Source organism: Plutella xylostella, chromosome 4 (assembly GCF_932276165.1).
Source record: "Plutella xylostella chromosome 4, ilPluXylo3.1, whole genome shotgun sequence".
Classification (NCBI taxonomy): domain Eukaryota; kingdom Metazoa; phylum Arthropoda; class Insecta; order Lepidoptera; family Plutellidae; genus Plutella; species Plutella xylostella.
The window spans coordinates 8110958-8168209 of record NC_063984.1 but is presented as its reverse complement, the minus strand read 5'-3'; the positions used below and the strand labels follow the sequence as shown (position 1 = coordinate 8168209).

At 37.6% G+C, this 57252-nt stretch overlaps 2 protein-coding genes across 2 annotated transcripts; one reads left to right on the top strand and one right to left on the bottom strand.

Annotated features, from left to right (window-relative positions):
• Positions 1 to 19715: 19715 nt before the first annotated feature.
• On the top strand, positions 19716 to 41681 carry LOC105388926 (protein ultraspiracle homolog; the record flags this gene model as incomplete). Its single annotated transcript, NM_001309115.1, is given in 8 exon segments — positions 19716 to 19923; positions 30751 to 30976; positions 35953 to 36103; positions 37444 to 37586; positions 37998 to 38073; positions 40401 to 40550; positions 40987 to 41036; positions 41460 to 41681. Coding segments are annotated over 8 exon segments (1226 nt in total), but the record flags the coding sequence as incomplete, so codon positions are not given.
• A 1861-nt stretch (positions 41682 to 43542) lies between these two features.
• LOC105388921 (uncharacterized protein C05D11.1) lies at positions 43543 to 56768 on the bottom strand. Its single transcript, XM_048631796.1, has 18 exons — positions 56516 to 56768; positions 56087 to 56432; positions 55129 to 55231; positions 54923 to 55045; positions 54642 to 54755; positions 53474 to 53626; positions 52823 to 53092; positions 52378 to 52520; positions 51887 to 51995; positions 51405 to 51575; positions 49829 to 50065; positions 49470 to 49589; positions 48864 to 49159; positions 48338 to 48512; positions 45770 to 45913; positions 45121 to 45278; positions 44346 to 44498; positions 43543 to 44104 (listed from the first exon to the last, which is right to left on the bottom strand). Exons 1-18 carry the CDS (start codon positions 56652 to 56654, stop codon positions 44047 to 44049), a joined length of 3012 nt encoding a protein of 1003 aa, XP_048487753.1. The 5' UTR covers positions 56655 to 56768; the 3' UTR covers positions 43543 to 44046.
• Positions 56769 to 57252: the final 484 nt, after the last annotated feature.

Sequence of the window (57252 nt, the reverse complement as noted above, 5' to 3'; positions counted from 1 at the left end):
TGTACCTTCTTTAATATGTTCAAAAACAGGCAAAGGTCCTCTCTCGGTTTGACGTCGAGATGATGTAACCGCAAAAATATTGTGAATCCTCACAAAACTTTACAATTATTTTCACTCCACGAAGCACGTCCAATTTTGCTAATAGTTTCAGATGAACTTAAACACATTTTATGAGGCAGGGAAGGTTTTATTTAATGGGGGTGTTAAGCATTAATCTCCGAAGCTTAGACAGCTTTTATGGGTTGAATGTAATTAAAGATCAATATAAGAGAGCTTTTAATTCTAGAGGATCATTTAAGTTTAGTGCTTAACTAATCAAATCTAAAAGACAAGAGGGTCAAATAGCTCTTTGAGCTAAATCATAAAATGTAAATGGAAATACATTAATGTTTATGAAGAAAGAAATTAAACTTATGGGATGATGCACACTCATGTTATGTGGAATGAAAATTTACTGTTTAAATCTATCTTGTTTCTTTAAATTGTAGTGTGGCAACACCTTCCCTCCATACATAGGTACCTAATACGTACTTCATATTAATAATAAAGACCATTCGCACATCAACCGTGTTCTTGATTGCTCGCCTCATTACATGGCGACCGTGCCAGCCGGCCTGCCTCCGTGGCAGTGCCGGCGGACCGAAAAATAAAATAAATTAAAAACAAAGGACTTTTACATTTAAAAAAAAGTAGTGTGAGTGATAATGATAGTAAAAATAAAATGAAAATGGACAATCAATATAATCTATAGGATTAAAATTCCAATAAATAATATAATCATGCTATTATAAGCAATGAAACTTGAAGAAAATAAACATGACAAACAAGTGGACAAAATAAAAATACAATTCTACAAAAAAAAAATATGGATGGCGCCGGGAGACAAATTGGCTGCTGAGGAGAAGGCGCTGGGAGTGTGCGAGTCGGGTAGCAGAGGATGTCCTCCGAGCTACAGCTGCGAGGCTGGAGGAGGATGCTGCTGCCTGATGCTGCCCAGAGGGACGCGAGGAGCTGGACGCGCCCACAGTTGGATCCCCGCAAGTTCGACCGCCGCGCCACCCAGATGAGGAATTTATAAAAAAAAAATCGGAACATTAATAACTTAGAAATTCAGGTTTGCAAATTATTTAAATTCTTTTTTTTGGAGTTGATTTAAATTTGTTCAGTTAAATTCGTTAAATTCGTAAAGTTATTGTTGTCAAAATATAAGTAAAGTATTTTTGTAATTTTATGTAGAAGATGAATACATACCTAAATATTTCAGTAAGAATAAATAGTATTCGAATGCTTAAATAGTAATTCAGTTCTAAAGTATTAATATTAGTAATTCAGTTATAAATTGTTGCATGTTTATTTTCTTTGGGAAAAGATATATGTAATTAGTTATTGACGCTTGTTGACGACTAGGTAATTTCATCAAGTAAATCTAGTAAAAATTATAAGAAAATCAAATACTTATCGTACGTGTCGATACTTATTGTCAATTTTTATATCACATAATATTATATTTCATTTCAGGATATTTTATTTTACAGGTTTAAAGTACCTACATGCAAAATTTCATTTTTTCAAAACAAAAAAAAAATACTTTGGTTTAAATCTCATAAAAAAATATTTTGATGTCTAAAAGATAAACATATTGATACCGATAAATAATGGAACTCATAAAATTACCAAATAATAAAATATATAATAATAGAAAATCTTACCTTATTTTTTATAAATTGATCGAAAATATTTTTTAATTTAAAATGTCTAAATTCCGTCAAAGTACTATTCAAATTTCAAAATTAAACTGCTAACCTAATCAAATTTCAATAAATTAAATTATATACTTAAATAGATACATTTTTGTTTAAAATATAAAATAATCCAAATTACAAATTCAATGCATTGCACAATTTCCTATTTATACTTACTTGAATTCAAAATAAACTTTGGTACTATAAAAACATTCCTAGACTAGCCATTTTTTTAGCTATATTAAATTGATTATTTGCATTTAAAAATTAAACCGCTATTCATTTATTAAATCACATAATATTATAGATACGAAGATAAGAAATAAAATATTTTATTACACTTAATTTACAATTATAAATACTTAATCAAATAAAAAGTGAAATAGAAAAATAAAAATCAATTAATTAAATAATCCACTATGAGACAGATATTGCTCAAATGAAATTAATAGTACGTAAATATGCAATTCAATAAATACTTTATATTTTAATTCTAGTAATAAAGTTAATCCCGCGTAAATACTTATTTCATACCTACGTATGTATGAGTACGTTTAACCATACTTAATCAAAAACTATATGTATTTTATCAGTAATTAGATTTTTTTTTTTTTAAACCCGTCATAACAATTTTTCTTGTAAGTAAAGAAAATAAAGTAAAGATAAAGAGTTTGTCATAGTCTTGCAATAGCAACCCGATAGTATTTTTCCCCATTTTCTTATTAGGTATAAAAATATCGTATCAAAGTTCAATTACATATTTGGAGCGATGCATAGCATTATTCTTTGAATCCATATAACAAAAACATACTTCTCACAAAAATGGTCACACGCTCAACAGATATCGTATTTCGATCCGCCGCGCATGCAGTGAGGAATCTGATGATCATGCATATTGGGAAACTATTTCATGTCTCGATGCAACAATAAATACTTACGTATAGTTAGATTCAGAGAAACCTGACCACCTGTACAAATTTCACAAAATAAAATAATTTAAAAAGTCGGCATTGGTAATTTTTTCTATTATATATCTCAATAGTATAACGAAGTTCCAGTATTAACATAACTTTCAATACAAATTATTCGAAATGTACAGTATCTCGGAATGACACGTACGTCACTACAGAATATGGATAAATAAATAATAAATAAATTGAGTAAACTAACAAAAACATTATAACTACGTACCAGAATTAAATTAGGAAATATGATTTTGAAATATATATACATAACTGGTATAGTATAGGTACCTACCCATACCTAAATAGAAATTATAAAGTTTGGAATGTAAAGAATAAAAATATATTAATAATATTAGAAATTGTTACGTAAACATAATGGTTTAAAAAGAAAACGAAATCGTAATAGAAGAAAGATAAGGAAAATATAGAGTATAAAGTTTATTTTGCGAGCAAAGACACGGCTAGAGGTAGTATTAAAGATCTTTTTGTCGTTCCAAGAAATGATGATTAGGTACGAATCGTCTTGTCGTCGTCGTATGTAAATAAGCGAAGGGTATAGGTATCGATGTACAAGTATAAATATTGTTTAGTACTCTTTTGAGTCTAGGGATTGAAAAGTATTGTTAATTGAATGGAGATGTATGAATTATGGTGAAAATGATCATGAGTAAGCAATGATAAAGAATATATGGTAATGTATGAAGGTTCAGTAGCTCATGTGCACGTGAGAAATGTATGGTTGAGGATACTTTGGTCTCTAAGACGTTGATAAACAATTGGACTGATCACCCAAGCGTTAACAATATTTTATTGGCCGAAGGATTCTAAAGGATATGAGTAATATAAAGAAGGTAATACGAGTAAGGGACATACAGAGCGCAATTACTTAGATAATTAGCGATTACGTATGGTCAGAGGACTTATATAAATAAAAAGTTAATAGCAAAGTCATCGAAGGTACATATGGTAGGGTACAACAAGGTGTCACGTCCTTATTTCTGATCATAGTGCGGTCGAGAACCCTCCGTGAAGAATTTTGGAATTGCCTAAGAGTAGAGCTAGTTTAAATGTGCCCTTGTAATATTTATGGAACATGTGTTTTTTATATTATAATTATTATAGAGTCGACTCTCGTTGTTTTGCGTACCCTACAGATAAATATATAAATAAATAATAATAAGACCAGGCCTGGCCCACCAAAGAGTGGAAATAATTATATGTACCTTTTCGTAAATGTGTATGTGTGAAATGAAATAAAGTATAAATAAATAATAAAAGATGACTTTAAAAATAAAAGAAACTGAATGAAGAAAAGTATACGCAAATAAATGAAATAAAGTATAAATAAATAAAGATGATTTTGAAAATAAAAGAATATGAATGATGAAATACATACGCAAAATAAATGAAATGAAGTATAGATAAATAAAGATGATTTTGAAAGTAAAAGAAATAAATGAAATAAAGTATAGTAAATTACGAAATAAATATATATTTTTTTAATATAGAAAGAGAAAGAAATAAGGTTATAATGAATTGAATTAATAACTTACGTCAGTAAATTTTTTTAAAAAATTAGAAAGTTTTAATCATAATGTAGTAAATCATCACGACCCATTACGTCCCCACTGCTGGGGCACGGGTCTCCTTCCAATGAAGGAAGGGTTTAGGCCTAGTCCACCACGCTGGCCAAGTGCGGGTTGGTGGACCCCAACACAAGCAAGCTTGTGCTGAGAGAGTTGTCGGGTAAGTGGGCAACCCGACTGTCAGTATGTAGTAAATAAATCATATAAATGAATAATTTTCTTTAACAATTTTAAAGTACAATCAAGGACAAATCCTTCTATAATCATTAGATAATTTTGAATTTTAGTTGGACACAATTTGTGTTAAATGAGTTTCTTGTAGGGCAAGTACCTATGTACTGAGTTGAATTATATTGAAACTAAATAACTATCATGAATATCGAAACATTTAATATTGTTTTTTTAAATAAATTACTATGATTTAGTTAGAGTAATACATTTTAAGGGTACCTATACATATACAGCTATACAGATGTAATAAAAATAAAAGATTTTTAAATAGAGATTTATTAAAGATTAATAAATACATTTATGTTTGGGTAAGCAATTATCAACAAGCGAGTCGTCAACAATGCGTCAACAGTACGTTATAAGTAGTTTTAAGTTAAACAAAAGTATAATCATTCGTGTATTTTTAAGAATATGATATTTCAACTGATTTCATATGATTATTACTTACTTCATTCAACATGATGAATATCAAATAATAATAACAGTAATAACATACATAATGTTAAATATTCTTCATTTATTGGTTTGTCATTCAACATTACTTTATGTTAAGATAAAATATGTTTAGTTTTGAGGAAACTTATAATTGTACTCTTTGTTTCATTTTATATTGTATTAATGTGTGCACTATCATAATAAATCTTTTCAGTATCAGAATTTGCAATTGGAAATTGATAATATATTATGTTAATACTTGGTATATATTTAGATATCCATAACTAAAATTGTATAAAAAAAGAAAAAATATTCATAGGCAGGAAATTATATTATTATTTGTTAGATATAAAGTGCACACTTAAATTCTTTTATGTTAACTTTACGTGTTTAAGCATGTGTATTCAATGAAAAAAAAAAAAAGCTTTGATGTCAGCGATGTGGGTAAATTTTTGTGTTCAATACAAAAACACTTGCAATAACTTATTTCTATAAAATCAAATTAAGTTTTAATGTTTATATATTTATATAGAGTTTGTACGTAACTAATAACATACCCGAGTTTTCATATTTTTTTAAATTAGGATTTTCCTGTATATAAAAAGATTCAAAATGTATTTTTTTTTGTTTAAAAGCAACCAATTTTAAGTAATTTTGTGAACTTAAGTAGTAACATATTAGTAACCTTGGAGAAGAACGAAATTTAAATGTCTGATTATTCTGTATCTGTAATTATTTGTAAAAATCTATTTTAACAATTACCGACTCATATTAAAAATTGAAAAAATGTAATTATGTAACATTTTTTATTCGAAAAGGGGGAAGGTGTAGTGTGGCAACACCTTCCCTCCATACATAGGTACCTAATACGTACTTCATATTAATAATAAAGACCATTCGCACATCAACCGTGTTCTTGATTGCTCGCCTCATTACAAAATACAACTACATATTTATTTTGTATTCCCTGATTCTCTCATATTCTGACCGGTATTCTGATTATTAAAAGTACCGAAGAACCTATTTTAGAGAAACTCGATTATTTTTCTCAATCAAAATCTTGTGTCTCTTGAAATCACTTTTAATTTTGATTCACACAGATTAGAAAAAAAATGTAGCTTGAAATCACTGTCTACTATTGCTGTTGACTGTATTTAAATCATACCAGTTTACGTGCTCTTTATAGATGATGTCAAAAGCACTAATTAAATTACTATAAAAATGTATATTATCAAGTAATAGAACGGCAGACGAGTGTACATTGTCAAGGACTTCTGCTATTTTGGAATTCATTACTAGACTCACATTACACTTTAGGCATACTAATTTCTTATTAACATTACCCTATTTCCTTATTTTTGTAATACCTCAAAAACTTTATATTGTTCCAACTATTATAATCAACAACCAGTTCTTATTCGCAGACTCGTTTGCTATTATTTAATGAACTTAATTGCCCGTTTTGTTAGAACTCATCCAAGTTGAAAAGTTTACTTACGATACACGACCAAGTGATTTCTCGATGGGAAATACTATGAGGGCATTATTGGGAGGGGACCACAAAATATGAGCCCTGTGCAAAGTTCGCTGGAATGGATTATCTATGGATTTTTATAAACTTACCCATGTATAGTGGGGTGATTCTCAAATGACGCGATTTAGGTATGTCCAAGCCATAAAATACATGAAATTGATAGTTTTATACCAGGATGTATTTTTTTTTAAATAATGTATCTTGTGACCGTTTTTATACATTAGTAATGTAATGCATAAATTTATAAAGAAAACGACAATGATTTTTTAAAACTCAATATCATAAGTTCTTTGGCGCGTCCTTCACTTGATTTTATTTTTAGGTCAAGAAAAACTCACTTTTTAAAGTAAAATAAGCTTATGATTTATATGTTATCATTATAACAGATACTTATGGTAATTGTAAATTAGGTTTCTATTCACTCTTAGGTTTAGTTTTCAAAAATATAACGCATTAAATTTTGTCCGAGAAAAAAAACTAACTTCTTTGGCGTAACGATACCGTCTTCCTACTCTGCGTTTAAACGATCACCGGACACAATCACCATGCGTCCCTCACCCTTCAGTCCCCCACTATCTTCGACCAGGAGCAGAGGAGCGTAAGTTTACGGAGTATGACGAAAAATTTTTTTTTTTGCGCCATAACGGGTTTTGGTCAGGTAAGTGCCTAATTTCTTCGATTGTTACTTTCATGCTATTATTTGTTTTTGTTGCATACATATTTTTGTCCACGTATGTCTATTCAAACAGTATGCACGTGTCAATAAGAGGTTCCAATTGTACATCAGCTTTCTGTAAAAATAAATTTTAAGTGATGATTTCTAATTTCGTTGGCAATAATTTCTTTGGATTTCTTTGGCATTCTGCGCCAACGAAATTAGTTTTGATACAAAGAAATTAGTATTGAGTATGAAACACCATTAATAACGCTAACTTTATGCATTCAATGTCTATTATGGTTAATTCTCTCATCATCATCATCAGCCAATAATCATCCACTGGACATAGTCCTCTCCCAATAAGCGCCACAACACTCGGTTCTCGGCCTTCCTCATCCAACTACTACCGGCTACCCGCCTAAGGTCGTCAGTCCAGCGGGCAGGAGGGCGTCCCACGCTGCTGTTGCCTGTTCGTGGTCTCCACTCGAGAACTCGTCTATCCCAGCGATTATCGGTTCTTCGGCAGATATGACCAGCCCACTGCCACTTCTGGTTGCATTTTGACAGCTAAGTTGGTACCTTAGTCCTCTGACGGATAACCTCATTTCTGATACGATCCATCAGAGAAACCCCAAGCATAACTAGAGAGTTATGCTTGGGGTTTCTATGGAGAGCCATAGCACGCTGAGCTACTTTAAATCGGTGGACCAGTCCTACCGTCAGTGTCCACGTCTCAGCACCATATGTCATCACTAGCAGGACGCACTGGTTGAAGACTTTTGTCTTCGGGCTCTGAGGAATGGATGAGGAGAATATGTGACGAAGTTTCCCGAATGCAGCCCAACCCAGTTGGATGCGCCTTGCAGCCTCCTTGTCCAAGTTGCTTCTGCCTAGCCGAATAGTCTGCCCGAGGTAGACGTATTCATGCACAACTTCGATTGTTGCCTCACCAACGACGACCGGCTCCGGTTTCATGTGAGCATTGTACATGACTTTCGTCTTGTCCAAGTTTATACCGAGGCCTACACGTCAGGAAGCAGCATTTATGCCACTTAGCATCCAGCTAAGTTCCTGCAGAGATTCTGCCATAATAACGATGTCGTCCGCGAAGCGGAGGTGTGACATGTACTCGCCATTTATACATATGCCATGTCGTTTCCAGTCTTAAAGACATCCAGTGAATTGGTGAACAGTTTCGGAGATATCACATCCCCCTGTCTCACTCCACGTTTCAGTTGGATAGGTCTTGTCTTGTGGTCCTGTACTTGGACAGTCATAGTAGCGGCATTGAACAGACACCTCAACACCTCGATATAGCGCCAGTCCAGAATCCAAAACTGCTTAGATCTCGATGTAGTCGAAGGCTTTTTCATAGTCCACAAAAGCTAGATACAGAGGCTGATTATACTCTTCGGTCTTCTGTATAATCTACCTTACTGTGTGGATGTGGTCTATTGTACTAAAGCCTTTTGAAACCCAGCCTGCTCCGGGTGCTGAAACTCGTCTAACTTTTGGGAAAGACCATTCGTGATAACCCTTGAGAACAGCTTGTATACATGGCTTAAAAGCGAGATCGGTCTATAGTTCTTCAGAAGGGTTTGGTCACCCTTCTGAAGAACTGTAGACCTCTCTAGAAGCTGGTGTTGACAGCTCCAATTTGGTGCAGTGTGGGACGAAGGGTCGACTTCACAAGACATCTCCTCTCCAGCTTGAAGTTGATATTCAGAGTGCCTCGGAGAAGTCGGTGATCACTCCCAGTTTTAAACCTATTGATCACTGGGACATATCTGAAAATGTGCAGCTTGTCAGTCATAATGAAGTCTTTTTCGTTTTTCGTCCTACCATTGGTGCTTGCCCATGTCCACTTCCTCTGGGGCCGATTCTCAAAGAAAGAATTCATCAGAAAGAAAGCCCCTCCCTTTCGAGGAAGTCTACAAGCATTTGCCCTCTCTGGTTTCTGCTACCAAAGCCATGATATCCTACCCTCGAATCGTCGCATTCTTGTACTCTCACTTTGGCGTTGAAGTCCCCCATCACAACGGTGTATTGGGTCCTAGCAGTACACGTGATGCCCTAGAGATATCCTCGTATACTGCTTCGACTTCTGTGTCAGAGTGTGCCGAGGTTGATGCATATAACTGTACGACCTTCAAGGAATACCTCTCGGTTAGTTTAAGTATTAGGTACGCTACCCGATTTGACACACTGCTGATCTCCACTACGTTGTTGACAAGGGTCTTGTTGACGAGGAATCCTACGCCACCTTGGGACAGTTGGTCGCCCTCCTGATGGTAGGACATGTGGCCGGACTCCAGGGACATCGTGTCCTCGTCCTCTTTACACTTTTTTATACCGGTGACGCTGCTGCCCATCGCCGGCCTATGGGATTTAGAGTAGCTGTTTTTGGATGGTTATACTCCCATCATCCGGTCGCCAGAGCCTCGTCTGTTATTTAGCAGAGTGCACCACGGGCAGGTGAGGTTGGCAATTGGTTCATTCGGATGTTTAGAATCCTTGCACCCTTACGTGATCAGGTAATTATGTTAAAAACAAATAAAGATATGCGTGATTTTTAGTTTTGTTGTGTATTATTTGCAATCTACGTATAAAACTAATTTCTTTAAAACAATTTCTAATTTCTTTGTTCTTAAAACTAACTTCTTTGGGACCTTTTATAATTTCTTTGGTGTGTTTTCTAATTTCATTGGTGCCAATCTAATTTCATTGGCCCAAAATTGTTTAAAATCGCTGTAACTTTGAATCGGCTCGATAGATTTCAGGGCCAATAAGAGATAACTAAAGAGGTCTAAAGCCTCTTCAATATGTGGGGTATAATATTCAAACAACATGAAAAAAAAAATGCGCCAAAGAAATTATGCTTTTGGAGCCATTTTTGGAGAATCACCCAGTGCCACAAACTTATCTGTTCCGGTGACAGCTCACATAAATGTCTAATATTTTTATAATTCTATAAGATTTTGTGTTTGCTCGCATTGTTAATTCGCTCTTGCGGTTTTAATAAACCCATCTAATCTTTTATAATATACAATTCATTAGTAAGTAATGAGATATGGATCAATTTAGTTCGCTCTCACCGGAACAGATAAGTTTGTGGCACTGTAGCACTAACTATCCAATTTGGCAGTAATAGCTGATGCACATTCGCCGTTTAGACAAGAATGTGAGAAGGATGCTTACTGCTAAGATATCAGTTTATTTTGTTGTGAAACAAAATATTTGGTGTTGGCCAAAATGGTTTGTGATTGTCGTGACGATGACGCGGCGCGCGTCACGCCCGCGGCCGCCGTGGTCACGGCCAAGGCCTCCGACACACTGCCATTCCATTATGTAACCTCACTTGTGTAAATTAGACTATTTAGACAATTCCATTCATCACAGAAAGTGAGACTTTGCCGTCGCGAAACAGTTTTAATTCCTCTATTGGCTAATGTAAAACTTGTCAATGTGATTGGTAACATCTTCCTTCACATAGATGCATCACCTTATAATCAAAACAATTCATCATTAGGCCAAAGTCTAAGTCAATATCTTAAAAAGTCTTGATTTTGGTTATGGGTCTGATGATCATCATCCTGATTTTAAATAGTAAACGCTTAAATTCGCAGTATAACTTAATGATGTAATCTGTAAGGTTTTTTTATAGTTCGGAGCTTAGGGACCCAGAAAGTTTCAGTGAATGATAGTCGTGGAAATAAGAAACATGATATGACAAAATGAATCCTAAAGGAGAGGTGGAAGGTGGAACGAATAGTAAGAAGATGAACTTTTCACAGCATCAATCAATAACTCCATAATATAGACTTTTAAGATTCGTTGTTTATGTGCAAGTACGTTGATGAAAATATCCTATAGAAATATTTTGTTTTACCCACAAATTAAATCCATAGCCATTTGTTTGCAAAAAGTTCCGGCTGTGCATTCGCGAGTCCGGCATTTCCAAGTCAGCATCGCTCAGCGATCTCGTATTAAAACAAAGTGCAAATAAAAAAAAACACCTGTAGTCGTCAGCGGATCGCCAAGGTCGCAGGCCCCCGCCGGCCCCGCGCTCCGTTTACCCATATCTCGCGGCGAGTGGCCGGTGCACGTCGCCCCCGCGCCTGACTCACCCAGCCACCCGCGCGCCGCCGCCGCTGCACGACACACCAACCTCAATCAGACATCCTCAAATGCAATACTATCTTCAACGGTCACTGATGACCGCTTCCTTGCAAACGTCAAGGTCTACAGGAGATATGTTTGTTACCAATTGATCGCCATGGTTATTATGATTATTATCGTCAAATGTGTGATCTTTGGATCGTAAACTTGATACAAAATTAAAGAGGCAGATAGACACGCCCACTTAAATCGTTTATACGGTGTTAATCGAAAGTGAAAAGGAAAGTCAGAAAGAGGGGGGTCAGGCGCGACGCTATTGTCAATGTTAATTATGGCTGGCGGGAGCACGTCAGTCAAGGTCGGTGCGGATCGATCGCACTGCTCCACCAGCTTGACGCATGTCTTGCTTTATCGTATCCCTGAAATGAAGTTGCGCCTCTTTTACTTTTCACTTACCTATGGGATTCCAAGTGGCCGGCCGCTGATCGTGAGCTGCTTGTGTAAAACAGATATCGCGAATTGCAAAACTGGCGTTTCAATCCAAGAAAAAGAACTCCATTGTTTATGCTTTCAAGAAATTTTTGGGTTCCTGAGTATTGACAAAATTTTCGTTGAAGCATATATGGAACCTTTGGGTTCCTTTATTACCGCTAATGATGGCATTTTTAAACGTCGCTTAGTCATTCTGGAAGCAATTTCCTTTGTGAATGTTTTGTTGGCCATCAATTCCAGCAATCAGTTAATGGCTGTCCTTTGTCTGGCACATTTCGTGCGTAGTTCGCTTGAAACAAGTGTTCGTGTATGGGTTTTGTCGCACCGGCGCGTTTTCTATAATGAGTATTATTGATTCGTCGGTGTACCGTCAATAACTTCACCGCCCACGTATGGCTAATGGTAAAAGGGTATAACAATATCACCAAGCCCTCACATAATAGAGAGGTATCCATTTCGCAGCTTCGTCGTCTAGGATACTGTCCGCGTGATTGACGGCTTTGGGTTATGTGATTTCTCGTATAAATATACACGCATACGCACATATATGGTATGTCTGTGACGGCTATTGAGATTAGAGGATTTTCGCTCGGATGATTCGGGTTGGGCGTGAGTGTTGATGAGACAGTCAATACCCTTATCAAATATTTTACTAATTACACATGCATTTGGGATACTGCTTTGATATCCAGTTTTGCGTGAGGTCACATTGTGTGGTGTGCCTTACAAAATATAAAATAAAGTTTTGCAATGATCGAAAACTACTCTCAATGAATCGAGAAAAGTTATGGACCGGTTGGATGGCTTGCCGTCTGCGGTGGGGATTAATGTGCCTCCACGATCACATTCAACAGTCATAAAATTCTACTTGCATCGCTATATTATTATGGTGGATTTTATTCTGATATCTGGACATTGTTATTTTTTCTCTGTATTGATGGTGTTGATGACATTGTGTTCGTTTTGTACAGTGGTGTATTTACCGCATCCTCTTTGCAGATGTAGCTATGAGTCTTGTCTTAAGATGCTGTACTGCCCCTGCATATAGTGTAGTGTTGACATTGTAAAATTGTCTAAACAACTTAATATCATTGTAAGCTCTAGTTGATTTTGCATAATTATCTCCGCTGTTTGAAACTTCATTTTGTTTTATTCTGTAACTATGTTTACATGATTATGTAAAGTATTGTCTAAATTCAGCCTCCTCTACGGGATAAGTCGTTCAACTATTGGGCAAGACAGTCCGTAAACACCCTCGAGATCGTATTGTATACTTAACCTACGTCTTGTACATAGTTTTAAAGCTAGATTACATTCATAGAAAACTGCTTAAGTATGATACTAACTCAAAAGTCGAATCTTAACTATGTACTTACAGAAAATGAAAGTCGTTGATACAGTTTTTTGTTGTTTCCGTTCTTTTTGTTTTTCATTCATAATTTTACATGTACAATATGAAAGTTGGTGGCAGTTATCCGTGGTAGCTATCAGCTGGTGTAATCTGACACCGGGCGGGTGAGCTCTGCCTTCCTGGACGACACTCAACCCTTTATCAACGAAACGTACACCCGGTTGATGGACTCCGCTTACTGGCTTTGCTACTGGCTGTACATTTTATAAATTACACATCTGGTATATGGTGGACAAAAAATATGAAGTGAATTTTTATTTGTATTAGAAATTCGGTTCGGGTTGTTTGTTGAAATATTTGCCAAGACGGCAGGGGCCTGATGCGACGACTTGGACATGATCTTGAATAAACAGTTTGATTCATGTGAACATAAAGGTTCGTGCCATTTTGGTAAAGGATTAAATTTGAATAAGTTGGTTGGTAATAAATGGTCAGTTAGGTACTCTTTTGATAAAAAAAACAGAAGTTAAATATTTAATAATGATACTGTAGCAGATGCAATAAGTACACAATAAGCAATGTTAGCCCCAGAGTCAGCATCGAGTTACACATAAAAAAACTTAATTACAGAAACACAGTACGCTGCCAACATGAAATCAAGCTACTGATCATAATGATACTGCGATAATACGTGCATAAATAAATGGTTATAGGTTTGCTAAAATTATATTCATTTCATAAGTTATATCCGTTTATCCTGTACGTATGCAGCTACAAATCCGTACACCTTTTTCCAACTTTTAAATCAAATTTATACACGTAAGGTACTCGTATGATTGTATGCGGACCTTGAGCGAGGTGAGACCTTCACGCGGTAACTGCGCGGAAGTTGACGGGTGAACGTTTTTTTGTCAATTTCGCGCTCGTTGAGTAGCGCGCACTAACTAGGCACTAGAATAATAGTTTGAATCAAACGAGTGGCGGTGCGAGGTGCGAGCGTCGAGTCTTTGTTGTCGCCTGCAGCTCGATAGCGCGGGTGTAATAACAGTCGCTATCACAATGTCACAGCGACGCCTGCTTGTCAGCGCTGACGCTCGCCTGCGTCACTGTGATATTGAACACTCATATTCATCTACAGTATAGTTTACACGGTACTCGACAGTAAAGGTATAATTCGGTGAGCACTGCGGCCTGAGCAAAGTGAATGAATTCATCCAGTGTAGTGCAAGTCAATATTATACTCTATGGTGCAAGTTACGTGAAGATGCAACACGATGGCCATGTCTAGTTTGGCGAAGAAAGACAAGCCGACGACGTCGGTGACGGCGCTGCTGATCAACTGGGGCCGCGGGGGCGGCGGCGGCGGCGGCGGCGCGGGCGCGGGGGGCATGCCGCCGCCCCCGCCCGCCGCGGCGCCCAGTCCCGCCCCGCTGCAGCCCATGCCCTTCCTCATGCCGTCCCCGCCGCCCAATGTCGACTGCTCGCTCGACATGCAATGTAAATATTTACTGTTGACTTAGCTGCTCTATTATTATTTTACTAATTACTCATTATTTGTTTTGTTCGGTAAACGCAACGTGAGATGTGTTGTGCCTTATTGTCAGTTTCGTTAATTCTGTGTACCAATGACTGGTCCTTACTTTCATACAATTAAGTATACATGTGAGTTTATAAAAGTATGTAGGTACCTAACTACAAGTAACGCGGTACATGGTAGTAGATAACTTTAGCATGCCTACGTTTCTGAATTCATACTGTTGGTTCTTTTTGGCGGTACCTATGTCTCTCACACGTTGGGTGCCAATGCCAATGCCAACCTATGTATTCCGTCCCTCGTTGGGCGACAACTGATTTATTGCCAGTCCACGTTGGGCGCCAATTTTGGATGTTTTCGATTTTATTCATAAAAATACAGTGCCATATTTATTTATCAAAGGCTTTTGTTGTTGTAAATTATTTACAAAATTATCCTGATTCACGTTACCAAAATGATAAAGTAAAAGTAGATAAGTAAAATAATATCTAAGAAGCGTCGCGACTCGCGTCGTAGTACCATGGTTTGTTCATGTTGTGCGTAGGTGTTGTGGAAACGTCTAATAAAGGCGATCACAACGTATGTAAAGACCTTTCAGGGAAACGCCGGAATCAATACAAAACACGTGTTTACAAGTACTCCGCTTCCAATAATAGTGAATTATTTAAGCCGAGTTCATTCAGGGACAAACAAATCTTTGTCAATGTACTCAATGTACAGATTATGGAAATATTTCCAGAATTAACGCCATTATATTATTGACTAATTTAGCTACAGGTTTTCCCCGAGACCTACCATTGAAAATGAAACTAATTCTGAAAAAGAATATATTTACTGTTGAAATTGAAACTTACATCGAATTAAAAGTTAGTAATAGATAGAATAAATAAGTTATGTTTAGGAATGATAATTAAATAATTATTAGGTATAAGATGCTGAGAATACGTGATACATTTTCATATGACGAATATTATCCGTGGTTTTCCTTCTTTGATTGATTACTCTCTCAATCTCAATATCTTTGTTAATCATTGACTCAACTGTGAATAATAATAATAACTCCAACACGCTTCGTGTTAAAATTAACGAATTATAAATGAGTTTGTAACAAACATCGTAAGGGTACAATTGCTTACTGGATTACTGAAATATAATTTATTATTTTGAGATCTTGGATATTGTTAACGCGCTTATCGTTTCGAAGATCCAATTTCTTTTCAATTCGCAATTAGTTTTAAATTATTTAGGTATAATATAGCTATAATATAATTGTATGTATATGTGAGATGTAGTTAAGTATATTCTTGTTTGAAATTGTTACACGAGTTGGAAAATAACAAATTGAGTGATGTTATTATGAACGAAAATCTCTTTGATGCAAACTCCATTATAAAGCTAATTTACAGCGGTAGGTACCTATACATTACGTTGAGAAAAGGTAAATTATATGAAATAAAGTATTTGGTAGCAATACAGAAAGTATTTTTTTATTTTATAGTTTCAAAACATAAAATTCTGTTTTGGACATTCGATTTGCTGATTAGAGCTCAGTTCTCTTCTCGTAATTACATCTTACTAGCAACATAGAATAACAAGTACAGTAGTACTAGTACTCGTTATTCTATGCTAGTACTTAATATGTACTGTAATGTTACGTACGTACATAATAGTAAGTCTATTACATATTAAATAAATATTATGTACGTTTGTACCTTACCAAGGATATTTTAGTTTAAAGTCAATATAAAAGTTTGCAAACAGCGATGTAGCTTATTTTCTTATAAATCAATTTCGTACAAACTTACGTTACGTAAGCCGCGAGTGCGAAGGCAATTTTTATTTATTTAAACCAAGCGTCCTATAGCTTCAGTGAAATTTGAAACAAACACAATTTATAATTTCATATTGCTTTTGTTATTGATTCTAGTATATTTTTGCTACTCTAAAACCTAACAGTGAGTTGAAACAGAAATAAAATAAACTTTTATTTGCTTTACCATTATATTGTTTACAGAGCAAATTCTAAACCTTTCAACTATGATAGCGTCTACGCTCGCTACGATGAATAACTGTCAACCTTAGTGCCAATTTCTCCATTGTCGGTTATGTAACCGACAGGGATTGATTTTTAAATTATATATATATATATATTATATATATGTGGGGACATCTCACACACGGCCATCCGACCCCAAGCTAGGCAGAGCCTGTATTATGGGTATCGGACAGCTGATATATTTACACAAATACATAGATAGATACATATTAAATATAAATATCAACACCCAAGACCCGAGTACAAATATCTGTCTTTAAACAAATATCTGCCCCAGCCGGGAATCGAACCCGGGACCTTCGGCTCAGCAGTCAGGGCCACTAACCACTACGCCATTCGACCGTCAATTAAACGTCATCTCCATATAAAATTCATGACAGATGTGTTTAGTTGTTGTTCAGTTAACCACTACTCCCTGGTTATGCTCTAACCGAGAATGGAGAAATTGGCACTTATACGTTTTACATGAGTGGATGGATTGGCCACTGGTTAGTAAATTGGACTGTTAGTTTTTCGGCCGAGGCAGATACTTAATTTGTTGATGCAGGGTGTGCCCGAAGTATGGCTTTAGTTTCACCTCATATATTACATTAAGGGCATGTTTCACAATGTCTGGTTAGTGGCTACCTGTGGGATAAAATACCTACATGCTGTCATTGACTAAAAATAAGAGAGTGACAGCTTGAATTTTATCTAACAGGCAACCACTAACCAGACATTGTGAATTGTGAAACAAGGGATTAAACTATCACTGACTTTTTATGATTATGAAAGAAGGTCTATTAAATAATCAATACTGACGAAATCTCCTTTTATTAGACAAAAAACAAATTCTTACAGTTATTCACATCAGAGTGTATCAGAGGCTCGTCGTTGAGACTGACTCCGGATCCAATTATACGGCTGTCTTACTAGTTTAGTTACATACCTGCTCGTTGTTTATAGGACTGGAGAGAATATTTGATTGGTGTATCAAATCGGCATTGGCACGTGTTGAATGGACAAGGTGAGATAACCGATATTGATATTGATGTCTCGGAACATGTTTATGTATGTATGGGGACGTCAAGGTTGTTATTCCTATTCCTCCATATTGTAATTTCTAATATCATCGAGGGATTACCATAAATTGCTACGCCGCGCGGCCGCTGTTGGGACTTCTCGATACTTCTACATTATGTCTACTGAATCGATCTTATTGATAACTTGTTGTAGTGTAGCGAGATGCGTGATCGATCTCGGTTCGATTCGATTTAATTAAAGATGATGTCACCTCTCAATATGAGCAGTGGGAGTCATTTAGTCAATTTTTATGCACGCCAACGACAGATGCAAAGCACCAACCTACATCGGTGTAACTGACTACTTATAATTATTTTGTTGATATTACTAAAATATTTCATGAACAGTAAACAAGTATGTTATGCGCTCATGATGTTTATGTATAGGTATGTGAGTATTCCATATTTGTGAAGATAATCGAAATGAATAAGATTATAAGTATGCCAAAGTAAATATTTTATCTTCGTATCGTCAAACACGACTTCTGATATTATTGGAAAAGAGTGTTTGTTTTCTTTTCAAACATACTTAGGTTCTATTATTCGATACAACTTATTCAACGAAAGCACGTAATAATATTAGCTTTTCTTAATATTGGTAAAAATACAAGCTTAGATCGAAGGTTGTTGACGTAACTTTCAGTGATGGAGGTTGATGAATATCAGTGATTCCAAGAAAACATTATAGTCAAATTTCAGGTGGCTTGCCTTAGTTCAGTTCTCTGAATGAAGGGAGGGAGGTTTTTCTCAATAGTTAGGTAATTTACAAAAGCTTTTGTATTGGGTAGCTTTGTATGTTCCAAATTGGTATGGCTTAGCTAAATCAACTAAAATGGAACGGAAGGAGGGTGCGATGTTTACTTGGTTTTTTGTCCGGAGTCTGCATTAGAAGCCCCCCTCCCCGCGCCGCCCACCCCCTCTATGGCCTAAGACCGGTTCTCTGTAGATTTATTTTGAAGACAACCGGTGGATTTGTTTTATTTGTCCCGTATTTAGTTTAATTTTTGGCCAGACCTTCAAGGTTAAAGGGATGGTTGGAATTTGAGACCCACGAGGAGTTATGCAGTCAGTCAGTCAGTCAAACGACAGCGATTTTTTTTTACACAACTAATATAATCATATTTATCGAAATAGCTACACAATGTGTGGTATTCTTTTATGTAAATAATAACTAAACTTAATTCTTCGGTTGACACCCTGAAAGTATGAGTCTGAAAGTCGGTCTTTTGTGCATGCTAAACCTGCGACTATCATCTCTAGAGATCTAATTTAAGTGAGAAAGATCTAATTGAAATGTTGAGTACAGTCTAATTTTGATAATTAAATTCATGTTTGAAAGTTACAAATCACACATTTTATATTCAATGTTCTGTCCCTTACTCCCTAAATAGCCCTTTGCTTTTGAGTTGTTAATGACTGGATATTAAACTTTGGGAGCCTGATGAATATACGGCCGCTCGTATATCGCATCTAATAACCATTATTAACTAATTGTGCAATATTTATGAGACAACCAATTGGCAAAATGGTAATCATTCTGTTGAAGTACCTATTTTTGGTCTTCTTGAGTCATCGTCTTTAAATTAGTGTAGTATGTGATCTTTAGACTTCGGATATTCTACGAGCCCTCTACATGCCTGTGGAAAGAAGCAACTCTTCAACAGCCATCTAAACCTTGTCTGAAAGATGTAGCTTTGCGTAAAAATGTCGTCAACTTATTTTGAATTGGTGTGCCTAGTGTCTACCTAGTATGAGTTAAAGAGACTTTAGGGCTTATTCAAACCGAAGCGTTATCCGCCACTGGATAACGCTGAATAGGCCCTAAAGTCTCTTTACTTTTCGGAACCACCACCACCAGATGACGCGACGGTAGCTGATAACTCCACGGTCTGAATACACCCTTACCGAACCAACTCTTCCGTATCTCCCTCCCTAACCATTCCTCTCTTTCCAGGGCTGAACCTGGAGGGCGGGTTCATGTCGCCGATGTCCCCGCCGGAGATGAAGCCCGACACGGCCATGCTGGACGGGCTGCGGGACGACGCCACCTCCCCGCCCGCGTACCGCAACTACCCCCCGAACCACCCGCTCAGCGGCTCCAAGCACCTGTGCTCGATATGCGGGGACAGGGCGTCGGGGAAACACTATGGGGTTTATAGGTGAGTGCAAAACGTGACAAAAAAACCGTCGCACTCGCTCTTGAAGCCGCAGCCGCACGATGTGAGTGAGCGCGACGCGAAGCTTTTGTCATGTCTTGGTGTGCCCGTCTTGGGCCTCATGCTAGGCCATCAGTTGGACTTAGGCCTCTGCCAAATAGTTGTGGAGGTAGTTCCAGTAGACGAGATAGATCGTCATCATTTCATTTGCATCCGATAGAACCAAAGAAATTTATTTCGACACATTTTCAAAAATGTGATGGAATAATATTATTTTTACATAAAGATGTTACTTTACATGGATATTCATATTGAGATTATATGGATATAGATTTGGTAGTCTAAAGATGTTTATAATTTATTTAATTATATAAACACAGTACCGTACTGTTTTATTTTGAATATAAATCAGTTGTACTTAATGGAAATATAATTTAAACTTTGCTTCTCCTCGGGTTGCATGAACTCAGAAATGGAATAGATTAATCTTTGAAAAGTATATTATTAGATACTAAATATTATAATGGACTTAGTCAAAAAGTTTAATTCTTTGAATTTGTTTAAAAGAAATAAATACTTACAAGAGAAGTAAATAAGTACCTATGTTTGACTTAATTCCTTTTAAACTTTTAACACAGATTTTGCAGTGTAGTTTTTTATTTATACGTAACACAAACCACCTTTAAAACTTCAGCTGAATCTAGATACCGATTCGGGAATTAAAAAAAAAACATTTTTGACACACTCACGTTTTTAATCCTGCTCAGTTAAAATTCGTGCCTACGTTCCTGTAGTTTGGGTCCAGATTTCCCAGGCAAAGTTGAATTTCGGTTGAACGAAGTTTTATCTATTCCCCATGGGTGTTCTGAGATACAAGTTTATGCCAGATGTGCTGATAAACAGCGGCAGCGGGCGCCCTTCAAGAGTTTTGAACACCTTGTGTTGTTCGCCGGTTTCGGCTAACAATACACAATTTACGTATTTCGTATTTGTACATTTTGATAGGCGGGTGTGGTTTTTATGTCGCTAGAATAATATAAACACCTTGTGCCCTAATATTCTCTTTTGAAGGCAGGCAGAAGGGCTTTGATGAACTCATTTATGAAGGCTCATTGCCAGTTTTCAGGCACATCCAGGAGGAATATCCAGTTTTAACTTTAACTATCCCTGCCGGGATTCCAACGGAACCTGAGAAACCTTAGTTTTATAGATACATTTTATTTTATTTTATTTTATTTGGAAAGCTAACAACTTTATGTACAAAGATATAAACATTATATTAGGTATCATATGAGTTAATAACAAGCTTTCACATATAATTACAAATATAGGTACTAAGTAGGAGAGCGTAGTTTATTACAAAGTTTGCACAAACACATACCTACGTTACAAATTAAAAGCTACGTAAGTACCTACTAACGTAGGTTAAAACAACGTCACGTTATGAGAAAAAGTAAGAAAAAAAAAATTTATTATAAAGTTAAGATGCTCATAGATAGAGTACTCTTTATTTATACACCAAGAAATGATTAACAATTTCACATAGACACTTAACTAGGGTACAAAAGGCTATACTCCTCGGCTGGTTTCATATTATCATTATGTTGCTGTATATTCGCCCGATCGTGTCGGAGCCAAAGCCCGTGAAAGTGGTATTCTCAAGGGACAACATCCAATATAAACAAGGACGTACTTGGGGAAATACGCTTCATATCCTACAGTCCTAAACGAAGCTGTTTTAATCCCACTGTCAGTGTGGTGAAATATTGAGCTTTCATAGACACACATTTTATTTAAAACATCACATCAGCTAGTGAAAATTCAATCAAGCCGCATATAAATATATCGTATAGGGTCATCCGGTTGGCAGTTACGTAACTACCGACACACAGACACACAAATCAAACATACATATAATATGTACCTCTCTTCTACAAAAAGTCTAAGTCGCCATTGCCATATGGCAGACACCGGAGCCTTATTTACAACAGGGAAGCCTCATGATATCCCCAATTATTTATTTACTCCGTATTTTTTTGTTTATCATCATCCCCAAATATTAAACACTTAACTAACTTCAGTATGAGTACACAAGCCTTGAGTGCAATGTAGAAGCCCCCTTATTATGGGTCTAACTTAAGGGCCCGTACAGGGTGACGTGCCGCGCCAATTTTGGGTTTTCAATGCTCTTCACACAGCACACGCAGTGACACGCACACATGTAAGTTTGCACAGTGGGTCGATAAACTTTTACTCGCCAACTTTATTGACAATTATGTTCAAGTACATTTTGGGTGATTTTAGGGTAAGTAAGTATAATTCTTACTTACACTGGTAGGCACCAGGAAAGAGTAGAAATTAATAGGGGTGCCACTTTACTCTATACTCGGAACCCGATTAGCTTTCTCAAACAAATGTGGTATTTACTTGTAGAAAGGTAACTACAAGTATTAAAGTGTAGATAATAAGTTTCGGGCATTCTCCAGCCAACTGAACCCCGACGACAAAGCAAAGTAATTACATAGTGTCGCAAAAGGGCTATACTAAGCCAAAAGGGGATGACTCAAGGGGTCATTCTGAACAACTTTTGTTCTACGAGATTTGCAAATTCGCGAAAAAAAATATTCGTTTTCCATGGTAAAAAGTCACATGTCCAACAAAGTTAATTTCCAAAACTCGTAGAGCAAAAGTTCAGAATCAAGTTCAATCAGACCCCCTGTCTTACTCCTTTTTACCGGACTGCCGAAAGAGGAGGGTAATGTTTTTTGATTGTATGTATGTATGTTTGTCTGTTTCTTTGTTCCCTCCTGTAGCCTAAACGGCTTGATAGATTTTGATGTACTTATGAGGTATTGTTAGAAGCGTATTGATGGCGCGATGGTTATAGGCTATGTGACGTTCCATTAAAATGAACATAGCGCCCTCTAGAGGACATAACGTGATGATCGAAAAAATAATAATTCAACTTTGCCGTGTAAGGTATCAAATGAAAGGGCTTGATTTTCACATTATAAAAATATGCATATTGAAGGTATTTAAATAACAACACCAAAATAATTGAAATAAAAAATGATCATGAACTACTGACGTAAAATTTCATAAAATAAAAACAACTAAAAAGTTACAAATAAAAAAATACAATTATAAACAAACGAAAAACCCGACTGTACGCTAAAAACATGAAAACAAGTCCCAATGTTAATAGAGCGGTGGTAGCTCAGTCGGGTAAGCGCCCGCTTCTCAATCAAGAGATGCGGGTTCGAATCCCGGCGCTGACATGTACCAATGAGTTCTTTTAAGTTAAGTACAATGTATACCATCGCTCTTACGGTGAAGGAAAACATCGTGAGGAAACCTGCATATCTAGATTTAGCACGTCTAGATATGTGAACCCACCAACCCGCAGTGGACCAGCGTGGTGGGAAATGGTCCAAGCTTAGGAAGGCAGTTTAGACCTTGGGGATATGCACAAAGGTTCCACTCGAGAGAGCCAGGTGCAGGTACTTACACCCCCACAGAGAATAGAATAGAATAGAATAGTCCCAGGCGGGGACCAACTTGACCGCCACTCAAGGCCGTTTTCTAAGTAACATTCAGCTAAATGGTGAACCCTCTGCTGGTCCCCGCCTACGATACTTTCCATTAACATTGGGACTTGTTTTCATATTTTTAGCGTGCAGTCGGGTTTTTTGTTTGTTTATAATTTGTTTAGTACCTACTATATACCGCTTTTTCAATACCTGTAAGTACATTTTTTGGTAGCAGCATAATATTTTTACTTAATTTTAGGGTTTCGAACGTCAAAAGAAAAAAAGCAACCGTTATAGGATCTCTTTGTTGTCCGTCTGTCACCGCCCTTTTCTCAGAAACGGGTAAAGATATCAAGCTGATATTTCGCATAGATGGGGAGTAACCCAAAAAAAATATTATGGTACTCCCTGTCCCACACAATTAAATTGGGGCTTATATTTTTTCCAGTTATTTTGATGTGTATCCTTTTTTTTCTTTGATGTTTTGTATAAGTATGTGTTTGTTTTCTTTAAATCTGTATTTTTTTTGTTGTTGCTGTCTATGTGTCGAATAAATGTATCTATATCTTCAAATCACGCCATCTATCGTTTGTTTTTTTTGTGGCTACTGTCTAATCTGTCTATAGAAGAAATTCCGTCTTTGACAATTTTACGTTACGAATTTATTTTTATTTTTACATTTTCGTGGAGAACCAACAGCATTTTGTTAATAAATAATTATTACTTATGAACACATAACAACTTGATGCCATTAACAGAATGAACTTAGTAAACCCAGTAAACCTAACACATCCAGAGGAAAAATAAAATCTCTTTCTCTCTCTCTGAAAAACATACTTAATAGCCCAAACTCGATGCTTTTAGCTATTAACATCTTTGAAATAAAATTGAGCCACCACCGTGTTACTGTCCTCATCAGATCCTCACGAGACCATACCTCAACCAGCACCAAGAGACTGTATTTTTGATCCCTAACCTAATGTTCGTGCGTATTGTCATCACTTAGATCCATTCGCTATATTCCTGCTCCTCATCAGACCTTTACGAGACTGTAATGTCACGAGAATATTGCACACTATCTAATTTAATTTAATGTATTGAATATACTGGAAGAATTATGCTTCCTCAATTTCAAATCAAATTATGTTGGTGTCATAAAAGTTGAAAAAGTGTAATGACAACCAATGTGCAGTGATTTTGTATCTGTACACGATAAGATCGCGAGCTGTGAGTGCTGCCTAAACCGACGTGACCCTTCTTTGGAGGCCAGCGGCCAACTGAGTCAAACGTCACTTGTGTTTATGATTTTATAACACAGAAAACCGCCATAGATATTTGTATGAAGATTTGAGGGAAAAAATTGCTCAAGTTTGGGATTAATTTACACAAAATAAGTGTGTGTTTATTAAAAAACAAGGTATTTAGCGCCTAGTTCAAGCCTTTAACTTTATAATATGATAAAAATCATATGAAAATTCTTGATGATTACGACACAGTTGTTACAATACGGGAGTGTCATATACTGGTTTTTCGTCATATTCTGAATTTAATTTACAGTTATCCATAAGCTTTTACTTAAATTCGAATGATTCAGCACCTAGCTAGACTCTTCGACTACCGGTGTGATTTTTTTCAAGGCTGTAGAGCATTGGTACTCAACCTTTTTTATATAAGGGCCACAAACACGTTCAAGTCATGGTGTCGCGGGCCGCAAGCAATTTTTTTTTATCTATTATAAAGCGATGTAAACTATCGAATAATAATAAAAAAACACATGCATATACTACTATGTGTAAAAAGTATCGGGATTAGATCAATAAAACAAAAACAAAAAATGTGGGTGTGTGGCAAATTTTGAAGATAATAAAATAAATTTGGATGAATATCCAAAATTTTGAAGGTAATAAAATAAATTTGGATGAACATCCAAATCTATTTTATCACCTTCAAAACTTGTTCCTTCAGAAACGATACACATACGCCAACGAATTATCCAATCAACACAACATTTTTTTAAACGCTGTTTTCAGAGTTGGATTTTAGTAGTCGCGGCGATTTTTCCTTATTGTCTTCTATCGATTGAAAACAGTGCCTCGAAGTAGTAATTCACGGCTCTAGCTTCTTTTTTAGAGCTAGAGCCGTGAGCTGCAGCCATATCTGGTTAATATGGTGGATGCTCGATGGTATTTTTTGAGTGTTTGCTCAAAAATTCATTGACAATGATGATCCTTGTGCGAAAGGCGTGATATCGTAGTGCAAAATCTTTTTTCGTTTTTTTTTCCACAAATCTCGCTTCTTCGTCGAATTTGCTGTATTAAATTCTACATAACCCGCAAATAATATTATTTTCCTACCGTTTGACTTTATGGCAAGAATTCCGAGTGCACAACACCACGATAGTCATAGAAAACAGTCAACATGACTCTGACTAACAATCGATAGACGAAAAAAGAAAATTCGCCACGAGTACTAAACACAACTCTGGAAACAGCGTTTAAAAAAAGTTGTGATGATTTCTGTGTGAGTTGGCGTGTGTATCGTTTCTGAAGGAGCAAATTTTGAAAGTGATAATATAAATTTGGATGAATACAAACATTTTTTGTTTTATGGATATAATCCCGATACTTTTTACACAGAATGTATATTCTCTATTATCTCTCATGGCACGCGGGCCACTGAGAAAGTCCCGGCGGGCCACATGCGGCCCGCGGGCCGCAGTTTGAGTATAGCTGCTGTAGAGCATCATTTACTACATAATTCTATGACAATGCCAACCCTCAATTGCCTATTGCCGACCCTTAACTGATAAATGGATTCCATATTTTATGTAAGTTCCATAAAATATTATGTAGGTATGGGGCTTCGCCAACTTTTGAAGATTGATTGAATTTGAGTCTTCTCCCAGAACTTATAGTTCAGAAGCATTTCTTTTTGTTTCTGGTATAGATTTATATGTGTGTTAAATATTGAGATTTTTATTATCTACTAAATAGGTGCGCAACTACCCTAGGTAAAACTAAAAGTACGCTATGTACAAAATAATGTTCGTGTTATTTTTACGTGACACGAACGAGACATTACAAAAAACCGCTATTTCGTAATATTTTTTCCTACCCAGATTTGTTTACCATGTTTTTGAAATCTGATATCGGAAGATAGATCCATTAGAATAAGGGCGCCTTCAAATTAGTCGCTAAGTGTCGCGCGACTGCAGCGCTGCAGTCGCGCTGCTGTCTAAATTCCATATAAATTATTAACGCGCGACTGCAGCGCTGCTGCGGCGCTGCAGTCGCGCATCTTTTAAATTACAAAATTTATATGGATTTTGACAGCAGCGCGGCTGCAGCGCTGCAGCAGCGCTGCAGTCGCGCGACACTTAGCGACTAATTTGAAGGCGCCCTAATTAAGAGTGTTTTGTTTTTTGTTGGGTTTAAATAAAAGTAACTAAGTCGTGCCGTGGAGTATTGTAAAATAAGTAAATTAGAATAAAGTGATCATATATAACTCTATAAGATTAATTAAACATTACATATCCGATACGTATTTTTTGTTTTCGTATCTTGGGTGAAAGGTGGAAATGCGCCACATCATATAAAAAAACTAAACGAAATCGGTTAAGCCTTTTGCACGACACGTTTAACTTATAACACCCTTATTTTTCCGTCGGATGTTAACAATCGGCAAAAGTGTGGAAATCAATACACTTTACCAACAAGGGAGTATGTATCGTATCTACATAAAAACGTGTCGACATGTTTGCTTTTACAAATGTTAATATGTTATGTATTGAATCGTTTCCACTTCCAGGCCAAATATAAGTTAAATATTATAGGTATATTCCTTATTAATAAATCAACGGAACCCTGTCGCGCCTGCCTGTCTGTATAAATACCTATTTAACATTTGTTCATGACTAATTAAATGGATATACGAGATTTATAAGAGTTCTTGATTACTGAGAAAAAAATACAAATAAACAGTACTTTACAAACCAACGTTGAATATTGAATTACAGGATGAGTTTTCAATTAATTAGAAGATTTTACAACATCCTGAAAAGAACCCTTCACTGTTAATCATCTAATTAGAAAATGCTCTTTAATTAAATGATTTTATTTTTTTGCACATCTATGTTTCTTCTTCATCCTATAGCAGTCCGCTTACCCCTTCTAAAGCACTTCACTGTATGCGATTGATTTTTATATATTTATACGTAATGGCTCGTATATGCATATGAGTAGTGATATGCATGCTGTTTTTTTTTTGGGTATAGTGGATGATTTTCATTACGCAGGATTGTTTTATCATAGCAGTAGCGTTTCTAAAAGCACATTAAATGTGTACATAACGTAGGCAAATAATCAAAACTTATAAATGTATACAATATACATGTAATTTACAATTCTATCGATCCAGGACCAGTAATGACATGCAAAAGACATTTTCTTTTCACCTTGAGAATACGTTATGTTAACACACACGGGCCCAGGTAGTTTGTGTTTGAGCTAATAACAGTTTTAGTTTTAAATATGTATCGGCCCTATGTTGTGGGAGATGACTGACCAGACACCCATTGACAAGGAGATCCTACTCAGGAAATGGCGCTGGATTGGGCATGTGCTGCGGAGACCAGACAATCACCTGTCCAAACAAGGGTTGAAATGGCAAGCGAAGGGGAAGAGAAGGCCGGGCCGCCCCCGTACCACCTGGAGGCGGTCAGTTGAAAAGGAGGCTGCATCAACTGGTCTCGGCTGGGACGACCTGGAAGCGGCCGCGCAGGATCGGGAGAAGTGGAAATCCTTTCTTCGAGCCCTATGTCCCTGATGAGGGATAAGAGGATTTCATCATCATCATCATCGGCCCTATCGTAGAATCGTAGTCCAATAATAGTTACGATTTGATTGATTGCGTATATTAGGAGTAGGAAATCAATATCTTTGTTTGTTGTTGTTTCTGGACGAAAGGGAATAGGATGTTGGAGTTCTTTGATTCACATGTCGCTGTGTTTTGTGTATTCATATAAAATACAAAATGATTTCACTCAATTTAAATAGGTTTTTAAACTTTAGGCGATAGAGAAACCTACCATTACTTAGGTACATGTTTTAATAAAGCAGTAAAGAGGATTCTGCAATATCATTAGGAGATACATTAGATGAGTTACTCTGCTAGTTAGTGTCTTCTTTGCCTGTTTATAAATTTTCGCTTCGCTAATGACTGCCATTTTGTCGTACCATCTGCTTTCTCGCAAACTTAAGACATGGCTACATAATTTTGTTATTCTACGCCCCATTTCTAAGTAGGTACATAATCATGAATTTAAATTTTATCCACCGACAATTTAGCCAATCACATCGCAGCATTCCGTACTCAAGTTCTGCTTTCAGGTGTAAAACGAAATGTGTGAACTGTGTGTCTTTGTGGACAGAAACGGAGCTTTTTTAAGATTTCCGAAAAAGTGTTATAACTTTTGGATGGTTTAATGAAATTGTAGTCATAAGCGAAGCAAAATTCAAAAAGATACTAAATAGCTGAGTAACTCATCTAATGTATCTCCTTATGATATTGCAGGTTCCTTACTGTTGGCGGTGTATGTGTCCTCTATCACCATTTTTCGTTTGGACCATAACTCAGTAGTATAGAATCACTCTGTAGGATGAATACAAATTATTAATAATTAAACGCAAATTAGCCCGTCCGACATTTTTCAACCAACTGAGTTATTATAAAATACCTCAGTAACTAAAATATCTAGGTAAACACCGGAACAACCGCTCGCTATTGAATGTGGGAACGAGTGACAAGTTATGTGCCAGATCACTTGCTAGATCACGCGTCATGCCACTCAGGTGGGCACAGCGCTTTAGGTAAGCAGACACGTCCAAAAGTCGGCTCGTGATATATTACTTTCTTCACTATTTATATTGCTAGCATCTCGTTTGATATATGATTTTGCCCGTACAGTAAATATATGCTACACGTTCCATGTTGTCAGTACGTAAATTTCTTATTGGCACAAAAATTGCTCGCGGGCTATTTCGGGAGAGAAACATTTCGCGAATCACGTAATAATCTATTCTAATGACCTAATGCCGTAGCTTTATCGTGAACGCGTAGGATGTATTATGGTGATGAGAAATAAAAATAAACAAACAAAAGTTATCCATCTATTACATATAACATTAGGTTAGATCCGGTTTAATGTTTAATCTTTTGTTTACTTTTAGGCAGGAGTGGCAAATATTGTTGACACCATACCCAACGGACATTAATTTAATAAATACCCACGTTTTCACAGACCGGCTGAACACCATTTGTGAGAGATACCTAGGTACTACAGGCTATAGATTAAAGCAATTTTCAAGATTTTTCATTAAAATTGAACATCATCGCTTTATGTAATAAATTGGCCCGCCATTGTCCTTTGAGCCGAGGAGTAGAGGACGACTCGCTTGTTGGAGAATTTCGATTGGAATAAAGTTTTTCCATCAGCGAGAGTCACGACTGAGTAAGTCACTATCAGTTTTGTGAAACTGCCTCATTAGAATGTAATCATGTTATTAACTAACGCGAAAGTAGTCGCACTTTTTATCGTTCGCATTATGAGATTTATAAGTCTCGTCGTAATTGAAATGAGAATGCTTGGAATAAGTTTAGACAGTCTATTTACATTATGTTCTAAGTTATGATGATATTTACATATTTCCAACTACCGTACCGTGCTACTACATGTTAAATTGTTTTTAACATATTATGTATATAGTATATGTATATAGGGCATAGAAAAGGTGAAGTGATGGGACGTGATTTATGATATTTTAACAAATAAATTTAAACGAGCCCTTATAAACATTATTAATGATAATTTGCGGCACGCGTGCCGTTTATTTGGAGGATAATATTCTAATGAAAGTCAGGTGTAAGTGACTATGCTATTACGGCGTATTTTGGGCGTAACCGTAGCTTTAAGTACTTGTACATTTTCACAGCCTACGCCTAGCCAATTTACGTAGATGGCCATCTGAAAGTTTCAGTCGGCTTTTGAGGCATATTTTCACAATGTTTTGACGCAGTGCGCCTTGGACAAGGACGGACCTTCTTACGTAATTTGGTCTAAGTTAGTTTTAGTTTAAAGTCTAAATTTATGTTCAAGACTAGAAAATCTTATGTACTTAACCATTTATCCGCCGTGTCAATGCTCATCTAGTCTACCCTATCCATAGTATCAAAGTATCAACAACTTATTATCCACCAAAAATTACCTCTATCTGTATCTGTATCTCTCATCCGTCCATTCCAGTTGCGAGGGCTGCAAGGGCTTCTTCAAGCGGACGGTGCGCAAGGACCTCACCTACGCTTGCCGCGAGGAGCGCAACTGCATCATCGACAAGCGGCAGAGGAACCGCTGCCAGTACTGCCGCTACCAGAAGTGCCTCGCGTGCGGCATGAAGCGCGAGGCGGTGCAGGAGGAGCGGCAGCGGGCCGCGCGCGGCGCCGAGGACGCGCACCCCAGCAGCTCTATACAGGTGAGTGGGTGCAGCTGCAGGACTGTACTGTTGTTAACAAAAGTGTCTCGCGTGAGTTGCACAAAGCTGCAGGAGTGTACTGTTGTTAAGTAAAGTGTCTCACGAGAGCTGCACACAGCTGCAAGACTGTGCTGTCGCTACCAAAAGTGCCTCGCGTGAGCTGCATACAGGGTTAGAGAAGAAGAGAGTAGATTTGGTACGGTAACAGACACAAACCATACACAATGAGTAATACTTACCTATTTAAGATACAAAAGTACGTTGTTCCTCGAATGCGGAAAAGGGTTTCAGCTTAGCATAATACTGTTTGTTAGCATCCGTTATTGCTGAATCATTCTAAGATGAATTGTAGTTCGTAATCGAAGAAAATTATGTAAGTTTATGATTGTAACGTTATCTGTAATTCTTGTTTGTGATTCGTGATCTGCATCGCGTGACTATTTTAGTTAGGAGTTTGTAGTTGGTCTGGAGTTGGACCAAACTTTCTTAGCTAGACGGCAATTTGTATCGGAATCCGGATTAAGTACACACTTTAAACTTGAACCATTTTAAGCGAGACAAGTTTAGCTAGCTTGTTTACAGTTTCACTGAATTTATTTACTCAGAAAGAAATGAAAAATTTTAGTCATTTATGCGTACATTAAGAGTGGTAGTAGCAAGGGAATATCACGTTATAAATCTTAGCCATTGTAATAAAGGCACGTAAGACATCACAAAGTAATATTAATCTAGTCATAATGCCCCCAACCATCAGCTGAACACAAGTAAGCCGTTTAATGTTCCAAGGCAAAACAAAAATGGAACCTCATTTTTAAATAAACTTTTTTCGCAACCAGCCAGTAGTTTATCGCGCCTTTTCGCCGAGCACGCGAGCGGGAGAAAAATGAAATGAGCGAACCAATCATAATGGCTCTATTCAATACGATGTTTCTCATCGAATACGCTCGCTTTAGTAATCGGCTACTTTATCGATTTGCCGCGAGCGAGATATCGTCTTACTCTATGTATAGTCATTTGTTTTTCAATACGATGACGCAGTTGAGTCGGTACGTTTTCTTACACCTGTAGACTACATAAAGTCGGTTATAAATGGCGTATTATGAGGATTGGATTGCATGTGCATTGAATTGAGCTTTTATTTTTATGCAAGCGCTTTTAAATTCCTAAAATATATCCCGTCTTATTTCTCAATATTCTTTTTCGTAAGCCATACTAATAATTTTATTATGGATTAAACACGCCATGGTGTTGGAGTATGTAGGGATAGTACAAGTAGGTACATAATAATATAGTACAGCCAGATTCATAAGCAGCTATTATACCTGATACACTTTTGTATATTGTCAGACTAACACATTAATTAAGGGTTTTGAGGAGTTTGCTAGTGGACGAGAGTTTGGTATTGGGATAGTTGAGATTTTATAAATACTTTTCTCAAATAATTATTACAACAAATACCTTAAATACATAGCTACTTAAGGTACGTATATACTGTTTGACTGTAACAGAGATCAAAGGCGTTCCTTGCAAATGCATACTTATAAATAAACCAGTTATTTAGCATAAAGTGACACTCAACTTCACGTTTCATTTAAATGATATACGATGACAGTATTTTTCTTTATAGCCTCGTACTGTTCCTTTTTTTCTCGTGAATGTGGAAAGCAACTTTTACTTGTCCCTTTTCTATGAAAAGAAAGACGGAGCAGAGTGTTTAGTAGGTGCTTTTGTAACTTTTGAATATGATAGATTACCCTCTAATGGTGTATTATTAAGTTCGTTATTGTATACAAAAATATTACAAACGCGGCGAAGTTAATGCTAATTGCATTATCCACCAGTAAACTTTGGTGATGTTTTGAAAGCGATTGGTGCAGGAGGTATTACGGGATGTGTAGGAAATGAAATGAAATGAAATAAATGAAATGAAATGAAATGAAATAGTTTTATTTGCACGAAAAGTGGTACAGTATAGGTGTTTAAAGATTTTACATTACAATAATATAGGTTCCTCACAATTCACCTGTTAAGGCATGCAAAAATTTGTCACAAAGCTATACACTATAATTCATGTTAATTTTAATGTTAGGTATCTTAAACTAACATTATTTACATAATTAAAACGTAAGTGGGTGTATTAGAATTTACAGTTATTTACGATATTATAATGTAAGTTAGTTTTATTAGTTATTCGATACAAATATGATTAAAGTTAAGGTACTCTTCGATGGAATAGAAACATTGATTCACAAGCCATTTATGCAATTTCTTTTTAAATATGATAAGGGGATGACTCTTCAATGGCGCTGGTAATTTATTATATATTTTAATTAACATTCTGTAACAGCTGCGCTGGCAAAATGTTGTTCTACATGGGGGGTACACTATTTTGTTTGGATGACGAGAATTCTTTTTTATGTCATCATACCATGTGAACAAGGTTCTATGTTTGTGAGCAAAACACGCCATTTCGTAAATGTAGAGACTCGGCAATGACAAAATATTCAAGTTTTGGAACAATGGTTTGCAAGTGTCTCTAGGGGCTGCACTGCAAATGGCCCTTATACATCGTTTTTGTACAATAAAAACTCTATTGATGTCTCTGGCGTTTCCCCACAGTATGAGTCCATACCGCAGAACTGATGCTACATAGCCGTGATATGCTGTAAGTGCTGTAGACATATCAGCGGTCTTTTTTAGCCTGTGTAGGGCGTAGACAAAGCGGTCTAATTTGTTACAGACTTTTACTATATGCGGAAGCCATGTACATAACTCATCCATAATTATGCCCAAAAATGTTGTAGAAGTTGTATTTTCAATAATTTTATCGTTACATTTTAGTGTCATATTTAGTTTTGTCATTTTGTTGTTTCTGAATTGTAGATATTTTGTTTTGTTTTCATTAACTTTTAGATTGTTTGCACTTAACCAGTTTGTCACCTTATTAATAGTAGTATTTATATGATTTTCAAAATTAACAATGTCATTATTTTTTATAACTATGGAAATGTCGTCTGCGAATAATATACACTTATCATTTGTGATTTCAGGTAAGTCATTGATATATATTAGGAATAGTAAAGGCGATAAAATCCCTCCCTGTGGAACACCATAGTTATTTGTTTCGGGTGTAGAGCTGTGAACTACCAGCTCTCTGTTTTGCGATAGTGTTGTTATTTGCACTATTTGTTTACGATCCGATAAGTAGCTGTTTAGCCAATCGCGTGCTATACCTCTAATCCCATATTTCTCGCATTTTTCTAGGAGCACTTTGTGGGATACAAAATCGAACGCCTTAGACATATCGAAAAAAACAACAGCTACTGGCTTTCCTTTATCGATATGCTCTACCACTTCAGTAATGAGTTGGAATCCAGCTAGGCTCGTAGATTTATTTTTTTGGAACCCATTTTGCTCTATTCTTATAGTGTTATGTTTTAACAAAAAATTTGTTACACGTCCTTCCATTGCTTTTTCGTATATTTTAGACAATATGCTTATAAGTGCAATGGGACGATAGTTGTTAATGTCAGCTTCGTCATCTTTTTTATGGAGTGGCTTAACAACAGTAAATTTCAAAGCAGTCGGGAATTTGCCCGTAGATAGAGAACAATTTATTAAATAAGAGAGTATGTCAACTAAGTAGAGTGCACATGACTTAATAATTTTTGTGTTAATTTGGTCAAGACCTACTGAGTTGGTCACGTTAAGAGATTTTATAATGGTCATAACTTCTTTGCTGTCGCAGGGTTTTAAGTATATAGAGTCATGAATAGATGTTTTCTGTTTTATTTTCAAATTGGTGTTTTTTGATTTAGTTTCGCTATCGATAAATGTTTTATTGAACTCTGTAGCTATGTCAAGTGGGTGGGTCAATGTTTTATTATTTAAATTAATTTTTTCTATATTGTTTTTTTGTTGATTTTGTCTGTTTTCTTTTATCAATGTCCAAACTGCCTTACATTTATTTTTTGAGTTGTTAATAAGTTTTTTACTGGCCATTACTTGTGCTTTGTTAATACATTTTTTTAATGTTTTTGAATATGTTAAGTATTTACATTTATTTTCTTTTGTTTTACTTTCATAATACTTATGACGTAGATATCGACTTTTTTTGCATGCTAGTTTTATGCCTGGTGTGACCCATTTCAAGCCGTTGTGGTGTGTATTTATTTTAACTTTCAAAATAGGAAAGCAGAGGTCGTAAAACAGTAGGAACATTTCTTTGAACTCCACAAATGCTTCGTCAGCGTCTTTAATTTTGTATACGTGTGACCAAGAAAGTGAACTTATACAATTTATGAATTTGTCAATGTTATCTTGGCTGTAGTCTCTTTTTTAATATAGTAATGATGGTTACTTGCTTGTAGGCATGTTTCGGTAGGAAATGTCATCAATTGGCATGTGTTGTGGTCAGACAAACCGCTTTGTACAGTTTGCGATGATTTTATGTTAGAGATGTTACTGGCAATGTTGTCGATACAAGTTTTTTGTCGAGTAGGTTCCTTTATGTGTAATTCAATATTATGGTTTATTAATAAAGCGATTAGTTCTTTCGTCTCTTTGGTATTTTTTAAGATGTCAATGTTTAAATCCCCGCATAAAACAATATTTTTTGTGCGTTTGGTGTTTAATTTATGTAAAAGACTTTCCAGTTGGGTGAAGAATGTGTTTAAATGTGTTTAGGAGGAGCCGACAATAAAAAAAAACATAACTTTACAACGGTTTTAAAAAAGTCTTCTGTTCTAAATTCGTGATAAAAACAGATTTAAACAGTAGTTACGTTTTTAGTAAAATTGGCGGCACTAGTTAGCTTTCACGTCACCGCCTAAAGCTGTTTTTTCACCAGAGAAGCGTGATCATACCTCCTTTTACCCTACCCTACCCTTTTACCTACCACTACCCTCCTGACCTTTTAAACCTTGATAGATAGATAGATAGAACTTTGACATTTAATGGACCTCAATCCCTTACAGATCGTGCTCCAAGAGCTGTCGATCGAGCGCCTCCTGGAGATGGAGTCGCTGGTGGCGGACCCGAGCGAGGAGTTCCAGTTCCTGCGCGTGGGGCCGGACAGCAACGTGCCGCCGCGGTACCGCGCGCCCGTCTCCAGCCTGTGCCAGATCGGTGAGTCACTATCCTACTATACCTGATATGTAGGTATCAGATCGTGCTCCAGGAGCTGTCGATCGAGCTATTCTATTCCATTCCGTCGCGGTACAGCGAGCGGACACGGGTCCAGCCTGTGCCAGATCGGTGAGTCACTGTCGATGCTACAATTTGTGAAATAAATATAGCTTGAGCCCTATGACAGCTGTCAAATACATTAATTTTATTTGATGTTTGTCTGTTTTCATAGGACAACTTACTTTATTCACCAGGCACCTGTTAATCAAACGTCATAGGGCTCATGCTATATTATGGTTTGCGGTTAGATATATTTATTTATTTTATTCTACTAGCTATACTACTATATTCTACTAGATTTATCCACGAGCTTCGCCTTAAAAGGTTTAACTAGGTAATTCCGGGATAAAAGTAGCCTATGTGTTGTGTGTGTTAATCCAGGGTGTCAGCTTTCTACGCCACATCGACAATGTTTCATTCCATATTGCAGCTATGTAAATTCCAAAGAACATGTCAGGGGCGGGAATTAAGCCAATAGCGGGAATTAATTTCCCTACGCTAAGTATGTACTTATGTTCATCAATACAATCGGTAGGACATAGTTTATTTGTTAACTATTATCGTGAGGTAAAATTTATAAATTTATCCGACCAAAACATAAATAATAAATATTGTTGAGCTCTTGCCCTCTTATGATAATCTGAGTGTAGGTTACGTACCTGTTTGTGTACGAAGCTTCGTTCCAAAACACTCATCATGTCATGGAAATTATTATATTAAATAAGAAATGAAATATGTGTCGCTGTTCAAATTTTAAGTTATTTTCGGTATGCTACATTAAAATGTGCATATTCAGAATAGTTCACAAATTATACATCGATGTGTATAATTCATTTCTTTATTACAACCACATTCTTGTATAATTATGTGAATTCATTAATATGGCCGGTGCCTCTTTATTTGATTTTTGATACAATGCTAAACAACATTTATTAATGGATGTAAAAATATTATGTTATAAACGTGAACCGTACGATTTTAAAAACATATTTGTCGGTGGTTCATAACAACTATACGTTATACTCATATCATAAAACTATACTCTGACTATCAACTACACGGTTATTAAGTTATATTTAGAGGTACATCAAAACTACAATCTGGCCAACTACATTATATTATGCCCTTCCAATGTCATGAGGGGTTTACTCTTACACAAAGTCCGACTACTATGAATATCTTGCTGAGGTATGCCTGCGGCACATGTTTACGTACACACAGTTGCTCAATTTTTACACAAAACCTATTATAGTCTGACCAACTACCCGCACTCTCCGCAGGCAACAAGCAGATCGCGGCGCTGGTGGTGTGGGCGCGCGACATCCCGCACTTCAGCCAACTGGAGCTGGACGACCAGGTGGTGCTCATCAAGAGCTGCTGGAACGAGCTGCTGCTGTTCGCTATAGCCTGGCGCTCTATGGAGGTGAGGAAATAAAGTAAAAATGGGCACCAAAGTAAAGTTAACAGTGAAGTAAAGTTGCCAAGGTCTAAGGACTGCAACAGATTGTATATCCGTTAGAAAAAAAAATGTTATGTCAAGGAGTCGAAAGATATCTTATCAAGATTCCCAAAGGTTATTTTTTATTGTAAATGATGAATAAGAATATAGGAATAACGCCAGGGCCACAATAATGAACTTAAGGATAGGGATGAGGTGATGTTTAGTTTGAATATCATGAGTCTGTATGTGGCGTCATTATGTTAAAAGATAACACTTTCGCTAGAATAATTATCATAATCGTGGTTTTCGCGATTTTGGTGTTTAGAAATGATCATTAGAATCACACCATAGGTTTAACTATAACAAATAACATATTTTCTTTACCAATTCCAGTACCTGGAGGACGAGCGCGAGAACGCGGACGGGTCCCGCAGCTCCGCGCCGCCGCAACTCATGTGCCTAATGCCAGGTGAGTTATATGCTCTCTATTGTCAAACCCATCTTCTTCTTACTGCCAGTTTCAATTACTGTGTCTGTCTACGGATGACTGGTACTTTTTTTTTGTTGATTTGATTTTTGACATCGAAATGTTCAACCTGTCAAAATCGTATGATAGTAACTATAGTTGTTTGCAATAGAATCCAACAATCATGTAAACAAACCAAATTGTCACGATTACTCCGTAATCACATACATTTGACGATCAACTATGAACATAGTCTGATTTCAACGAACGCACCATTGTTTTCACATTATCTTCAACACGATTTAACTTGTATTTATAAGTTAAATTTGTTAAAACATTTGCAACGTAAAAATTTCGAAGTATTTGACAAGCTGTCATCTTAGTTTTTTACTCATCGAACTCTATAAGTCATTGAAAAGTTAGTGTTGTTCGTAATCAGAAGTTATCTTTTAATTTTAATTTCATAAATTATTTTAATTTAATATTATTTGAATACAATAAAAAATAATTTTCAAGAGCTTAATATAATTAACCAAAACGAAAAAAGGAAGAGAAAGAAATGAAAAAGCTCGACGGCATTTTAGACACGGCAAGCGATGACACAGTGGTTCCATTTATAATTACGGTCACCGGCGACACTTCTGATAGTGATGATGAAGAAGAAGAAGATTAAGAGTAGACAGTTCAATGCTATGGCAAATGAGATTGACTTTTTTAACTGTAGTTTATTATCGTTAAAAAGAAATTTGGCATCGGAGTACTTTGGTTCCCAGACAAACGATTAGCAATGTCAGTCCGCCATATTTGTTTACATGATTGTTGGATTCTATTGCAAACGACTATACCAGTCATCGGTAGATAGAGTTATTGAAACTGGCAGTAAGCGTAACTAACAAAGTCGCTATACAATAACACATGAGCCGAGGGCCACGCATACTACCCATCGCCGGTAGCGGCCGTGAGCTCCTCCATGTACCTACATAATGTAAGGGCACTAGAGGCCTTTGCAACTAAGGTCGACTTTGTATTAGTGTTGCCACGAATAGTGATTTGGCCGAATACCGAATATTCGGCCGGCGTGCTCAGCCGAATACCGAATATTCGGCCACCGAATATTCGGCAGGTGATCCAGTATAATTCAATAAGTTGAAGTTTTATTTAAAGAGTGTTCTTTTTAAGATTACGGCAGATCCGTACAACTGGTGGTCAACCAACTCGAATCAGTAGCCAAACCTCTTATATTTTGTTAAAAAATACTTGTGTCTCACTAGCAGGTATTGTATGTATATAACAAATGCCGAAAAACTTGTCTTTATTCATCACAATTTGCCTTTAATTAATTTAAATATCTTAAATACTGATGTTGTATTCAGGTTTTTGCAATTAATGATTGTTTGATAGTTCAATGTTTCGATTATTTATTTTATTTTAATTATCTTTTGTAAGATATTTGCTACTTTTTTTAAGTATTCGGTATTCGGCCGAATACTACTTACTATTCGGCCGAATACCGAATACTGAAAAAACTGGCCGAATAGGCCGAATACCGAATACTTGCCGAATATTCGTGGCATCTCTACTTTGTATCTATTTATTGCTATCTTGCTTTGATGGTATACGGACACAGAGTGACAGACACAGATTTAAGGTCGACCTTAGTTTCAAATTCCTACGTGCAACTGGGTTATAGGCTTGTTGACAGTATCTAGCTGTAACATGGAGTGCAAAATATAGCACTGATCCACTTGATTGATTGATTCACATTAATTACTATCCACACCTAATTACAAATTGGATATGTTTATGTATGCTAATTGCTACAATGTTGCGTCAGTACCTAACTGGCGATAGATTTAATTTTGCACTTCGAACTCTGTGCGTCAATCGTGATACGGCATTACTGAAAAATATGTGCAAAAGAAATGATATTAACAAATAGAGTTGGCGTCGGATGACATGAGTCTACAGCAGTTGCACAGCACATTCATGGCTCTGAAAGTTTTTCATATACAAATAATGTTAACTTGCAGAAGTCTGTAAAATTTATGGCTAAATAAATCCCGCTTTAGAGCGATGCCACGCGAGCGTTATGTAGTTGTGTGTGCGTTGCGTTAGAGTTACCTAGACAAAAATTGGAGCAGCAAGCCTGGATGTTGTAAAAGCTGAGGTAGGCGTTCTGTAGGTCCAAGAATAGATAATCTCGTTTCTGTAGTAGATGGATTTGAATATGCTAGCAGAATGTGTTCAACTGTCTCACCCACTTCCTTACATGTCGTACATATGGACTGGTTAAGTTCTCAAATAACAACCACAAAACCTCCTCCCCCCAGGCATGACGCTGCACCGCAACTCGGCGCTGCTGGCGGGCGTGGGGCAGATCTTCGACCGCGTGCTGTCGGAGCTCAGCATGAAGATGCGCGCGCTGCGCATGGACCAGGCCGAGTACGTGGCGCTCAAGGCGATCATACTGCTCAACCCAGGTAAATACGTTATTTGAGCTTTTAATGATTGCTAGATGAAGTGCCAGTGGACATGGCTGATGGAGAACTTATAGATGGGGTAGGTATAAGAGTTCTCGAAAGGAGCCTAGGACAGGCATACACAGAGAGGGTCACGAACCGGACCATTGAGTTCAAACGAAGATGGTGTTGGTTAGGATAGGAAAGCCGAGGATAGAATGTTGTGGCACTCCTTGAGAAGCTTATGCTCAGCAGTAGACAACTAGTGTCTGTAGTATCGGTATAAATAAGTGACCCAGAGGTTCCATGTTGTTGGAGCGGTGGATCTAGTGTCCTATAAAATTTTTAATTTAAGAATGACTGGATCAAGTGTCCCTTCTATAATATTGTTAATTTAACAATGCAAATAATTAATAAAAGAAAAGAGCAGGTTTTGTTAATCGACCTTTACTTTCAGATGTTAAAGGACTGAAAAACCGACTAGAAGTCGAAGCATTACGGGAAAAGGTACGTTTTTTATGTAATATTTTAGTCCTCATACTGCTGAAATAATTAAGAAACAATGAGAAGGATATAGTAGTTTAAAAATATAATGTCCAAAAGGTCTTTTGCCTGAAATATCCACTTAAAATAATAAAGAAGATGAATGTATTTTACTTCCTCAAACACCATGCTTTCACAGTTACTCCGCTGTCTCATCGACCCGAAGACCAATCAAGTTATATCCTTATTTTCAAAACAATTTAGTTGTGATGTAAAATTGATAATTTTATTATTTCTTGGTCTACGGTCATGTCATGTGCAGAGAAACCTGACCCCCTCTCATAGTAACAATGCTTCTGAGAGGGGTCAGGTTTCTCTGCCCCTTACTTGTACCAATAAAGTAGAAGTACTCTATCTATAATGTAACTCTTACAAACCTGTCCCCAGATGTATTCCTGCCTGGACGAGTACTGCCGGCGGTCGCGCAGCAGCGAGGAGGGCCGCTTCGCCTCGCTCCTCCTTCGCTTGCCCGCCCTACGCTCCATCTCGCTCAAGAGCTTCGAACACCTGTTCTTCTTCCATCTCGTGGCGGACTCCAGCATCGCTAGTTATATCAAGGACGCGCTAAGGAGCCACGTGCAGACCATCGATACTAACTCTATGATGTAGGTGAACTCGCTTGTTTGTGTGCTGGTGTTGTAACCTCGTTTGTTGGGTGATTTGCATATACATGGCTCTCGATAGATCGTATTGGTGCAAATTGCCTGCGCCGCGCCGGAGTTGACTGATGCATTTTATCTGACCAAATGGAGAGAAAACTATTCGATATAAATAAGTATATAAAAGGTCTATTTCGTCAGATGAGATGATTTATCAAGCATACCGTACCTATAGAATACGATCGCGGCGTCTAAAAACGTTTAACTATTTCCGAACAGAGGTTACAATGCACGGATTATAATAATGTTTCAATCAATAAATCAGTAGTGTTTAACTACGTATATACTAATTGTAGCTCCTATAAACCTTCTGGTACAATTTTAACCCTTTTCTAGTAGGAATTGATTGAAACTAATGTTATCGATGTCTAGTGCGTAAAAGCGAGGCTAACACTGTCCCTACATTTTCTGACTGAACCTACAGTTTCCTCCATCGATGCAATATGCTGAACAAAACAGAGCCCCTTTTTGAGAGATGGATTCATGTGAATTATGTAATGGAAAAGTAAATAATATTAAAGATATTTTGACCGACACTATAGGATCGCTGGTCGATACTTGTCTAAAAATATATTTAAAAGTCTTGGATCAAAATATAGTGTGAATATCATATGTTAGATATTTTAAATGGGGCCGCCTCTTTTTATTAATATTACGTAGATATATTACATTAATGTAATTAACGTAAGTTGTTCATCTATTAGTGAATTTTATCCGTTAAGTAGTGTCTATGGTATATTAATTAATAATACATATTACAAATATTTTTATTACTGTGTAAATTAACATTTACCAAATCTCTCTTTTAATTATTCGACATTGAAAATGTCCAAAGTGCCCTCAACGTTGTTGACTGCAAATATAATCTTGTCTATTCGAGAATTTTCTAATTAAATCGAAAATTGTTAAATTATGTCTCCGCTGCATATTCTATTCACATTTGTGGTGCTTTAAATACATAATGTAGATATGCAGCTACAAGTATCAAGATTCTGCCCGTATACCTGAAACCTATACGCTATTCATAATGTTTGTAAATAGTTATACCTAAGTATGTACTATTATTGCTGTTAGATCTTATTTTAAGGAACCTAACCTCACTAGTTGTTGGTGATGGGGTGGAGAAGGCGGTTAACGAATGGCCTATGAAATAACGTTATTTACATTGTAATCTGCATGGCCAGTCGACTAGTAAAACCTCATTACTAAAATGCATTTCCGAGACCAGTAAGTAACCAGTATTAAAATGTATAAGACGACAAATTATAACGCCCGAAAATAATAACGAATGCTTCAAAGACGGTTATTTAATATGATTGAAAAATAATAATGTTTGTAGATCGTACCTGCATGTGATGTAACTGAATGTTGTATTTTACAAATAATATATTTTGATTCGACGGTGAGTGTTGTGGAAGGTTCATTTGATTAGTTAATTATTGTAAAAGTTGCATTTGAAGCGGTCAAACCAAAAATATTCGTGATTGAAGCTTCTACAGCATTCAGTTTGATTCCTCTCACTGTATCTTTCACACAATTTAACCTGAGGGTTAAGTTCTAGTTATTCGACTGCCGAAACACCATACTAAATTTTGTCAGGCTCTGAGCAAATATGCGTAACAAAAATTCAATTTCTCACATTGATGAATTATCTTTTCATTGGTTTATTTTCGAGAATCTCGCACTAAATACAGCGTTAATTAATTTGTGTGAAAGATTCAGTGAGTGGTCGCATTGTAGAGAAGACGTAGAGTTTACCGGTGAAGGGATGCTCACGACTGCCAAAGCAGAGATTTTTGGGATCCCCCTGGGTACAGAATATGTTGAGTTGGATATAATGTTATTATTCTATGAATGGGTATGAATCTGTTATAGAGGTGTTGCAGAGGTTGTGAGATGATTTATAATGACGTTTACTAATTAAAATCTGACTATGTATTCTAAGTTATATTTTTTGTATAGAAATAGTTATAAGTTGAATGGTAAATAAAAATATTATCATCACATTTATTCGTTTGATTTAAACTTTAACTTGCCCATCATAGAATTTAAAGTTCAGTTATTTTTTTAAACATTGCTGTTAATATTTATTTACAATATTTTTGCATATAGACAAAACAAGTTTTAGCTTAACTTTTAAAATGGATACATAGAATAAGATAAGGAAGGTAAATGGCAGTTACAGAATTGGCACAGCCTGCAATATAAAAGTGTAAAAACAATCATTTCGGTACATAAAAATCTCATGAAGATTTATATACGGGTGTTCGAAGCACATCAATATAAAATTTTATAAACTTACATAAGTACAACACTTATTTGTTAAAATGCGACGCTTCAATTGATTCGTATGCTTCCAGCTTGACATTGATCCTGAAAAGCAGAAAGGGACATTATAATTAAGTAATGGTGTCAGTAAACTTATACAGCTATTCCATTACATCTCATCTTTCTTGATTTATTAGATTTTGCGCCCCGTAGTGTGCTTTAGTTCATAAAAAACACAATGGAGTGACTTAAATTCAATCTACAGGATGTTAAAAAAGGGTGTCACGAATTTCCAAGTTGTCCTGAATTATGGACTACTATACCACTTTAAACCATGTCAACTTACTTGGCAAACGCGGCCTGTATGTCCTTGACCTTGGAGGGGTGGCAGACGACGCCGAGCGTGGCCTGCGCGGGGTCGAACAGGCCGGGCAGCCAGCGCGCCGCCGCCTCGTGCGCCTGAGCAGGGGTCACTGCCGCTAGCGCGCAGACTAGCTCACTGGAAGGAGGATGTCGTGTTTTAGATAACTGTAAATATTACTGGTCATCATGGTAACCAATATTGTTTTTAAAGTATGTAGTTATAAATACTATAGTGCGAAAAGATGGCTTTTAAGTTTCTTACGCCTGTAGGGCGAGTATAAATACCACCCTAGACAAAATCAAAAACTATATTTTTTGCAACACTAGGGCTAGGCACGACAGACGATGGAACTACTCATTAAATTAATCGCTATCATCTTCGTTATACAAAATAAATAAATAATAAATATGTGGGGACATCTCACACACGGCCATCCGACCCCAAGCTAGGCAGAACCTGTGTTATGGGTGTCGGACAGCTGATATATCTACACAAATACATAGATAGATAGATACTAAATATAAATATCAACACCCAAGACCCGAGTACAAATATCTGTCTTTAAACAAATATCTGCCCCAGCCGGGAATCGAACCCGGGACCATCGGCTCAGTAGTCAGGTCACTAACCACTACGCCAGTCGGTCGTCAAGGTCGTCAAGGACTAATTTAATTGAACTCTTGTATAGCTAGTTCCAAAAATGGCATACCAAGCAACAAGCTAACCAATTCAGCAACACCCTGTACATAGAACATACCTCTTGTAAGTAGGTTCGACCCTGTACAGGTAGTTGAGCAGCGACTGCGAGACCACGTCGGCCGGGCACTTCTCCTGTTCCACCACTTCGAAGATGGCCGTGCTCTTGGCGGAAGCGAAGAGGTCTTCGTCGAACACGGGGGCGGCTAGGTAGTCTTGCTGTTGGGGAAATTTAGATATTTATAACATGTTAAGTTGAGTAATTTGTGGGAGATCGTCCAAATGGTTACGTAGACAAAAAATGAAACGATCCAGAGCGGTAGACAAACTTGTATTAATGCGTCTGAACGTAGTAGATTATTAACCGCTCTCTTAGCGCTCCTTGTGGGATGTCTATGTATAGAAGTTAAATATCGTTAGACCATGATGATAAACAGCTTTTCTAAAATGTGTACTCATTGGTCTTCATTCCTAGATTTTCAATATGTTTTTGGAAATCAATAAATTCGGTGCAATCATATCAATATCTTGTAGGCCGCAATCTCCCAGTTAAAAGGGCGATTATCATTATCATCAGCTCGTAATCATCCACTGTTGGACATAGGCCACTCCCATTCAGCCACTTCCGGTCACCTACCTTAGGTCGTCGGAGGCCGTCCCACGATATGCTTGTCTATAGGCAGTTACAAAAGCGTCTAAACTAAACTCACAATAATCTGCTTCGCCTTGCTATAAGCTGCCACCACATTAGTAGCGCGGTACAGTGAGAACACGATCCGCTCCTCATTGGCGGCCGTGCGCACTCCGCAGCCGTAGGTCAGGCCCGGCCCGCGGATCATGCGCCACATCGGACCCTGCGGAGGATAAGGAATGTGATATAGTGGGTGTAGTAAGCGATAGGAGAGTTAAGGTCACCGTACAAACATATACGCGTAACGTAAAGGGATCGCCTCTTTTTCTTCTGTCAACCAGGCGTTCGCGAGCGCGCGTTCTACTTTACGTTACGCTTATAAGTGCGGAGACCCTTACGCAGGGGGTAATTCTAAACAACTTTTGCTGTACGACATTAGAAAATTCGATAAATAAACACGTAAAGTTGTTTGTGTCGTGAAACCCGACTTAGACCTTATGATTATCTATAAGCTGCTGCATGTGGTCAAATGTGGTCATGTGGGCAAAATATGGTCAAATATGTGAATAATGATATGGAATATACTACCCTATAGATTTAAATTGTGCCTATATAGAGTATATAGGTACTATTATGTTCAAGTATATTTTCCATTAATTACATTATTTTAATTTTATGAAGATAACACTTTCAGATATTAAATTAACGTGACGCCCTCACTTAGGTAATTAATCGAAGCTTACTTAGTACTTAACTTACTAATTTTAGTACTCATTTAATAGCTCTGAGTAAACTATTACGTGACACGGCATAGCAGTACACAAATACATCAATCTGCGATCAACGACCGAATATGATGGAGCAAGGTGACACCGCCTAATGTCGATCATTCACCCGCAGGTAGCATTACTAGTGTGTCACATACACAAACAACATGACATGGGTAATATTGGATATTATAATACTGTGTATTGTATCGACATATTCGGCACACGCAACAATAAATTGGCTGATAACACGTGACGGTTTATGTTATATCATGAATTCTGAATTGGCATTTAGTTTTATAGCGCAGACTCATCGATGAATGACGATGAACATAACAAGCTTGGGGTCGCCTTAAAAGTTCTCTCACACCTGAACCCGAATAAAAAAGCCTATGTCACTGGTTTTACAGTTCCCCAAAATTGATAATGCGCATAGTAATCTTCGTCATTGTTCGGCAACGGTCGTATTCCCGAGCGTTAGAAAACTATATGTATTTAGAGTGGTTAAGTGCATTTTCTTCCTGCAATTTTAGTAGAATTATGTATTTGGTGCTAAAAGAGATATTGATTTATCAGTAACGAAATTTGATTCGATAATTCATAATATTGTCATAATATTTAAATTTACTTGGAAAATGATACAGTACTTTTCAAGTGTCTTACTGAAGCTGATGAAAGAAGGTTTGAATAACACAAGGTTTATATTATAAGAAGAAATGGATTTCAAACACAGGTTTACATTAAAAAATTAAAATCTCAGTTCAAAAGTATTTACAGCACTGATCATTTCACATTAGGTAATATTACAATTCCAAACTTGGTCTTTTGGGTGTGGCTTTATTTACAAAGTGAAGTCTATCAATGAAACATATATTTTATTCTTTAATTTGTTTCATAATAAGGCGTTATCAACAATATTTTTAGTAAAGTTCAAATTAAATGCCCATTTGAAAACAAAATCAAGAACGATGTGTAATAACAGCTCTATACATATAATTCTACAGAACTGACTGACAAGAGAACTGAAGGACCTTTGACTGATTGGTGACAGCCGCTGACAGCCCGAATTGCTTTCGATTATGTACACATGATATTGACTCCTATTTCTTTCAATCAAGGTGCAAAATCCAAGTGCATTGATTAAGGCTCTTACGATTCAATGATTCGGGTGTTTCCGGGAATACGACAGTTTGCGAAGATTTGCATGCGCATTATTAATATGGGAGAACTGTACATTATATTACGTTTTTATATGTTTTAACATTGAAATTGATGAAATTCAGCGACAAGCCTATATGTTTTTTTTACAGAATCGCCTAGCTGATAAATAGATGAACGACGATAAATCACAGTTATCGTCTAAAATAAAATACTACTGTCCTACAATATTGCCGCGTTTCTTTAGTCACCACCTGTAGCTTAAGCAACACCACTATTGTCATGTCACCTCGAGCTGCGTGAAGTAGTGCAGCGCGAGCAGCAGCGCGGCTTCGGCGGCGGGCGGCTGGCGGCGCGGCCCGGCGCTCAGCTGCACCAGGAAGTTGCTCCCCACGCCGCCGCCGACACCGCGAGTTAGAGACAAGTCATAGTAGAGATAGCTCATTCAATGCTGGATATCGCTCATTCATGAAGAAGATTCTAGATAGCGCGGCTGTATTAAATGCGCTTTTATCGTGCGTTTCTATTGGAATCCTGTAATATTTCCGCGTTTCCAGTAGAATTACTTCATTCAACGCTCTATAACGTTCATTCATTCATTGATGACGCAGAACCGCCGTATTAACTAACTAAAATACTGCGCTTCTAATGGATTCTCATAATTCCGCCTTGTTTCTCCCTAAAGCCACACTAGTACCGTGGTCCCGGCTACTGGCGCTCACCTCGAGCTGCGTGAAGTAGTGCAGCGCGAGCAGCAGCGCGGCCTCGGCGGCGGGCGGCTGGCGGCGCGGCCCGGCGCTCAGCTGCACCAGGAAGTTGCTCTCCACGCCGCCACAGCCGGCCACGAAGCCGCCGCTGTTGGAGGTCATTAGGGAGGAATCCCAGTAGAGCTTGGGCCTGGAATGTAGGAGAAACGTGTGGTGTTTTAGCATGCTGTGTAACTAAATTTCTGTGCTTACTTTTAGCCAGCATTTTCGGGCCTGAGTGATTGGGCGTATTGTGTATTCTAGAACTCTGTTTTAGATGTAGTACATATTTTAATTTCCTACACAGTTTGAAGAGTAGGTTTTATGTTGATAGGGAACGCGTATCATGATGATCAGTGTTATTCATATAGTCAGACATACCCAATCATAACTACCTATCATATCTACAAAATGTAATAAGTACTTACCTACCTATACCTATACATGATTTAATTAACAATACTTGCGAAACAAATGCCAGACAAGAAAACAAATAACTTACGGCTGCGGAGTGATCTCATTCTCCCTGGCAAACTTCTTCCACGGCTCAACCGACAGCGTATACCGCGTGAAATCCGTCGCAATATGCAGCCACACATTCTCAGTAATACTCTTGAAGGTCTCCCGAGCGTCTTTCAACACAGTTTCTGCAGAATCGCCCCCCGCGTTCAGAGCTTCCACTAGTTCTTTGAGGAACTTCTGCTGCCTTAGTACCGTGGACCAGTGGTTGTTGCTTGTTTTGTTGTATAGGGCGTCCCGGACGGTGTCGTACGCCATTTTGTTGCCGTCTCTTCTTACCTGGTGAAGGAGATGACGTTATTCATAAATAATGATACAGATATGCGTCAGAAAATATGAGGTTACAGCAGCGACGTAACATCGAGATTCCATAGAAATTTTAACATTGTTGCGTGTTGTCCGCTGTCAATTTTCAGTTTTAGATAGCGAATATGCAAATGATTGCTGAATTCGGAAACTCAAATACTAAAGCCCAATTTTGAGACAACACGATCCTCGGGAGAACCCTACGTCGAGCAGTGGGCAATTTATTAAATAACGATAAATAAGAGTTTAGTTAAAATTTATTCCGCAAGTGATAAATACTAACTTGTGCCGCTTCATTGATGAGTCTCTGTGCGAAGACCAGCAGCCTCTCCTTGGTGATCTCGGCCTGGTACAGCACTTCGTATAACAGGTTCACTACCGCCTCGTAGTCTTGTGGCTCGCACTGAAAATGTAGTTATACTTAAACCTAGGTCACTTATACTAAACTATTGTATTCATAATGTACCGTTTGTGATTTGTTAATATGGTCTACTACTAATTTGTATCATAATATTTAGAAATATTAGAATTCACTTGATAATTCATACTTTTAACAATTTTTTGTACGAATTTGACATAATGTGAATTATATTCTAAATGCATTGTAAACAAATATAACAAAAACAACCTCACTCCACTCACCCTTGTCTCAATATGCACGAAATGCCCAAACTGTCCCACAGTGAAGTTCCCGCTTCTGACGAACCCTATATCATTAGAAAAGCTGACAGTCAGCTGTTCCGTGGTCGAGATGACCTCTTCATGCGGTATGAGTTTGTCCCCGCGACGCACGGGGCACTCGGCCAGCCCGTTCAGATGGAGGTTCAGCCATTTGCGGGTCTTCTCGTCGGCGTCTGTCGTGTCCAGGATTAGGCTGATCTGTGGGGTGGAGTGTGGTTTAGTGGGAGTTGTTGATATTGGTGTTATAGGACGGAAATATTAATTTTTATAAATAATAATAAATTATTGATGTTTATAATATATAGTTGACGGCGAGGGGGCGGATTCGTTCGAGGACAATGACAACTTTACCAACAACTTAAAATGTGATTGTATCGAAATGAAAGCCCGTTTCTAGGGGCGCAACCGGTATGCATCCGCATTGTTTTTCCGGTAGAGGTATTGTATCATGACATCCCCGATTCCAGGTATCATGACAACTAGTATCATGACGGTATCAGTATCATGACATCCTTAGCAACCAGGTCTCATGACATCAACAACTAGTATCATGACGGTTTCAGTATCATGACATCCGTAGAAACCTGCTGCGGTATTTATATCATCTAAGCGTTACCGAAATGATATTGAATTCGCAATACATTGTTGATGCTAGTGAACTAGTTTCTTCAGTCATTCTCACGTTTGATCAAAGATGTACTACAAATTCACTATCGTTTTGATAAAGCTGACTTGGCATGCAGGTATCATGATCAGCGCCCCTGTCGGTTACGTTAGAAACTACTAAAGCGCGTACAAATTCGAGTGCCTTGGGTATCGAATTACTATTGACTTAATTCGAAAATACTCGTGATCGCTATGCAGCTTGCCACACCCGGAGACCGGAATGGAAGCCAAAGTGCTTATTACTAGCTGTAAATGACCAATGGTCCACCAACCCGCACTAGGCCAGCGTGGTGGACTAGGCTTAAAACGCTTCCTTCATCGGAAGGTGATATGTGACCCAGCAGTGGGCTAGTAATGGGCTGTGATGATGATGATGATGATACTATAACTACGTACATAAACAAAGTGCGTGGTGTGCGAGTGCGCGCGCGTGTAGAGCGGCAGCTCCTGCAGCGGCAGGCGCGGGCAGGCGCCGCCGTCGGAGCTCCACGTGGAGATGCTGTGTGTTTTCAGCTTGTCACACCCGGGGACCGGCACGGAGGCTAGCGTCCCGATTATTATACTATGTGAAATATAGCAAGACGTTTGATTGACAGATGCTTATGCCTGGTAAATAGCAAATAGCCGCGTATCTGGGTTTGCTAGAACGCGATCCAATGCTCGGTTTGTATAACAGTGAGGTGAGGACCATACAAACCGAGCAATAGATCGCGTTTTAGCAAACCCGAGGCATGCCCCACCGAGGCGTGCGACAGGTGGATACGCGGCTAATGACATATAATGTACCTATGGATTTGACAGCTGACATAGGGCTCATGCTTGCTATATTTTACAAAGTGCAGCTGTTAAATACGCTAATATAACTACATACATAAACAAAGTGCGTGGTGAGCGAGTGTGCCCGCGTGTAGAGCGGCAGCTCCTGCAGCGGCAGGCGCGGGCAGGCGCCGCCGTCGGAGCTCCACGTAGAAATGCTGTGTGTCTTCAGATTGTCGCATCCGGGGACGGGGACAGAGGCTAGGGTGCCAGCCGGCGGCGGACGCTGGAAGGAAAAGAGAGAAGGGTTAGTTATTGAAGGCGTTTTGAAGTTAGAAATTCAACATAAAGAACAAAGAGAAAATATTTGTGCAAAAAACAGATAAAAACGTATACTATAAATAACATTTTTATCATAGCACACAATTTTTGGGTGATAGAGATCATTCTGAGCAATTTTTATACTTTGCTTGAATGTGATTTCAACGTGATTACAACACCCTATTTCTATTGCTGTGCCGGCCACCATTTTCAGACTGTAACTATACCTCTGCATACAATCAAATTCCAACATTACCTTGTACTCCATGGCATTACCTCATTGTACTCCATGGCTTCATTGAGCTCCTTGGCCCTGGCCGCCAGCCCGGGCTCGCCCAGCGCCGCTCTCTGCGCTTCTATCCTCTTCTTCTCGTCGGCTGCCATTCTAGAAGATACAACACCATGTTGCAATAGTGTCCTTGATGATGTACCTATCTAATTTTGCGTGATTTATGAGGTACCTACCTAATTGTGACCTAAATAATTTATTTGTTTGGTAGGGGGTTTGTTTGCTTTCTCTTTTTATTCTGAAAGTTCACATAATAGCAACACGGCATAATTTTGTGGATGTGGTGATATCATAAGGTGTATCTTAAGGTGTATATGAACTAGGTAAAGATCGGCGATCGTGGCGTTTCACTTCAGCCTTTTTCTTACGGAGATTGGAAATATGTAAGTTTTTGGACAAAGGGCGAAATGGGTGAAAACTATATCAATATAGGTCGGTGTATTAGTGTAAAGGCTATGATATATTTATGTTAACTCACTGCGTCTGCATCTCAATGCTCGGCGCGCCGATGATGGTGACGTGTTCGTCAGTGAAGTACTTCTGCAGCAGCCCCAGCCAGTACTCCGGACCCTCGGTCAGCAGGTCTTGCAGGATCACTTGAGGGTTCATGCGCGATATGAACTGGAATTTTATGTACAGGGTTGTTTTGTCATATTGATCAATCAGTTAGGAGGAATGTTGCAAAACATGAGCTAATTTAGATAAAGTTAATATAGAAATTAATTTGGGTTGCATGAAACCTCCTAGAGTGACCAAACAATTTTGCCATTTGCGACTGGCTCACCCCGGGCACGAAGCCTAGTATTAGCCACTGACACGCTTAGAAGAAGAAAATAATTGGGTAACGAATGAAAGGTGTTCTCTTTCCAGCGGTGCCTGCAAAGCAGCAGGAATACAAAGGCAAAAACATGCACTCAACTCACATCATTCTCATCTTGCGAGTAAAGTGCGTCTCCTATACATCTGAACGCCACCGCATGATGAGGATCAGACTCGAGACTCGCCACACTCTCTCTCAGCTGCTTGCGAAGCAGTATCTTCATTCTCGCCATGTCTATCGGCTCTTCGCCAGAACGGACGATGCTTAGAGCCTTCAAAGCTTCCGTCTTGGCCGCTTCTAGTTTCTCTATGGGCACGTTGTCCAGTTCTATCTTGATCAGAGGCGCCACGTTTTCGGTGATGTTGTAGGATACCTGTGTGGAGTGAAAATAAATCATGAGTTATGATGAGCGATATGATGCATGTTTGCACTGAATGTGGCATTTTGTACATATAATGACGTTTACAGCAATATCGTTCATTCCATCGGTATCGTTAGTTAGTTAATTCGTACGAGCGCAGAAGATAATTTTTAGATCCTCTTGAAGGTGCAGCTCATCCGCGCAGGTGGAATGAATCGAGACCGGGCGACCCTATACGACGGCGTTATGTCACTTGGCCGCTATTCCTGTACGCAAGAACGCTTTCCAAGGCCTCTCTCATCATTCTTTCATAATAAAACATGGCATGCAGATGACGGCCATTTTTGTGGGGCTACATGATTTCTATTAACTAGGTACAGTTGTTGTACTCACGTCGCCGGCGAGCGCGTCGTCGGTCTCGACGAGCGTCCTCTGCAGCGGCGCGGCGGCGGTGTCGCACAGGTAGCGCAGCGACACCGCGCACGCCGTCAGCTCGCGCAGCGCGCCCGGCTGCTTCAGCTCCGGGCCGCGCCAGCCGAACAGGATCTGGGGATATACAAATATACATGTAAGTATAGCTTCATTACTAAAACACATGTTTCAAGTAGGTTGCAGTTCTTTTTACACTCCTTACCATACTGCTTTATCATGGAGGTAATTTAAATAGTAAATGGGAGGAACAGAGACCTTTGGGATAGTAGGTAAACATAGAGGACATAGAGTAAACATAGAGGAGGCTTTATTGTTTAGTGGCGGTGAGTGCCGAAACTAAGATTGCATCAACTATCCACGAGCTTTTGAACCTTGGGGTTAGTCCTATGTCCAGCAGTATGGACTGTGATAGGGATTTGTTTTTACAAACTACGTACACTCAGTGAAAATACTTCAAAAATTAACACAAGTTTCAATGAAGAAGAGGGAGCTGAAAGTATTTACTAAAAACCGGCCAAGTGCGAGTCGGGCTCGCGCACAAAGGGTTCCGTAGCAGCAAATATAATAAACTTATTATGTCAATTTATACAGCAAAATTACAGTTAAATCAACCTATCTCAAAAACTATAAGAGATACTTTGATCAAACCAAAAATCGTTGAAAGAGTTAATTAGCATGCATCACCTCTATTTTTTTTAGAATTTTATACCCCGTAGTTATAAAAATAGAGGGGGGGGACATACTTTTTACGACTTTGAGAGCTGATATCTCAAAAACCGTTCACTTTAAGAAAAATGTTTTTTAGAAAACTTTATATCATTTTAAAAGACCTTTCCATTGATACCCCACACGGGTATGTACATCGAAATGGGGGGCCCCACCCCCAATTATATTTATATTATATCCATATTTTTGTAGCGGTTCATACAACACATATTCCCATCAAATTTCATCACTGTAGTACTTATAGTTTCCGAGTAAATCGGCTGTGACAGACGGACAGACGGACATGACGAAACTATAAGGGTTCCGTTTTTGCCATTTTGGCTACGGAACCCTAAAAAGTGCATTGACATAGGCAGGCAGCCAAATTTACATGTAGTTATTTTAAATAAACATTGCAACAAACCTGTCCGCAGTCCTCAGTATCAGCCGGCCATTGAACCTTCTCCTCTACATATTTTGGTGGTCCTGGGATGGTCTGCCACGGCTTCTCCCAGGGCTCTGGGACTTCTTTGCTTCTCTGAAATCATTATAAAAGGATCACAATTGGTAATGTGTTTATAGCCTAAGCATATTTGATAGATAATAAACATTTATCACAAATTCATTAAATCATTGTGGTCTGTTAGTATTAATCACATCATTTATAGAATTAATTTTAATATTATAATTAAATTGTTTACAAACCTTCTCAATGATATCATCTTCCACAACGGATAATGCTTTGAACACATCTTCTGCTTTTATAAGGCCAGTAAGTATAATGGTGAGATTTTCTGGTCTGTAGAATTTCTTGTGGTAGTTTCGAACCTTTAAGAAAAAACATTAGTGTTAATTATACACAAATATAAAAAGGTAAGGTAATTTAAGAAAAAAAAAATTTATGTAGGTACCTTAGTATTTGTGGTTGATTTCCTCAAGTTTTCCATAATTCCTCCAGTTTCTGCCGAGTACCCACTATTGGGATACATGGCTCTCAATAGCTGCAATTCACATCTGAAAATATAAAAAATAAGATACATAAGTATGTATTCCTAGAGACTAACCCCCTTATTCATAGAGAAGTTACAAAACGTTTTAACTAATAAACTGTTTTGTCCCTCTCCAACAAAGAACAATTTGTTCTTTGACAGAGAGGGACAAAACAGTTTATTAGTTAAAACGTATTGTAACTTTTCTATGAATAAGGGGGTAATATTCCAAGCGACTTTTGTTAGTGTATGTGTAAAATTACATGATTCTTATCATGTAATTTTACACAAAAAAAACCGGCCAAGTGCGAGTCGGGCTCGCGCACAAAGGGTTCCGTAGCAGCAATTAAATCAACCTATCTCAAAAACTATAAGAGATACTTTGATCAAACCAAAAATCGTTGAAAGAGTTAATTAGCATGCATCACCTCTATTTTTTTTAGAATTTTATACCCCGTAGTTATAAAAATAGAGGGGGGGGGGACATACTTTTTACGACTTTGAGAGCTGATATCTCAAAAACCGTTCACTTTAAGAAAAATGTTTTTTAGAAAACTTTATATCATTTTAAAAGACCTTTCCATTGAAACCCCACACGGGTATGTACATCGAAAAAAAAAATTTCATCCCTCAGTTACATGTATGGGGGGCCCCACCCCCAATTCTTTTTTTTACTATTTAGTGTCATATTTTTGTAGCGGTTCATACAACACATATTCCCATCAAATTTCATCACTGTAGTACTTATAGTTTCCGAGTAAATCGGCTGTGACAGACGGACAGACGGACAGACGGACATGACGAAACTATAAGGGTTCCGTTTTTGCCATTTTGGCTACGGAACCCTAAAAACCTACAAGATGATTAAACTGAAACTAACCTGCTATCAGCGCTATTCTCCCGGCCCTGCATTTCACAGTACACTACACCAGCATCTTGGCCTTCCCCGTCTATATGGTGCACTTCAGTTATAAACCCTTCATTAGTGAGGGTAGGATTCAAAATATGGTCGAGGTACACCGGGAGTAGTGTGAGCATCCCCTCGTCCCCCGCAGTGTGGATGGTGTAGCAAGTGTGGTCCGTGTCGGTCCACGCGTTGGTCCCGTGGGCCATGCACCGGTTGGCCAACAAATCCAGGATTCCCTTGTAGGGGTAGCGCTGGGAGCCCAGGAAAATGAGATGCTCCAACGTGTGGGGTAGACCGTCGTCATCGTGTGCTTCCGTGGCTTAAAAATAACATTTTTTTTTATTAACTGAGTTCTCAAAGCTGCTAAAGTATGATTAGGTTCGATTGAAATTTTGTACTCACCTAAACAGAAAAATCCGTTCACAACCGGACCTTCAACACCAGCGATGATCACAGTGATTCCTGTTTTTTCAGACACGTACTTGTTTATTGGGATAACATCATTGGCTTTAGTAGATAGAATAAGCTTAAAATGAGACATTTTATAATAATCTAGACCCTTTGTAACTATAATAAAATAAAATTCCAGAAAATCTGAATTTATTGGAAACTTCACAAATCAGCCGGCCGGTAGACAGTGTTGCCAGTAATGAAAAATTAAATGTATAGTTAATGTAGGTACTCTGTGATCAAACGGATGAAAAAAATTTAACCCAACAATCATAATGCCGATGAGTTAACCAAGCATCATTATTGGTCCTTGGGCCCGCATCCGCAAGAAACCTGTGCAAGAAACATCATAGCCTCAGCCAAGGAACATAAAGAGAAGGCCTCAGCTCATACACGAGCTCAGGTGCAGGACTCAGGCAGTAGGCCTTATGGGTTCATTACACGCATCTTATTGCACTTATTATGAGATCTATTAAATTTAGTTTTTGAAGTTTCATGTTATTATTTTGTGTTGATATTTACAATAATAAAAAACATACCTAATTTATATTTATTAACAATGGTCACACCAGTTAAAAAGCGCACAGGAAGCCGGAAATCGGTCATGGCGGGAATCCTTTGACTTTTCCACGACTTTTCTTTTTCTTGAGAGTTAATATTTTTGTTATTTTTATTTCAACGTAAACATA

Bases quoted from the DNA above. Each gene is read 5' to 3' on its own strand.
- LOC105388921 (XM_048631796.1), bottom strand. From the start codon at position 56,654: ATGTCTCATTTTAAGCTTATTCTATCTACTAAAGCCAATGATGTTATC. The intron at 55,232-56,086 runs GTTAGTTTCAGT...TTATATTTTCAG, and splicing joins GAGAATAGCGCTGATAGCAG to ATGTGAATTGCAGCTATTGA. The intron at 53,093-53,473 runs GTGAGTACAACA...CACTCCACACAG, and splicing joins ACGACGCGCTCGCCGGCGAC to GTATCCTACAACATCACCGA.